General features: G+C 34.0%; 2 protein-coding genes across 2 annotated transcripts; both read right to left on the bottom strand.

Moving 5' to 3' along the window:
* Positions 1 to 19,069: 19,069 nt before the first annotated feature.
* LOC127105490 (cysteine-rich receptor-like protein kinase 24) lies at positions 19,070 to 26,010 on the bottom strand. The gene is made up of 4 exons (XM_051042681.1): positions 25,791 to 26,010; positions 25,437 to 25,706; positions 25,223 to 25,331; positions 19,070 to 19,538 (listed from the first exon to the last, which is right to left on the bottom strand). The coding sequence occupies exons 1-4, from the start codon at positions 25,998 to 26,000 to the stop codon at positions 19,165 to 19,167; spliced, it is 963 nt and encodes a 320-aa protein (XP_050898638.1). The 5' UTR covers positions 26,001 to 26,010; the 3' UTR covers positions 19,070 to 19,164.
* Positions 26,011 to 48,140: 22,130 nt separating this feature from the next.
* On the bottom strand, positions 48,141 to 50,541 carry LOC127107345 (SPX domain-containing protein 3). The gene is made up of 3 exons (XM_051044636.1): positions 50,271 to 50,541; positions 48,819 to 48,984; positions 48,141 to 48,654 (listed from the first exon to the last, which is right to left on the bottom strand). Exons 1-3 carry the CDS (start codon positions 50,502 to 50,504, stop codon positions 48,293 to 48,295), a joined length of 762 nt encoding a protein of 253 aa, XP_050900593.1. The 5' UTR covers positions 50,505 to 50,541; the 3' UTR covers positions 48,141 to 48,292.
* Positions 50,542 to 72,089: the final 21,548 nt, after the last annotated feature.

The raw sequence follows: 72,089 nt of genomic DNA, 5'->3' as shown, positions 1-72,089 counted from the left end.
TTCATTTAGTTTAATTAATTTGAATATATTTAAATTTAACCATGATACATTTCTTTTTTATTTATTTTTAAATTAAATACAAGTTAATTGAATATTTCAACCATGATCATATGTTTTCTTTTTTTAACAATTACAAGACGTTTATTTTATTATGGTTCTTTGAAAGACCGTGATGAACTTTCTAAAATCAGGCATCATTTTTTTAAATTATTTTTTAATTAAAATAAGTTAACACATTGTCACGGTTGATCATAGTAACCATGGTGATATTTAGTAAAGTTCAATCTCAATGCCAAAAAAATTTGTGAATTTATTGCCTTTTTTTATTATTCATTTATATAAATTAAATACAATCAAGATTTCACTACGGTTGAATATTCAAACCGATGTGATATATTTTACATCTTTTTTCATAGTGATGTCTTTCTTTTTTTTCCTTTTTTTTTATTCTAACATTTATCCAGATTTCACTACGATTGTTCAAAGTAATCGTGGTGATACATTTTCTTTTTTTTTCTTTTTTTTTATTTTTAAATTGTTAAAAATTGACAGTTTTTTATTAAATTAAATTAAATTAAATAAATGAGATATTGTAACATCCTAAAAGTCCGCGTGTAATTATCAAAGAATTTAATTAACGAAATACAATCACTTAGGGTGTCACTCACAATAATCATAATCTGCTTCGTATCACATGTTACAACAAAATATTTTACTACATACATTTGCACTTAGGATGTTTACATGATATCCAACTCATTTGAATATCTTGGCAGTAGAATCATAATAAAAAAAATATACCAATTTAAAATCTCATAATAGTTTTCATAACAAAATTAAAAGCACTGACTCATGAGTCTTCTCCAAGTACTATCACACCAAAACATAAAACAAATACGAGAGCATGCATTGTCTCTTAGAAAATTTCAACACAAAATAAATAATTTGCTCCCTAGTGTTACATATCAGAGCATAACCAAAGCTAACACGAATAAACTAAAATAAATAGCTCCGTGAGCTAACTTCCACTCACAACATCGTCTTTACTCTTGAGTATCTGCATGATGACCATGTAAAGGTAACATTTAAACAGAAGGGGTGAGAAAATTCATTTCAATAATAACAACATAGAATGTAAAATATAATACAACATCTACACCATTGTGCATAATAACATATCACATTCTCACGCCCAAATTATCATCAGCGTCACATACAACAATACCATCATCACACATAGTCATATTTCACACATATAATACGTTCATGTTATGCGACTCATGACAACAACTCATATGCATGTGGTATCAATTCAACATTTGGTTATTCTTGCAAACCTGATTCCCCTTCAAAATCTTGAACTCTCCCTTCTGAGTTTTAGATAAGTCTTTCGTCCCCCTTCGGACCTAAGACTTATCTCCTTCAACATATCAACAATGAATGTATGACACGGTAATAATGCAATTAACACAACAATTATAATAATATTTAGTGATCTACAATCAATCGCACAATACAACCAAATACATCATCTCAATCATTCATAACACATCAAATAATTTGTCAATATGGACCTTATACATATTTGTCACATCATACACTTGTTTCTCACCTACTACCAACCTCTGATAAAATCATTAAAAATATTTTATCCCTGAAACAAAGTTACAGCTCTCTGTTTCAGCTACCCAACATTTCCAACCCCTTTCCAAAATGATTTACGAGTTCAAAGTTATTATCAAAACCGTGCACAAAGAAATTACCAAAATATTATTGTTTTCTAAAAGTTCTAGCACGATTTTCATCTTCTCCAACCCCAAAAACGTCCATGAAATCATCCCCAAAAATATTTTATCCCTAAAACAAAGTTATAGCCCTCTGTTTCAGCTACCTAACACTATAAAACTCGTCCCAAATAATTTACGAGTTGAAAGTTACGATCAAAACCATGCACTAAGGCATTAACAAAAAGTTTTTATTTTTCTAAAATTTCCAGCACGATTTTCATCTTCTACAACCCCAAAAACGCCAATGAAATCATCATCAAAAATATTTTATAATTTTAAATTCAGTCATAAACATACATATATCAATCACTACTTATATTCATATAATCATGGATCTATATATTATATCAGTTCCTAAAACCTTCAAACATTATAAATGGTGGGCATACATGAATATTTTAAAACATAAATTTCATTCAACAAATATCAACATTCATCATCAATCCAAAAAGAATTAAACCTTCCTCTGTCCTTCTATTCATATCCCTATTATTGAAACAAATTTCCACCCTTACCTTGTAATTATAGAAAAATATGTTGAATTGTAATTCCTTGTGTCAAAGTAAGTTGTTCGACAGAAGCAAAGAAGTGTCGAATCACCTAGTGTGTCAAGTTGTACTAGTGTGTCGAAGTGTCTAAGCATGTTGTTTCACACAGGATTTCGACTTAGGCCTATTTTTAGTAGTGTTAATTATTTTGGGCTTTTATAATTTAGGGCTTTGACTTAAGGAGTAAGTTAAGCTAAATCTATAAATAGAGGGAGTAACCCTTATTCTTGCAATGTTGTATTCATAGAATTTTGTAGTTGCAAAGTGAATAAAGAAGTTTTCCACAAGTTGTGGCAGAGAGAAACTCTAATGAAAATATTCTTCTTCTCCATCGTTCTTTCTTTTCTTTCTCAATTGTTCTGCTCTTTTCATTGTCATTGTGTGGGTGATAACAATCTGGTTCATCAAGATTGATAGAAATTCTCCATAGGTTGTGGTGGATTTCCAACATCTGGTATCAAGAGCTTCGGTTTAAGCGATTTGTTGGAAGAAAATCACAATGGCAATGAATCATCCAAATGGGCATTTTCCATCGAATCTTCTGATTCTCAAGAACAACAATTATGAGAATTGGTGCAAGCAGATAAAGGTTGTGTTATGTTATCAAGATCTTTGGGATCTTATGAAGAAAAGAGTAACAACGCTTGCAGAAAATGCAACAGATCAAGAAAGGGCTACACATAAAGAATTGAAGAAGAAATATTACAAATCTCTCTTTATAATCCAGCAATGTGTTGATTCGAATAACTTTGAAAAGGTTAGTGATGTAGAGTCAACGAAAGAAGCATGGTAAATTCTGGAGAAGTAGTTTGGAGGCGGGGACAAGGTGAAAGAGGTAAGGTTACAAACTCACAAAAGGACGTATGAATTGCTTCAGATGGAAGACAATGAAAGCATAACTGATTTCTTCACCAAGGTTACGAAACTGGTGAATTAAATCAAGGTATGTGGAGAAGTGTTGACATTAAGATCTGTTGTTGGAAAGATCTTGAGGTCGTTGGCTCCAAAGTTCGACCATGTGATAGTAGCCATAGAAGAGTTGAAAAATTTGTAAAATCTGACAAAGGAAGAGCTTCAAGGGGCACTTGAATCTCATGAACAAAGAATGACTAAAAGAGTTACAGGAAAGTCAAAGAGTGATATGGCTTTGCAGGCGCAATCATCAAAAGAAAGGAAATGCAAAGGAAGTTGGAATGGAAACAAAGGTAGAAGAGGCTACAACAATTCGACTGGTCGAAATCAACAAGAAGGAAACTGGTAGGATCAGAGAAGACCCTAGAACCAAGGCAACCAAAGAGGTGGTGTTGCAGGTAGAGGAAGAGGTGATGGTCAAAAGCCAGATAAGAGTCACATTCAATTTTACAATTGTTAGAAGCATGGTAACTATTCTAGTGATTTTCCAGAAAAGCAGAAGAATCAAGAAATTTATGCAAAGATGGAGAAACATGAAGAATAATAGATGTTGCTTATGGTTACAACGAGAGATGAAGCGAGATTCAAGGACCAGTGGTACTTGGACTCAGGATGCTTATCACACATGTCTGGAAGGAAATATTGGTTTGTCAACATAAAGGCCTCAATGAAGAACATGGTGAAATTTGCAAATGACAACACTCTAGCAGTTGAAGATGTTGGTGATGTTCTGATTATGAGGAAAGATGGCAAGAGGTCAGTAATTTCAAATGTGTTGTACATACCAAGCATGAAAAGCAATTTTCTCAGTATATGGCAGTTAGTCGAAAAGAACTACAAGGTGTCGATCAAAGACAAGATGATGAGAGTTCTCGACTCAAATGGAAGGTTGATCTTGAAGGCCCTAATGTCTTAGAATAGAACCTTCAAGATTGAGCTAAATGTGATGGAGCATAAGTACCTTGCAACAGCAGCCAGCAAAGATGAATGGATATGGAATTATAGACTTAGTCATATCAATTTCAAAGACATCAGAAATTTCAAGAGAAGAAATATGGTTTCAGGATTACCAAAAATCGACATTCCAAACGAAGTGTGTGAAGAATGTATGCAGGCGAAGCAACATAAGAACAACTTCAATAAGGATGCAGGAAATAGGTCGAAGGCAATTCTTGAAGTCATATACTCTGATGTATATGGTCCTATCCAGGTGGATTCGATTGGAGGTAATAAATACTTTGTCACATTCATAGATGATTTCAATCAAAAACTATGGACTTACTTGATCAAGAAGAAACGTGAAGTGATCGAGGTATTTGCCAAGTTTAAATCTATGGTCGAAAGACAAAACAATTTAAAGATCAAGATTCTGAGGACTGATGGTGGTGGAGAATATGTGTCGAAATACTTTGACGCATTATGTGTGAAAGAAGGGATTGTGCATGAGGTGGTGTCACCCTACACTCCACAGCAGAATGGAGTCGCATAAAGGAAGAATAGAACCATCATGAATATGGTTAGAAGTATGTTGAGAGGCAAGCATCTACCTAAAGAATTATGGGGAGAAGTTATGTCGACTGCAACATATATCCTGAACAGATGTCCGACGAAGAAGCTAAAAGGAATCACGTCATAAGAATGTTGGTCTGGTGTAAAGCCTAGCTTGAATCATCTGAAGGTGTTTGGATCTATAGCACATAGACACGTGCCGGATCAGTTGTGAAGAAAACTTGATGACAAGTCAAGTCAGATGATTCTGATAGGATATCATTCGACTGGAGAATACAAGTTATTCGATCCAGTGAGCAAGCAAGTGGTGATCAGTAGGGATATGATCATATATGAGCTTAAGGAATGGGATTGGATTGAGAATATTAAGAAGGATTCAGTGAGAATCTTACATGATGAACCAGCTAGTGAAGTCGAAAGAGAAGTTCGACAAGAAGTCAGAGGTGAAACAGGCCTAAGCAGACCTCAAAGAACAAGACACGTGCCTGCAAGGTTGCAAGAATGTGTGATTACATTAGATGATATGGTCAATGAAGAGGTGAGTTGTTACATTATGCTTTCCACGCAGATGTTGAACCAGTCAATGCAACTGAGGCACTGAAAGATTCGAAGTGGGTGAAAGAAATGAACGAAGAACCGAAGTCAATTGAAGTCAACAACACTTGGTCACTTGTTGAATTGCCCCAAGACAAGAAGGAAATCGATGTGAAGTGGGTATACAAGGTGAAGTTGAATCCCAAAGGAGAAGTGACTTGACACAAGGCGAGACTTTTGGAGAAAATATTTCTTCAAAAAGAAGGAATCGACTTCGACGAAGTTTTTGCACCTCTTGCTAGGATCGAAACAATCAGGTTGGTTGTGGTCTAACAAACATGAACAACTGGCAGATGTGTCATATGGATGTGAAATGTGCATTCCTTAATGGACCCTTAGAAGAAGAAGTTTATGGTGCACAACCAGCTGGGTTTGTGAAATAAGGCGAAGAAAGAAAGGTGTACATGCTGCATAAAGCCCTGTACGGGCTTAAACAAGCTCCAAGAGCTTGGAACAAGAAGATAGATGGCTTCCTAAGGGAGAAGGAATTTGTAAAGTGAAAAACTGAACAAGGAGTATATGTAAGAAGAAACAAGAGTGAATTGCTTATACTATGTCTCTATATCGATGACTTGTTGATAACAGGTAGCTGCAAGAAAGATATCGAAGACTTCAAAGGTGATCTCAACAAGGAATTCAAAATGTCAGATTTGGGTGACATTTCATATTTCCTTGGAATCGAATTCTACAAGAGTGATAGAGGTTTGATGATGCATCAAGAAGGTATGCAGGCGAAATACTCAAGAGATTTTAGATGCAAGATTATAACCCAACTTTGACTCTAGTTGAGCCCAGATTACAATTGTTGAAAGACTCAGATGAATATGATGTCGACCCAATCCAATATAGAAGACTTATTGGGTCACTTCGATACATTTATCACACAAGGCCTGACTTAGCATATAGTGTAGGTATGGTGAGTAGATTCATGCATAAGCCAAAGGTATCACATCTAGAAGCGGCGAAGAGGATACTAAGGTATCTGAAAGGAATTCTCAACTATGGCATTTTGTTTCATGCAACTGATGAAGGAAAACAATGCAAACTAATGGGATACACTGACTCAAGTAGGTGTAGTGATGATGAGGATCGAAAATCCACAGTTGGCTATGTGTTTATGCTAGGTGGTGCACCAATTGCTTGGAGTTCGAGAAAGGAGCCAGTAGTGACATTATTGTCGTGCTAAGTAGAATATATAGATGTTTCTCTTTGTGCATGTCAAGCAACGTGGATGCTGAATCTGGTCAAAGAGATAATAGCGAAGAGTCATGGAGAAATTACCATGAAGATCGACAACATGTCAGCTATCAATCTAGCTAAGAATCCGATAGCACATGGTCGAAGCAAGCATATCAAAATGAGGTTCCATTATCTTCGAGAGCAAGTAGAAGATGGGAAGATGAATATGGAACACTACAGAACTGAGAGTCAGATTGCAAACATCATGACGAAGGGAGTGTGGGTCAAAGTGCTCAGAAGACTAAGAGTTATGATGAATGTAGATAGCTTAGGCATAATGAATTAGGTGGTGTGTTGAATTGTAATTCCTTGTGTCGAAGCAGGTTGCTCGAAAAAAGCAAGGAAGTGACGAATCACCTAGTGTGTCGAGTTGTACTAGTGTGTCGAAGTATCGAAGCATGTTGCTTCACACAGGATTTCGACTTAGGCCTATTTTTAGTAGTGTTAACTATCTCAGACTTTTATAGTTTTGGGCTTTGACTTATGGAGTAAGTTAACCTAAATCTATAAATAGAGGGAGTAACTCTAGTTCTTGTAATATTGTATTCATAACATTGTATTCACAAAATTTTGTAGTTGCAAAGTGAATAAAGAAGTTTTCCACTGGTTGCGGGCATAAAGAAACTTTGCAGAAAATATTCTTCTTCTCCATCGCTCTTTCTTTTCTTTCTCAATTATTATGTTCTTTTCATTGTCATTGTGTGGGTGATAATAATCTTGTTCATCAAGATTGATATAAATTCTCCATAGATTGTGGTGGATTTCCAACAAAATCCAAGTTTTTGGTTATTCTCTTCCCTAGAGCTCTCACGAGGTTTTCATTTCTTTTCTCTTCTCTTGCCTCTTTTCCTTCAATTCCAAAAACTTCACCTACCGTAAAAAAATTCCTTCACTTCTCTCCTCTTAAATTAAAAACCTAATTTCTATCTTTCTAATATTCCATTAAGGCACAACTTATTATTAACTTACATTATTTATTTTAATTGATCACAATTCGCACTTTCCATCCCAAAATTATTATTTCCTTTTTATTTATTTATTTAAATAATAACACTAAAATATTTTTTTAATTAATTAAATAATTATAAATAAATCTACCAACCTCTAATCACTCTCCATACTCTCTACCCAATAGTCACCCACTCTTGTTGCCCTAACACATCTCAATTATCACACAAATAATAATTAGATACACACATAAAATTATAATTAATTAATATAAATAATTTCTAGAAAAATAGGGTGTTACAACTCTCATCCACTTAAAGAATTTTCGCCCTAAAAAATTACCTCAAGTGAATAGACTAAGATACAAATCCCTCATCTGACTCTCAAGCTCCCAAGTTATGTTTCTACCAGCTGGTCCTCCCCAAGCTACCTTCACCAAGCTAATCTCTTTACCACACAACTGCTTCACTTCTCGGTCCTCTATCTGCATGGGTGATGCCTCAACAGTTAATTTATCTCTCACTTGCCCATCATCCACTTGGATCACATGAGACAGATTCAGAATGTACCTCCTCAACTGAGACACATGAAATACATCATGAAGATTAGCAAGCAACGATAGTAAAGCAATCCAGTATGTCACTTCTCTTATTCTTTTCAAAATCTGGTAAGGACCAGTGAAACACAGAGTGAGCTTTTGAGACTTCAAATCTCGACCAATACTAGTTACCGGAGTAACCCTCAGAAACACATGATCTCCCTCTTGGAAAAAGTGCTTTCCTTCGTCTATCATGATAAATCTTTTGGTGACTCTGAGAAACTATCATCATCTCCTGAATCACTTTGACCTTCTTTGTGATCTTTTGGACAATCTCATGTCCAATCACATCACCCTCTCCTGACTCATACCAACACAAAAGCGTCCTACACCTTTTACCATACAATGCCTCAAACGATTCCATTCCAATACTCGAATGGAACCTGTTGTTGTATGTAAACTCAATCAACGGTAAAAAAGTTATCCCAAGCACCTCATTGTTCAAGTACACAAGCCCTTAACAAGTCCTCTAGTGACTGAATAGTCCTCTCAGTCTGACCATTTGTATGCAGATAATAAGTAGAACTCATATGCAACTTCGTACCCAAAGCCATCTACAAACTCTCCTAGAACCTCGATGTAAACATCAAATCTCTATCAGATACAATACTGGACGGAATACCGTGCAAACTGAAAATCCTCTCGATATACAACTTTGCCAACCTCTCCAATTGATAATCCAGTCTCATCAGAATAAAATGAGAAGACTTCGTCAACCTATCCATAATTACCCAGATAGTATCACAATTCTTCACAGTCCTCAGCAATCCAGACACAAAATCCATCGAAATATTGTCATATCTCCACTCAGGAATAGACAACTGTTGCATCAAACCTAACGACTTTTGATACTCAATCTTTGACTTCTGGAAAGTCAGACACGCATACACAAACTTTGTAATCTCTTTCTTCATCTCATGCCACTAAAACATCTTTCTCAAATCCTGATACATATTTGTAGCACCCAGATGAATACTCATACCACTTCGGTGTCCTTCTTCAAGAATACTCTTCTTGAGTTTAGGCACATCAGGAACACATATTTTGTCACAGAATTTTATAACACCACTATCATCAATCTTGAAATCACCACATATACCTTGAATGATTAAATCCAAAAGATCTACCAATTCCAAATCAGTCCTCTGACTTTCTCTAATCCCTTCCAAAATACCACTAGTAAGCTTTAACATACCTAGCTTCATAATCTACGACTTGACTTCACAAATCAAACTCAAATCTCTAAATTCTTCGATTAGCTCTAACTATATAGCCATAAATGTTGACATATGCAATGTCTTCCGACTCAGTGCGTCAGCCACTACATTGGCTTTACCAGGATGGTAATTCAAACCAAACTCATAATCCTTTAACAATTCAAGCCACCTCCTTTGCCTCATATCTAACTCATTCTGATCGAATAGGTACTTCAAGCTCTTATGGTCACTGAACACTTCAAATCTAGAGCCAAACAGATAATGTCTCCAAATTTTAAGTGCGAGCACAATGGTGGCCAACTCTAAGTCACACGTAAGATAGTTCTTCTAATGAACTCTAAGTTGTTTTGATGCATAAGCCATAACTTGTCCATTATGCATCAACACACCACCTTGACCCATCTTGGAAGCATCACAATACACAACAAAAGGTTCAGTTGTACTTGAAAGAATCAAAATGGGAGCAGTTGTCAACTTTTTCTTGAGTTCTAAAAAACTCCCTTCACAAGTAACATCCTACACATACGCTTGACCCTTTCGAGTCAACTTAGTCAAAGGCACTGCCAACTTTGAAAAACCTTCTATGAATCTGTGATAATAACCAGCTAACCCAAGGAAACTTCTATTCTCCATACTAGACTTCAGAGTCTCCCAATGCAACACATTATCAACCTTCGAAGGATCAACCGCAATACCACCACTAAAAATTATGTGGCAAGGAAAACTCACTTCTCTTAACCAAAACTCACACTTAGATAACTTAGCATATAATTGCTTCTCTTTCAACAATTCCAGCATGATTCTCAAATGCTCAACATGCTCTTCATTAGTCTTCGAATAAGTTAGAATGTCGTCAATGAATACCACCACGAACTTATCCAAATACTAATGAAAAGTCCTATTAATATACTCCATAAAGACACCTGCTGCAAGATTCTCTAAGTTTGTGCTTCTGGACGTGACTCTGATCACCAAACTTCCGAAAATGGCAAGCTTCTGAAGTTGTGTCACGTAGCTGAAGATTCCGAAGATCTCAAGGCAGACGATTGAGGTTATCAAGGTTCTAATTGTAGATTTTGAAGACTCTGAAGATACTGAAGATCTCAAGCCAGACTACTGATGTTGTCAAGGTTCTGACCAAAGATTATGAAGTATCTGAATCAAACTTTATGTTTCTTCATTTCATGCTTCATCAACTTTCATCAGAAGCCAATGAACTTGAAGATAAGGTCAAATGGGTACGTGATCAAATAGTACATAATACAAATCAAATATCCTTTCCACTACCTCATTTCATGGGCAAAGGACAATACTATACATCACACTTGTCACTGATTTTATGGGCTAAGGATAGTATGCAGTATCACTCATTTCATCATCCAATAGTGGATAGACGCTCTATGAGCTTTCCCCATTTTACCCTCCAATGATCTTCTTCTTATACTATATAAGTAAGACTTGGAAACTTGAATAAAAAAAGTGTTTGACGACGAAGAAATATACAAAAGCGCTGCTAAACTTTAAAAAAATATCATTCTTTGCACATAGTTTTTCTTTAAGTAATTATTTATCATTTGTGTAAAATCTGCTTGTATATAAGCAACTTGTAACACACAAAATATCATTCAAACTGTTTGTTTGATTCCTTAAGGAGACTAGGGTATAGTCGGATCCTTGAGAAGACAAAGAAAGTTATTCTTTGTGAGTCCTTAAGGAGACTAAGGTATAGTCGGATTCTTAAGAAGACAAAGAAGGTTATTCTTTGTAATTATTGTAATCTGTTGATTATATTGGATTAAGTCCTTGTGTATAAGGCAAAATCACATTGGTGGATGGACTTGAGTAACTTTGAGTTTCAAAAGAACCAAGATAATAGTTGTGTTTTTATCTCTTTGTTATTAACTTTTAAGTGGTGTTCTTGAATTGGTAAAAAACTTTTATTTTGTAAAACTCAATTCAAACTCCCATTTCTTATGTTTTTCACACCTTCACCTGATACCATTCTATTTCCTCCTTTTTATGTTAAACTGGTTTGTAGTTTATCCTTCTTTGTTAGTTTTGCAAACACTATTTTAATTTCTCCTCTTTTTTCTTCTACATTCCTTTTTATTTCGTCTTTTTTTTTACATTGAATATTTAGTTCTCTATATGCAAAATCTAGAAGTAGATACAAAATATAAATGAAGAACGTGTTTGTAGAAAGGCAGAAGGTACAAAATTGAAGGCATCAAGCTACTAATAGAGATGGAATTAAAACGCAAATTGGGAACGAGAAAAAGTGAGTAATGCGACGAAGAGATTGTGAGGATAAAGATCTGAGTTTGAAGCCAACTAAAATCTTCAAGGTCTTTCCCACAAAATGATTTAACATTTTGATTTCTGATTGTTACGCTATTTTCTTCTCTTGATTTATTTTCAGATGGAAAAAAATGGAGTTTGATAATGTATTTATGTTATTTTTTCTATTTTATTTTTTATTTATTAATTTTTCAGCAAATTGTTGATAAAAAAAATCAGAGCCATGTAATTATTGGTTTTGCCATAATCATATAAAATTGAACATGGAGAAGGATATCTATCTATCTTTTGTTATAGTGATAGTTGAACACAGTATCGATGAGAGTGGATAACTTCAATTTCTTTGCATTTCTATTTTTTAATATGATAATACCTGCTACATTATTTATTTATAGTACTACTTTGTACACACTATTTATCGATAAGCAGATTTTGCACATAAATCTGTCAACTCCAAGCAGTGTCACTATAATATAAGGGCATGCTTCAAACAGATTTTGTACTTTCTTAGTTGTCTTACCAGGTTTACTTTCTCAACCTAACAACTCTCATATCCAACTCTACACTCCCACTTCATATTTAACTTTTCAACTTTAGAGTTAACTACACTATTACTTAATATATGTGTTGCAAACTTAGATTGTCTTACTTTTTATGACATAAATAATATATATATATATATATATATATATATATATATATATATATATATTATATATATAGAGAGAGAGAGAGAGAGAGAGAGAGAGAGAGATATGATAACGTCGGATTTATAATAATTCGCCACGTTCGTCCTTGCTTTGTACTTACTCTACTCTTCAATGGTTTACGATTGAAAGCTTATAGTCTTTCACTGTGATTTGAAATTTTTTATAGAGTCTTTTAATACAGTCACAAGATTTAATATAATGCTGAAAAATTAAACAATCTTTGCTCTGAATACCATATTCAAATGTTTACCGCTTATGAAATTGATCTCTATAAGATCTTCACTCGATCTTGATTTCCATCTCCTAGATTAAAGAATTCTACTCCAAGCGTCTATTCTACAATAAATTAACATATGTCCCACCAGTTCCTTGTATGAGCCTTAATATGTGTGAAGGCAATAGAAACTCTAGCTTTGTTTGTAGAAATTTCCACACAGTTCTACCATAACAATATTGGAGAAAAGAAACTCCTTTTTCACTGTTGACTGGACAATCTTAGCCAGAACCACACAAAGATGCACACCTGAAATATTCAAACCTTCATAAAATGTTAATCACAAATGAACCTCCTCACACAAATCTCATACCCTATGTTGAAAAACTAATCCAAACAACAATGCTAGATGTTAGATGTTGAAGATAAAGAGAGATTTGAGTTTCAAACTCAAACCAAAACTCAAAATATTTTTTGAATGTTTGAGATAAAAGTGTGTTGTGCGTTCTAAATCATAGATTGTTGTGAAGGGAATTTTTAAAAATGATTTATATATGCTGGAGATAAGGCAAAAAAATGAGAGAAAATACCTATTTAATTAGAGTCAAGAGAAATTGGTATGAGTCGAGTCAAGAGAATGAATGATTTGAATCAAGAATTAAAAACCAAAAAAAATGCTTATATGATAAGAATCAAGCTTTTCACGATTTGATTCATGTGATTCTAGTAAGACAAATCCACAATTAGAATTAGAAAAGCATAACCAAAATCCAAAATTTGTAACCAAAATTTGATTCTAGTCAAACCTATTTATAATTTGAATCAAGACCTCCATGATTCGAGTCAGACTTTTTTGTGATTCCAATCAAATGCGCAGAAGAAAAATTTGGTTTTCCAGAATCCTTATTTGATTCGAGTCACGCTTTTTCATGATTCGAATCAAGTGGTCAAAATCAATTTATGATTCTTCACATTTAGTTTGATTCGAGTCAGCTAATTTCCTGATTTAAATCACACTTAAAAAAAATCAAATTTTAACAAAAATGAAGTGATATTTTGAATCGAGACTTCGTATAATTTGAATCATATGTTCATGTGTTTCTTGATCCAAAACTCTGACTAAATGACAATAAATATATTGGGTTGATTTTAAGCAAATGGGTTGATTTATGTATGCGTAGAAATAATTTATCTTTAAATCCTAAAATGTGCAATTATGCGAGGAGACTCAATTAAAAAAAATACTAAATTTACAAGCAATAAAACAAAAACTAGGGCAAACCTTAGGAGACATGGCAACTTTAGTCTCCATTTTTTTATGCTTGGAAAGCTTGTAATTTTTACAATTAGAATTGAGTTGACATTGAGCAGAAGAAAAACACGATCAATCTTTTTCTCCCTCTGCTTGTGCTTTCCATGAAATATTACACAATACCAAAAAATAACATACAACACCTAAATCAAATCTAGAGTCATATTAATATAGAACATATTAATAAAATAATATAGCTAACGATAAAAGTTGAAGTAATCATACCAATAAAGTTAATTAGAAGTAATTTATTAAATAAGAAGTGTTAGTTCACAACAAAAATATAGCAAAAAGAAAGGAAATAGAATCTGAATCTATTTAAAACACAAAGAATACAAGATTCTCAGTTCACTAAGAATCTTTTGAAAATGCTCTATGGATAGCAATTGTGTAAAAATATCAACTAATTGAGTTTTTCACACCCACATACTCAAAAACAACATCCCCTTTTCAACATGATCTCTAAGAAAATGGTGTCAGATTTCTATATGCTTACTGCATGAATGCAACACAAGATTCTTTGTAAGATTAATTGTGTTAGTGTTATCACACTTGATTGGAATATAATCGAGTTTTAAATTATAATCCAATAGTTATTGCTTTAGTCATAAGACTTGTGCACAACAGTTACCGGCGAATACATATTCAGCCTCATCGGTAGAAATAGCCACATTGTGTTACTTCTTACTAGAAAATTTGAAGCCACAGGAGTATAAATGTTGTATGAGTCTTTCATACCATATTTCTTTAGGATTTTCAATCAATGCTTCATTTGAATGATGAACACGCATGTTCGTATTTGTTTGATCCACAATCCTAATAAGTAATTAAGCTCTCCCATCAACGACATTTCAAACTCTCCCAGCTCAATACTAGGAAACTCTTTGCATAGATATTTATTAGTGCATACAAAACTAATATCATCATCATAAGTTTGAACTAATAGAATATATGATTTCTTATGCTTACAAATTTTAATGAGAAAACCCATTTAATAAAAAAGGAATTTAATTAAAAAAAAAATTAATGCAACAAAAATATTATTTGGGTGTTGATGAAAAACAATTTAGATGCAAATGAAAAATATTTTGATGCAAATAAAAAATGAATGAAAAAGATGCAAACAAAACAATCAAGATAAACTAAGTGCAACTACAAAAAAGATATAAGAGAATGGAACAATTTTATCAATTATGATGATCTAGGACTTAATTTACCGCACAAATAAAGTTAGCAAACAACAAAATTAATATAGAAAAATCCCAATACAATTAAGAGATATGATTGAATACATCTTCTTTCACTTGTCTTGAGAATACATTAAGTTCCCAAACACTCCAGCAAAACATATCAATAAATTGAAAGAGGTATAGCCTTCTTTACACATTGTTGGATGAGAGAGTCGGTAAAATCATAAAATGAATAAGTCCATTACAAACAAATTTCTCCCAGAGGTTGATGTCTCTCCCTCTCTTCTTTGTTTGAGTATTGAAGAAACATCTTCATCCTCTTTGTTATTCCTTGAACAAGAGGGTCCTTCGTTAGATGTTGAATCTTCTGGGGATCGTTCAACTACCGAGTATGTTCTTTCGAAGGATTTCATAAGAGTTAAATGATAGGAGTAAGATGAGGATGATGATTCTTCAGTTTGAATTTTTTCCTCTTTAAGTAGTTGAATTAGATCGTTCAATCTTTCTAAATTTTCTTCTTTCTTGATTTTTCCAGAAATGTTTGATGGCTCCCCCATCTATTGGTTTAAGAATTGTATTAAATTTTCAATTCTTAATTCTTAGATATTTGTTAGTAATGTAATTCCCAACAATTTTTTTAATATTTCTAAAATTAGAAAAACATCTATGATGGGTATCATTATCTTCTTCGCCTCATGTGTTCATCTTCTCTTGTTTCATACTTGGAGAAACTCCATATATCCTTTCAAGAGTCTCCCACATTTCCTTGGAATTTTTACAATTATGAACATCATAAAGTTTATTATCATATAGAGACATTATTATAAAGTTCTTTGTTTTAAGATCTATCTATATATTTCTCTTTTACTCTTCGTCCAAAGGGAATATTGTTTATCTACTACTTAATCATTTTCTTGATTAGTGGGGTAAACCGAACCATTGATTATTGGTTCCCACAATTCATAATTTTTGCTCTGAAGAAACTTTTTTAAACCTAGCTTGCCAAATATTTAGAAGAGATATCTTGTCGGAAGTCATCTTCCTCTTGAGATGATTAGTTCTTAAATAAGAGTTAGGCTTTGATGTCACTTATTGGACTTGAGATTTCACACAAAATATGGGGGTGAGTTGTGTGGTTTAGAAAAATGTGGTTTTAAAAAACTTTGGGAAATAAAATCAGAAACATTTTTTTAAAACTTAGTAACGGAAAATAAAAAACAGAAAACAAAATGCGGAAATTAAAAGAGTTAAGGGAAAGAGATGAACATCAAGATATATAGAGGTTTGGTCTAACAATAAAATGACCTACTCCTCTCTTCAATAATTGATATTAGGAGTATCCAATAAACATTAAAAGATTTTAGTAGGAAAGACTCACGAACCCCCTTATACAAGGAAATGATGGTTGACCTTCAATCAAATATTACAAGAATTCAGAATATGGCAGTTTGAGTTTTCTCTTTCAAACTGTGAATCTAGGTGGTTAGTCCTTTCTCCATAAATGAGGACCTTAGAGCGGCTAGTCTTCAAGTTCCTAAACCTTGCATTCTTTTACACGGGTTGAGCTCACGAACCTTAAACCTTGGTTATACAATGGATAACCAGTAACCTGTGAGATTTTAACACCGGACTAATATCGAACCTATGAAGCTTTTTATACAGGATTGAGCTTCCACCTATCTTGCTTTTAATATCGGGCTGACCAAGAACCTAGGAGAATTTATCATATGTTGATCTCCAACCTAAACTACAACTGAATCACACAATCCCAAACCAAAGCTTTTTATGGGTTTACCTTATAACCCAAACAAATCTCTAAATGGATAATATTCAACCAAGGTGTATGCAAACGATTCCTTTAGGGAATTTACAATTCTATCCTTTCCAGAATTACCATTATATCCTCACTCACAAAAGGACTTTTCTCACAAAAGTACTTAGGCTAAAATATTACTGAGAGAAAGTTAAATAAAAATTTAGAGAGAGAGAGAGAGGGATAGAGAGAGAGAGAGGTCAAAACACAGTTCTGGATGAATTGAAATGAGAAAAGGGACCTCTATTTATAGCTAGAGGTTGGCTAAAAAAGGAATTTCCAATAAACGAATTTTATGGCAATCTAATCGATTGACACATATTTACAATCAATTAGAAGTTTGAAATATAATAAATTGTAAGTTTAAAAAGGAAGGGAAAGATATATATCTGTTGCATATCATTAAGTTGTTGTCCAAAACGCTTGTGGTTCAATTTTGAACTGAGCTAATCGATTAGTCAAATGCCCCAATGGATTAGATAAGTCAAAATTTCTCCTATAGCTATTTTGATAGTTCCTAATTCATCTGACATAACTTCAAGATATTTTTTAAGGTATTTTCTTTGGTAAAAACATTTTATAAAAAAATTTAGTGTGTGCACTTTAGCCATGCACTTCCACGATAAAGTCCTTATGCTTTACAATAGGTTCATTCACTGCTAAATTAGGAGGTTCATACTTCAAGACTTCCAAATACTTTCTCTTTTGTGGACACTTGCTTGAGTAGCTTGAGGTGATGCTTTAGATTCCGTTCCATTCTATTTAATTTTCATCATCAGATAGTCAAGTCTATCAAACTCTAATCATTAGGTTTGCATGTTTATCCGCTTAACCGTTCATGCTTGACTTATCATTAGTTGTCATCATCAAAATTTGATATCCTTGTTAAAAGCGTATCACCTATAAAACAAGATTCCACACTTATTAAGTGTATTCGGCTATTCATATGTTCCGGCCTATAGTGAGGATATGCCACATGCTTCTGCATTCACCCCACATAGAGGGAATTATGCAATGCAACCCTTCAGAGTGTATCTTAGCAGAATATATATACTTCGAGGCATACACATATCACTGTAAGATGCATCCCTTGGACTACATAGCCTTATACTCTGGATGATTGACTTACGAGTCTCGTTTGATGTTTCCACACATGCTTGAGTGCTTTATGCAGAAGTTCGACTACATGCAGTTTTTTCCTAGGGATCTATCAAATTCTTCTCCTCCCGCTATGGCACGCAGAGATGTGGATGTCATGTTTGTTGATTACCTTAATCATATGGCACCAGATGCGGCTTGTGGTACCATAACTCCTAACAACTAGAGTGTTGCACACAACTACATCCAACTATTTTTTAGAGTGTCACATCCTTATATGGTACTAGATGTTCCAAGTGATCCACTTATGCTAGCTCATAAAGAAATACTAGAGGAGGAGGAGGAAGTTAGGGCAGATCATGTTGATGATGTGTTGCCTAGATGTCATTGTATCATAGAGCTTGGCAGGTGGGTATAGACATATGACTCTTTTCGGATGACTCTGAGGTGAGGGATGTTCTAGATGTCATCATGGAGGAGGCACGGGTGACACTACAGTACATGAGGCAGCGTAGGAATACGGGGGCCCCGAGTCCGGTATACTCAACAATGTATAGTATTATTATTAGGAGCACTATTATCATTTATATTTTGTTTTGATTTCATTATGTATTTCAGATTTATTAATTTGATAAGTGTATAGTTTAATTTATATAAAAATGAATATGATAGCATAGATATAATGCATCATAAATTTCATTTATGTATCTCTAAAACAAAGTCAAAAATTAATGTTTCGTGTGAATATGAAAATGTATCTCCAGATTCTGTCTGATGTGAATACGAAGATGCATCTCTATATAAACTTATATCAAACTAAAGGTGTTTCAGCGAGGAATGTATGAGTTGTATATATGGTAGGTCCGGAGATGCATCTCCAGACTAATGTTTGGAAAATATACGAGGTGAGACTTAGTAGAGTGTATATAGGATAGGTTTGGAGATGCATTGCCGGATTCGTAAGAGTTTTGCTTATATTAAATAAATATATATGACATATATATTTACAAAATATTATAAATGTATTAACAGTTCAAAATTTTAACTTTAATGATAAAAAAAAAGCTACAATATGCTCTAGCTCCCCATACTAATTTCTTTCCATTTTAATACTAATAATAAGGAAGGAAAAGTTATTTTACATTCAAATATTTGGCTTATGAGATATCAATTTGCATCATGATGAAATGAACTTCTTTTCCCTTTTAGTTGATCTAGCATCAAACAAATGTTGAAACACTGAAAGATTTTCTAGATTTTGCAACACATAACTCATTGAAGGACGATTTGCTGGAAAAAATTCTATGCATTGCAAAGCAAGTAGAGTTATTGCAACACCATCTTCAGCATAATAAAGCCAATCTTCTTGCAGATGTTTGTGTACAAGAGAACAATTTGGCTTGTACTCTTTCTTGGCCCAAATATGTAATAGATTATCCATGTTTAAGCTTGTATCTTCTATCTTTTCAATGTTTGAAATTCTTTTGGTTACTAGTTCAAGCAAAATGATGCCAAATGAATACACTTCACAGCTTTTATTCCATTCACCACCTGCCATTAAGAGGAAAAGATTATTCTTATGCATTATAAATATGTATATTTGTTTGAAAATGTGTACTATGTATTTGAATCAATCCTAGCTTTATAGTTTAAGCTACACATTATTGATTTTATGTGTGAATAATTATTTTTGAACAATTAGAATTTGGTAGAATATATCAAAAATCAATATCTCTTGATGTTACTATAGTTGGTGATCTTGGCTGTTAGTTTGGTCGGACAATTGAGATTTCGAGTTTTGAAATCTATATTAACGATGGAAGTTGAACCATTTGTTGGTGCAAAGGTAGAATGAAAGATGAATATTCTATTCAGAGAATGACGGCTACAAACATGATAAAAGTTACAATGATTGTCACCCTATTTATAAGCTAAAACTAGGGTTACTAGAATATAATAAAATACTAAAATACCCTCTAACAAACTTAGGGGCTAAGAAAATAATACAATTTAAATATGAATTAAATCTAATAAAATCTAATACCATCCCTTAATTCATATTCCATCAAAACTTGTAACACCAATTCCATCCCTTAATATGAGAAATTGGTCAGTCTTGATAGCTTTCGTCAGAACATCTGCCAACTGCTTCTGAGTGCTACAGTGTACAACTTCTAACACTCCCCTCTGAACTTGATGTCTCAGAAAATGATACTTGGTCTCAATGTGCTTGCTTCTCCCATGCAACACTGGGTTTCTGGCAAGATTGATTGCAGACTTGTTGTCAATCATCAGCTTCAGAGGTTTGTTTACTTTAATCTTCAGATCCTGCAATAGATTCAGAATCCACACAGCTTGGCATGCAGTAACAGCACCTGCAATATATTCAGCTTCACAAGTTGACAACGCCACAACAGGTTGCTTCTTGGAACACCAAGAAATGGGACCTCCCAGAAATTTGAATAAGTACCCAGACGTACTTCTTCTGTCAACTCTGTCTCCACACCAATCAGAATCTGAATAACTCAGAAGTTCTGACTCATCCTTTCTTCCAGAAGGAAATAATACTCCATACTTCAGAGTTCCCTTGATATACCTCAGAATCCTGACAGCAGCTTGGTAATGGGACCACTTAGGTTTACTCATGAACCTACTAACCATCCCAACTGAATAGCAAATATCAGGTCTGGTATTGCACAAATACCTCAGAGAACCAACCAACTGTTTGAAGGTTGTAGCGTCCACATCCTTTCCATCAGAGTCAGAATCCAGTTTCTGATTTGTATCAGATGGTGTGACAGCAATCTTACAATTCTTCAATTCAAATCTCTTCAGAAGTTCTAATTCATACTTGAGCTGATGCAAAATAATACCTTTCTCAGAGTATCTGAATTCCATCCCTAGAAAGTATGTCATTTTGCCTAGATCAGTCATTTCGAATTCATTCATCAGAACTTTCTTGAACTTAGCTATCTCCTGTTCAGAACTTCCAGTCAGCAGTATATCATCAACATATAAGCATACCAGAGTCATATTTCCTTCAGAAGTATGCTGAACATAGACACCGTACTCCATCTCACATTTCTGAAAGCCTTGCTTCTTGAAAAATGAATCAATCTTCTTATTCCAAGCTCTGGGCGCTTGTTTCAATCCATATAGAGCTTTGTATAATCTGTACACCATCCCTTCCTGATTCTTTTTCACAAATCCAGGAGGTTGTGACACGTAAACTTCTTCTTCTAATGGACCGTTCAGAAATGCAGATTTTACATCTAAATGCATCAGAGGCCAATTCCTGTTAGCAGCTATTGCAATCACCATTCTGATTGTTTCATGTCTTGCTACAGGTGCAAACACTTCAGAGTAATCTAGCCCAGGTTTCTGTAGAAATCCTCTGGCTACCAACCTTGCTTTATGTTTGCCAATTGAACCATCTGGCTTTAACTTCTGCTTGAAAACCCATCTGACGCTGATGGTTTTCTTGTCTGTTGGAAGTTCTGTCAGCTTCCATGTCTTGTTTCTCTCTATAGCATCAAGTTCTTCTTTCATGGCCTTCAGCCAGAGCTTCTGCTTAAGAGCCTCTTCTGTACTTATGGGTTCAGAGTCTACTAACATGGCACACTGAATAACTTCTCCTTCAGAGTCTACTTCAGTGTCTTGCAGCATGTCAAATTCTGCATATCTTCTGGGGATGTTTCTGATTCTTTGTGGTCTCTGAACTTGTTCAGAGTCTTGAGCTTCAGAGTTTCTAGCTTCAGATGGTTGACTTCCTCCAGAGCTTTGACCATCTTCAGGGTCTGGCATATTTCCAGAGTCTGAATTGCCACCAAAGTCTGGATTACCATCAGAGTCTGGGTCATCAGAGTCTGGATCATCAGAGTCACCTTCATCTTCTGAGTCTTCTCCAGAGTCAGAATCACTATCAGAGTCAGAATCAACGACAGAGTTTACTCCAACTTCAGAAATTCTTAACTCTGACCTTTCTTCAGAAGTTCTAACATCAGAATCAGATTGAGACTTATCCCAATTCCAAGATTCTGATTCCTTCACAATCACATCTCTGCTGAATTCAATTTTGTTGGTTTCTGGACAATAGAGCTTGTATGCACCTGTACTGTGGTACCCTATCAGAATCATCACTTTGCTTCTATCATCCAGCTTCTGTCTTCTGGCTTCTGGAACATGTTTATAGCAAACAGAACCAAACACCTTCAGATGACTAACACTTTGCTTATCTCTAGTCCACTTCTGTATTGGAACTATTTCCTTCAACTTCTTCGTAGGACATCGGTTGAGTACATATGTTGCAGTGGCAACAGCTTCTCCCCAGAGCTTCTGAGGAAGCTTCTTCTCCTTTAGCATGCTTCTCACCATATCAAGCAAAGTGCGGTTTCTTCTTTCAGCAAGACCATTGTGTGAGGGGTATAAGGAGCAGTAACCTCATGCTCAATTCCATTCTCCTCACAGAACTTCTGGAACTCTTTGGAGTTATACTCACCTCCACCGTCAGTTCTAAGAATCTTCAACTTCTGACCACTCTGATTCTCAGCCTTCATTCTGAACTTCTTGAATTCATCAAACACCTCGTGTTTAAACTTAATAAGGGATACCCATGTCATTCTTGTGAATTCATCAACAAATAACACAAAGTATTTATTCCCTCCAATCGATGCTACTGGAAATGGACCACACACATCAGAATGTACAACTCCCAAGGCATGTTTCGCTCTTGGAGCAGTTTCTGACGCAAATGGCAATCGTGGTTGTTTTCCTTCCATGCAAACTTTGCATGACTTTTCAGGCTTCTTAATTGCAGGAATTCCATGTACCAACTTCTTTGAATTCAGATGTTTTAAGCTTCTGAAATTCAAATGACCAAATCTTCTGTGCCACAGCTCACTCTCCTTCTCAGCACTTGTTGCACTAAGACATTCTGAGTCTGCAGTTCTGACATTCACCTTGAATGTTCTATTCCTTCCCTGTTCTGACTCCATAATCAACTTCTGATTGCAGTCATACAGCTTCAGAAGATTGTCCTTCATGGTAACTGAAAAACCTTTCTCAATTAATTGTCCCACACTCATCAGATTGCTTCTGATGCCAGGTACATACCACACGTTCTGAATCAATGCTGTTTTCCCATTGTTCAGAGTCACTCTGACATTTCCCATACCTTCTGCATTAAGATATTTGTCATCAGCACATCTGATCTTTGTCCTCTTTTCAGAGTCAAAGTCAACTAGCCATTTCTTGTTTCCAGTAAGATGATTTGAACAGCCAGTGTCCATATACCACCAGTCTATCAGATCCATATCACCAGATTCAGAGGCCATCAATAGCACAAATTCGTCATCAGAACTTCTGGCTATATTTGCTTCTTCTGATTTTCTCTCCTTGTTTGACCAACAGTCTCTAGCAAAGTGACCAAACTTCTTACAGCAGTAACATTGGATTTTCTTCTTGTCATACTTCTCTTTTCCCTTCTGAACATTCTTTTGTCTATCAGAGGTTGAGCTTTCTGACTTCTGACCACCATCAGATCTTCTCCTGGCTTCTGACTGCTTCTGATACCTCCTATCAGAAGTTGCTTTCAGAGCCTGCTGCTCTACTTCCCTTTCAGAAGTTCTCTCAGTCAAACGCAACTCTTGCGCTTCTAGACTGCTCTGCAGCTCTTCAATTCTCATGGTGCTCAGATCTTTGGAATGTTCTATTGCTACCACAATGTAATCAAATTGAGAGGTAAGGGATCTCAATACCTTCTCCATGATTGTTTCTTCAGAAAGAGTTTCTCCACACGCTTTCATCTCATTAGTGATCAGAATCACTCTGGAGATGTATTCAGAAACTTTCTCATTATTCTTCATGTTGAGGTTCTCATATTGCTTTCTCAAGGACTGAAGCTTCACCTTCTTCACTGATGCGTCACCACCATAACATCTAACCAGTGTGTCCCACGCAGCCTTTGCTGTCGTTGAATCTGCAATCTTCTCAAACACATTTACATCAACACATTGATGAATGAAGAACAATGCTTTCTGATCCTTCTTCCTTACTTCCTTCTGCGCGTTTTTCTGTTCATCCGTCGCATCTGCTGCTACCGGAACATAACCATCAATGACAAGATCTAGAACATCTTGAGCACCGAACAGTACACGCATTTGGATCATCCAACGATTCCAGTTTTTACCGTCAAATACTGGAAGTTTGGTGTTCATGTTGCCGTTTCCGTTCATCTTTCTACCTTGCACAGTACACTCAGATTTCTCACACAGTGTTTCCCAACCCACAGAATTAAAATTCTGATCAGATTTTGTTCAAGATTCAACACGAATCTAAGAATCAAAATCAAACACACAAGACCTCACGTTCACTCGTGTTTCCCGTGTTTCCCAATGAATCCGAACCGGAGCTCTAGATACCAATTGTTGGTGCAAAGGTAGAATGAAAGATGAATATTCTATTCAGAGAATGACGGCTACAAACATGATAAAAGTTACAATGATTGTCACCCTATTTATAAGCTAAAACTAGGGTTACTAGAATATAATAAAATACTAAAATACCCTCTAACAAACTTAGGGGCTAAGAAAATAATACAATTTAAATATGAATTAAATCTAATAAAATCTAATACCATTGTGCCAAAATCTAAACTCATTTTGACGGTGTTAGTTTCGGCCTTTTCAACACCATCATATATATGAAGCAAACAGTCTTAAGTCTCTGATCGGCCACATCATGTCATTTACATCGAAAGTGTGAGTCACCCGTTACGTTATACTAAAACACAATTCAAATTATGAGCGACCAGGTTTATATCTGGAAGTGCATGTTTTTTCCAAGAAGAATGGGGGATATGTATACTCGATTAAAGAGTTCGAAAAAATAGCATCACTTATTTATTGATCATTATCCCGTAAAAGACCTCTAACTTTGCATATCACAAGTAGAATCTATATTATTTTATTCGCTATAAGAACAAGAGTCGTCTCATATCTATTCAACGTGAATACGAATCGAATACAACGATAACAAAATATTGGTACTATTGGAAATCCAAATCTATTAATCTATTGTGAAGATTATTTAATTCAAGACATTTTTTATTTAATCAGCATAAATGCAGAGTTAGCTTTATGATTTAATTAAACATTTCCCTTAAACACAAGTTTTAAAATATTGTAGTTGCATAACAAATTGAAATAAAATATGTCCAATGTATTAAAAAGAATTACCTCTTAGAGAAAAATAAGGATCAATGTAGCTAGTTGACATTGTTAATTGTTCCTTTAGCATTTTCATTTCACTAAGCAACAATAAATCAAATAACTTTGGCTTATAATCCTGCATAAAGAAATGAGTGTTCATGTTGAATTCCAGAACAAAGCAAGTGCTAATGGAAATAAAAACATTAATGTAAAAAAAATAGTATTATTGTAAAGTGCTAACCTTATCAAGAAGTATATGAGATGCATTAATATTCAACACCATGTTTTGTTTCTCTTGATCATGTATGAATTTCAAGAACTTAGCAATCTCATAAATTACATTTATTCTCTGAACCCAATTCATACCTTTCTTGATTACATTATCCAAAGTATCAAGTGGATTAATATCATAAACAATCCCTTTGATATCTCTTTCACAAGTGTAACCAATCAAAGTAGCAAAGTTAGGACAATCTTTCAAATTTGGATTTGTGTAAAACTTTATTTCCTCCTAGTAAACAAAATCAAATTAGGGTTGAAAAAAAAGAAGAAGAAAAAGAAAGTCTAAGAGGGAAATTTAGAGAGAAGAACTTACTTTGAGAATCAAATTTTCATCATTATATTTGGAACTTATGTGCTTCAATTTTTCATCATCCAATATCTTCACTAAGACATGTTGACCTTGGAAGTTTCCTCTAAACAATCCTCCAAACTTTGTCAAACCTATGAGATTGATTTGGTTGAAATTGTTTGTACATTCTTTCAAGTTTTGAGATGAAAGAAGAAGAAGATTTGTTGGATTCATATTGTACAAATTGTGTAACTAATAGACAGTTGAGGCAATATTTATATATTTTTATTTTATTATATTTGTTATTTTAAGATCAGTATGTTTTAACTTTAATTTTTTTTTATATTTCCAAATATAATTATTATAAGATAAATTAAATGTTAAAAGTTATTTTATTCATTTTTTTTAAATTAAAAAATTAATTTTGATAATCAGTAACATAAATATACATTAATGGAAATTAAAACAAAGTCAAGAATATATAAATTTTCAAAAAGTTATATTTTAAAAATAGTTTTTATAAAAAGTAATTCAAAATTTCTTTAAATTTATGTAATTTTTTTAATTTTTAAATCTAAAAAAATTATATAAAAGGATAAAAAATTTAAAATAATATTTTTAAAAACCTATTTAAATTAATTTTTTATTTCAAACTTTTTTCAAAAAAAAAATTTTTTTGTTAAACAAAAATATGTAATATTAAAAAAAACAGACCATTAATTAAATTAATTGAACCAATTAAATTCAAATTTAAAAATTTTGTCTAATAAATTTTTTATTTGATGTTATAAATATTGTTTGATGGTCAACCTCTCCATGAACCATTCTAAATTGTCAGTATCAGCCTTTATGACATGTGGTGGGACAAATTCATTGTTAATTTGCCTTTGACTTTTTAAGTTAAACAGATAATTTAGTTTAACTTTTTTTTATTACTAAGCTTTCACATTTTTCATAACAAAATAAAAACCTACCATTCTTTTATGTGGTTTGTCATTTTCTTTACACAATTTGTACATGCTAATCGATGCATATAAAGTTGAATTTTTGAAAAATTGAAAAGGTAAATATGGTAATTCAGGAAATAATGGTTTAGCCATAATTAAATTGTTATTATTTTGATTTAGTAATTATAAATTGTAGTTGAATAAGTTATTATAATAAATTTAGTAGGTAATCATTAAAAATATTGAATTTAATAGTTTACAATAATTATTTAATATTTTGTTAAATGATTCTAATTTTACTTGATGTATAATAACATTCTCTAAAATTTAAGTAAGTAGTATATGTTCTAAGTTTGCATATATTTACAAATATTGAACTTTAAAAGAATATTTTTTATAATTAATCGATAATATAATATAATAATAATAGTTGATTTAATTTTTACTTTTTATTCATATGATCTTGATAAAATTCAATGTATATAATAAATTATTAATCAGAATAATTTGATCATTTTTCATATATAAAATTTAAAACTAAGATAACTTTAACTTTAAATTAACATAGAATAAACATATTCAAGTGTATGCATGCATTTTTGTAAATTATTTTATAAAGATAAAAATGACCTCAAATGGAAAAAGGATAAATTAACAATTATATCCTTTTGAAACAAAAAACTTTTTTTCAAAAATAAACTTATGCATTATCAATTATGGATCCGTTCATATATTCAATAAATATCTTTAACTATTTTAGAAATTATGCTTTGAGTGATTCATTTTATTATTATCCACTTGATTACGTGACTCCACCTATGAAATAGATGTCATGCTATCTAAATTTCTACTTAAAAGATGTGCATGTAAAATATAATTCAAATTTAATAAATTTTAGTTAAGTTATTCGTTATATAATAATAAATTATGTAAATTTAACAAGTGATGTAGAGATAATATCAATGAGTTTCAATTTCATTTCCGTTATTTTTCTTCTATCACTACCAAAAAAAAGTTAATTTACTAATCACAGTTGACTTGCCACGGTTTAATGGTCGTAGTTAAAATATTTAGTTTGTCACGGTTAAATTAATATTAAATCATAATCATAATTCTTTTGTTTCTATGTTATTTTCAATTTTAATGTTTTGTATCTAGTTTATGTGTTGTTTTCGATCTCTAATTTCTCTTCTTTTAGTTTTAATTACAACATTATCCTAATTGTTCTTCATTTCGGTGTCATTTCTGATTCTTCCGTTATTCCACTAAACATCATTCTCTCTTGCATTGTTACTGATTATGTATTGTTTTTTATTCATGCGGGATGTTCTCTTCGCCACATCTATCAAGTTAAAAGGTATTTTTGAAAATCAAATCTTTAGGTGGATATTGATTTTTTATCTCCATTATAAGATGTTTATGTTGATGGAGTAATTTATTGATGTTTTATTCAGTAGCGGAGTCAGATAAAAAAAATTGAGATGACCGTTAACGTAAAATAAAGATTATAAATAAAATGCAAATAGTATTTTAAATGAAACATTAAAGTTAAAATAAATACAAAGTCAATTACTAAAAATTTAAATTACATTACTTAAAACTACCTTAAAATAATGCTTTACGCGTTCCGAGTGACTTGAAATCGTCAATAATTGACTCCGAACTAATTCTTGCACTAATCTCCCTTTCAATATATACTGTCATGTTATCTCCAAGAAACCTATCATCCATCTTGTTTCTCAACTTAGTCTTAATAATTTTCATTGCTGAAAAAGATCTCTCAGTTGTGGCCGTAGAAACGGGAAGAGTCATGATAAGACGAAGTAGTCTATCAATCAAGAAGTAAGTTTCAGTCTGTCCTGATGCAACCAAACATGAACATAGTTCTTGAATAGTTGATAAATTATTCAAGTTTGATGCTTGACGAGCAACAAATAGAAAATGTTGGAGTTGAAATTGCAAATTATTCTTCTCTTGATCACTAAAATCCATAGGATAATATTTTTCAACTAAAGAACAAATAGTATCAATGCTAAAAGCTTTATATCCATCCTTAGGAGATAAAGAACAAGAAAGAGTTAACAAATTCATTACCTGCTCACTGAATCTGCTATTCAACTCTTGTAACTGTTTGTCAATGGTAGTGAAAAAGATTTCAACTTTAAAGTAATGTTGAATTGTGACTTGATTCTCTTAAAGACGGGAGCGTCCAAATCTTGTTGTTGAATGAACATCATTAAGATCAGGAATCTCAATACCATGCTTTTCACAAAAAGATACCACTTTAGTAAACAATATATCCCAACCATTTTCTCTCAAACCTTGAATAAGATGTTTTGTTGAACGAACCAAGTTCATGACATTAACTACATTTTGATTTTTTTTGTAAGGCTTGACAAAGCATATCTGTTATTCCCATGATTTCTTTCATCAAGTGCAAAATAAATATAAAATCAAATGCCTTCAAGTAATTGTAACAACTATCAGCATCCCCACGTGTAGCATAACTCCCTCTATCTTTTGCAATTTTTTTAAAACTAAACAAGTTGCTTCATACATGTTTATCAAGCTAGAAATTGAATCGTAATGTGATCCCCAACGAGTATCTCCAGCTCGTTTCAATGCACCAACTTGATTTGCACCTTTACCAGTTACAATCTCATCAATCTCTAACAAATAAGCAATTTCTTCTAATTGGGCAGCTTGTAACTCATCATGACGCTTTGTAGAAAAACAAACAACATTCACAACAAAGATCAACTTCTCAAAAAATTTATGAACAGATTTGACTTCTCTTGATGATGTAACTAATGCAAGTTGCAATCGATGAGCAGAACAATGAACATAGTATGCATAAGGACAATCCTTCATAAAGAGGGCTTGTAAACCATTCCATTCTCCTCTCATATTGCTAGAACCGTCATACCCTTGGCCACGAATGTTAGAAACATCAAGGTTATGTCGAGAAAGTATATCACATATTGCTTCCTTAAGAGTTAAAGATGTGGTGTCTTTAACATGTGTCACATCAAAAAATCTCTCTTGTATTAAACGAACTTTATCAACAAATCTTAATACAAGAGCCATTTGTTCCTTTTTTGACTCATCACGAGCTTCATCAACAATGATACAAAATTAGGAATCACCAATTTCCTCACGAATACTCTTTTTCACCCTACTAGAAAGAATTTGCAAGAGCTCTTTTTGAATTTGATGTGAAGTATATTTGCAATTTTGTGGAGCATTTTCCAACACAACTTTTGCAACTTCATCATTGTAGGATGCTAAAAGTTTCAATAACTCAAGAAAGTTACCTTGATTTCTTGATTTGCTACTTTCGTCGTGACCCCTAAAAGCACAAGCTTGTAGTGTTAACCAACGAACAATGTCAATTAAACTCTTGAGTCGCAACCGATTATTCATTCTTTGACTTGAACTTTGCACTTGAATAACATTTCTAATATGACCATCTTGATTCAACAAGTCTTGACAAGCTTTCATTGCATTGTTGTGTGGTGAGTAAGGATCCTTCCCTATGTGTTTAAGAAAGGAACAATGTTTTCCATTCCTAACTTTCTTCCAATTTCTAAAATCCATAGAAATAAAGACAAGTGATCCGGGACGTCCACTTAGTTTTTTGCTAAAAAGGTAACATGGTAAGCAATATGCGGCATCTTCAGATGGTGAATATTCTAACCATGATGGAAATATGCTAAACCAAATATGTTGAAACCTTCTCGGATGATCCTCGTTATCGGACAAAGGATAGTTTTCTAAATGAATTTGATATGAACTCCATTTTAGATAAGCTCTTCATATTGCATCCACTTGATTTGGTGGATATTGCCAAATCGGAGGACGCTTTCCAGGATCGCGTTCCAAAGACTTTTCAAAACCATGATGCTCTTCAATTGTTGGATTCTCAAGAACTGTTTCAGATTCGGATGTCGGGATTATAATTTCTTCATCTCTCTCTTCTCTTTCAATTTCACATGCTTTCCTTTTGAAAAAAGAATCAATTTTCCTATTATTCATCTTTACTCTTCCTATAATATCATATCAGATCCAAAAATCAATTTAGAATAAAAATTAAAAGAGAAAAAAATTAATAAACTTAATTAATCAACTTTAGCCCGTTTTCGAATACCGGTAACTTCACTATTAGAAATTAGCAGCAACAATGATTAAATAAACCTTATTACAGTGTATAACTATATTTGTAAATTACAGTGTTATGAATTGGGTTAATAAACCTCATATAAATTATTTTAACACATCAAGAAAGAAGAACCCTAAAAATCTCAAAAACACAAATCAAGCAATCACTTTAATTTGTTACTTTTTATAAAAGAAGAATGAATAAAGTTTTTTACCTGTTAGATGCCGATCACTTTAATCCGTTCTGATTCCGGTGCCGGTAGCAAACCCATATAAGAAAGAAAGGAAAGGTAAGAGCTTTTTACCTTATCTGTATTTTAACCTAACTTTGAATGAAAAAGAAAAAATAAAAATTAATTTTAATTTAAAATAAGGATGTTTTAGTAATTTAATATATATGAATTAAAAAAAAATTGAGGGGTAGCCGTGGCCTTCCCACGTCCCCCTCAGTTCCGCCACTGATTTTATTGACGATGTAAATGATGCAAGTAGTTTTTTTAAATGAACTAGTAAATAAGAGAATAATACATTGCTCTAGTGTTTTGATCTATTTTTTATATATATTTTTGGTGTTAAATCAAAGACTTAGGTTTCATTTAATACAAAACTCCAATTATGATAGATAAGATTTGGATTGATAAGGCAATAAAATGAAGAGTTTAAAGATGGGGTAATCCAACTTTTGAACTTTTCCTTTTTTGGATGCAGCAATCAATGGACATATATTGTGTCCTTGTATTAAAATATTGTGATGCTTCCCAATTATACCAAGGTTTCAAAGGTTATACATGTCTTACCACTTACCAACTTTTAAAAAAAACTCTTCCAAAACAAGTTTCTTCGGTGTTGATTGAGTTATGTACGTAACTACTCTAGATGTCAAGAATATAAAGAAACTACCACAAATAATTTCTAAGACCCTTTGCCATATGGAGATGATATTTCCTCTTTCATTTTCACTATTATTGAAAAGTATATTATATTTTTATTAAGTTGATATTAAAATTTTATGGGTCAAACTTAACTAAACAAATTATAATAAAATTATATGTGTTTAAAAGCAAAAGTTGGAAATGATTCATGTGATGGATTGGAATAAAGAGTTATTCACCAAACTAAAATATTCGAGAGTTGTATTAGATACAATTGGAAGGAGTTCCTACCTAAATAACCTAGTTTTGTGTAATCCGCCTACGCGGACTTAAAACAAAGTGAAATGTGGATCTCGACCCACTAGAAAATCTTCCAACGGGATTTTCCGAATCAAATGATGAGGGTCATTTGTTTTGAGTAAAATAGTGGGAGCATATTTAATTAAAGGTCTAATTAAATATGTTATAGATACTTATATTTTCATTATTTTCATGTAGATTACCATGACAACAAACACCTCTAACAACATTTTGCGATCAATCCTTGACAAGGAAAAATTGTCTAGGACAAATTTTCTGGATTGGCACCGAAATATGAGGATTGTCCTCAAACATGATAGAAAGTTGTATGTCTTGGAGAAACCTGTTCCTGAAGAGGAACCTCCTAGTTCTGCATCTAAGGCAGAAAGAGATGCTTATAAGAAGCATGTCGATGATGCCAATGAAACTGCTTGTCTCATGCTAGCTACCATGAACTCAGAGTTGCAAAAGCAACATGAGAACATGGCAGCGTTCAATATGATCGAACACCTGAAGATGCTCTATCAAGAGCAAGCAAGGCATGAAAGGTTTGAAATTTCAAAAGCCCTTTTTCAAGGCAAGTTAGCTGAGGGAGCCCCTGTAGGTCCCCATGTGCTCAAGATGATTGGGTATGTGGAAAACCTTGAGAGGTTGGGTTTTCCCCTCAGAAAGGAACTTGCGACTGATTTGATCTTGCAATCATTGTCAGATAGATTCAGTCAATTTGTCCTAAATTTCAATATGAATGATATGGACAAATCTCTTCCTGAACTGTAAGCCATGTTAAGAACTGCTGAGCAGAATCTGAAGTCAAAAGGGAAATCCATTTTGATGATCGGAAATGGAAAGAGACAGAACAAAAGACCCACCAAGTAGGGCGATAAAGGGAAAGGCAAGGAAGTTGTCAAACTCAGGCCCACTGTTGCTGCTTTGAAGCCTAGTAGAGGCATAACAAAGGCAGACACCTGCTTCCATTGCGGTAAGACCAGACACTGGAAGAGAAACTGCCCAAAGTACCTGGAAGATATAAAGAATGGAGTAGAGACTTCAACTTCAGGTATTTTTGTTATTGAAATTAATTTATCTACTTCTGCATCATGGATATTAGATACTGGATGCAGTCTCACATTTGTACAAATGTGCAGGGGCTAAAAAGGAGTAGAGATTTGGCAAAAGGTGAAGTTGACCTACGAGTTGGCAATGGAGCAAAGGTTGTTGCTTTAGCTGTAGGAACTTATGTATTGACTTTACCTAGTGGTTTAATAATTCAGTTAGAGAACTATTATTATGTACCTGCAATTAGCAGGAATATTATTTCCGTTTCTTGTTTGGACAAGTTTGGTTTTTCATTTATAATAAAAAACAATTGTTGCTCAATTTATTTGAATGATATATTCTATGCTACTGCACAAATGAACAATGGACTATATGTCCTTGATCTTGAAATGCCTATTTATAACATTAATATTAAAAGGATGAAACCTAATGAGTTAAATCCATCTTACCTTTGGCATTGTCGATTAGGCCACATAAATGAGAAACACATTTCCAAACTCCATAAAGATGGACTCTTGGACTCTTTTGATTATGAATCATATGAGACATGCAGATCTTGTTTAATTGGAAAGATGACAAAGTCTCCATTCACAGGAAAAGGTGAAAGAGCTAATGATCTTTTGGCCCTCATACATACTGACGTATGTGGACCACTGAATATACCAGCCAGGGGAGGTTTTCAGTACTTCATCACATTCACTGATGATTTCAGTAGATATGGTTATGCATATTTAATGAAACACAAATCAGAGTCCTTTGAAAAGTTCAAGGAATTCAAGAATGAAGTACAAAACCAACTAGGTAAGAATATTAAAACTCTTTGATCAGATCGAAGTGGTGAGTATTTAAGCCTAGAGTTTGATGACCATCTGAAAGAGTGTGGGATTTTATCCCAACTTACTCCTCTTGGAACACCCCAATGGAATGGTATATCTGAGAGAAGAAATCGAACCCTGTTAGACATGGTCCGATCCATGATGAGTCACGCCGATCTTCCAAACTCCTTTTCGGGACATGCACTATTGACAACAACTTACACACTTAACCGTGTTCCATCCAAAAAGGTTGAGAAGACACCATATGAGATATGGAGTGGTAAGAAACCACATATGTCTTACATGAAGATTTGGGGTTGCAAAGTTTATGTGAAACGATAAATTTCAACTAAGCTTGAGCCCAAATCTGACAAATGCTTATTTGTGGGGTATCCTAAAGAAACAAGAGGGTATTACTTCTACAATCCTTCAAAGGGCAAAGTGTTTGTCGCTCGAACTGGAGTTTTCCTAGAAAAGGATTTTTATTCCAAAGGAACCAGTGGGAGGAAAGTAGAGCTTGAAGAAATTCAAGAATCAAAAAGCATTGATACACCTATGGAGGAATTAGAGCAGGAAACATAAGTAGTTGTGGAAGAGCAACCTGCTTAAGTAGAACAAGACCAACGTAGGTCAAGCAGGATACATCACCTACCTGAGAGATATGGATATCTCATAACTGATCAAGGTGATGTATTAATCATGGATCAAGATGAGCTTGTGACCTACCAAGAGGCCATAACTGGTCCCGAGTCTAAGAAGTGGCTAGAAGCCATGAAATCTGAAATGGATTCCATGTACACAAACCAGGTTTGGACCTTGGTAGAGCCTCCTGTAGGAATTAACCCTATAGGATGCAAGTGGGTCTTCAAAAAGAAGACTGACATGGATGGTAAGGTACATACCTATAAGGCAAGACTGGTTGCAAAAGGATATAAACAAATTCATGGGGTTGACTATGATGGAACCTTTTCAACAGTTGCAATGCTTAAATCTGTTCGGATTTTACTTGCTATCGCTGCATATCATGATTATGAAATATGGAAGATGGATGTCAAAACTGCTTTCCTTAATGGGAATCTTCTTGAGGATGTGTACATGACATAACCTGAAGGATTTGACATACCAGAAGAAGCCCAAAAGATATGTAATTTACAAAGATCAATCTATGGATTGAAGCAAGCTTCCAGAAGCTGGAATCTTCATTTTGATGAAACAGTAAAACAATATGGATTCATCAAGAACGAAGATGAGCCTTGTGTCTACAAGAAGGATACTGGGAGCATGATCGTTTTCCTGGTATTATATGTAGATGACATATTACTCATTGGAAACGATGTCCCTACCCTACAACAAGTAAAGTCTTGGTTGGCGAAATGCTTTTCTATGAAGGACCTAGGTGAAACATCCTATATATTAGGAATCAGAATCTATAGAGATAGATCACAAAACCTGCTTGGCCTAAGCCAGAGTACATATATAGACAAAGTGCTGAGACGCTTTAATATGCATGATTCCAAGAAAGGATTCATACCTATGAAACATGGCATGTGTCTATCAAAAACACAATCCCCTTCAACTAAGGAAGAAAGGGATCGCATGAATAAGATTCCATATGCATCTGCAATAGGATCTATCATGTATGCCATGTTATGTACTCGACCAGATGTCTCGTATGCTTTGAGTGCAACGAGTAGGTACCAATATGATCCTGGTGATGCTCATTGGGTAGCTGTCAAGAATATCCTTAAGTATATGAGAAGGACTAAGGACTCATTCTTGGTATATGGAGGTCAGGAAGAGCTGGCTGTAATTGGATACACCGATGCCAGCTTCCAGACAGATAAGGATGACTTTAGATCACAATTTGGTTATGTGTTTTGCTTAAACGGTGGCGCTGTGAGCTGGAAAAGTTCAAAGCAAGATACAGTTGCTGATTCTACAACCGAGGCCGAGTATATTGCTGTCTCAAGTGCAGCAAAGAAAGTTGTTTGGATCAAAAAGTTCATTAGTGAACTTGGTATGGTTCCTAGCATTGTGGATCCCATTGGTCTCTATTGTGATAACAATGGTGCTATCGCACAAGCTAAGGAACCTAGATCTCACCAACGATCCAAACACATACTTAGGCGTTATCACCTCATTCGAGAGATAATAGATAAAGGAGATGTGAAAATATGCAGAGTACCTACACTTGACAATATTGCTGACCCACTGACAAAGCCTCTTGCGCAGCAGAAGCATGATGGCCATACTAGATCTATGGGCATTAGGGGTATGCCTGATTGGCTCTAGTGCTAGTGGGAGATTGTTGGTGTAAGCCCTAGAGGTCAATACTTTTGGTACTTGTATCGAATTATTTATTAATAATAAAAGGCTTTTTCTTTATTATGTTTTTTAATAAAGTCTCTAGAATAGCTAGTCCGTTTAATGTATCAAGTATGACTTAATTATGAGATCACATTAAACATAAGGACATTATTCTTAAAGTATCCGTAGTCGAGTTTTATTATGAAGTGAGATAACATTAAAGCATTAAGACTATTATGTATATAGACTGATGATCACATCTCATGGATCATGGATAAGGAGTTATCAAGTCTTAAACATAGGAATGAATATTAAGAGTAATATTTATACTGGATTGACCCGCTATGAGAATACTATATAGAATGTTATGCAAAGTGTCATAAGTTATTCTCATGGTGATAAAGGTGTATACCACCCTTCGGCCTAAAACCACTATGGATCCTAGATGTAGAGTCGAGTGCCTTATTGTTGATCAAACGTTGTCCGTAACTGGATGACCATAAAGACAGTTGATGGGTACTCCACGAAGCATGCTAAGGGACATGAGTGACCTAGATGGAATTTGTCCATCCTGCGTAACATGATAAATGTCTATGGACCCAATATTGAACTAGACAAGGATGACACGGTCTATGCCTTGTGTTCAATATATACATAAGGGCAAAAGGGTAATTGTACACATAAGTATTATCACCAAAGGATTTGTCAGATCACATGACATTTTCGTGTCTTGGGTAACAGTGATGTGTTGCTAGATACCGCTCACTGTTTATTATGTTAAATACTGATTTAATATAATTGCCAATGTCGCGAAAACCTACAGGGTCACACACAAAGGACGGATTGATGAGAGATAGAGTAACTAAGGAACACCGTAAGGTATGGTGCACTTAAGTGAATTGTAGAACATCGTAAGGTACAGTGTACTTAAGTAGAATACGAAATATGGTAAGGTACCACGCGCTTAAGTGATTTTGGCATATTATAAAATATGGGCCACATACACTTAAGTGAGCTTTTTAGCTTATAGCCCACACAAGTGGTTCTATAAATAGAACCCTTGTGCAGAAGCATTAGTGCAGTTGCATTTTTCATTTCTCTCTTTCTCACACTCAAAGCCTTCACTCGTAGCATCTAGCACTGAGATTGAAGGAATTCGTTCGTGTGGGCTGAGTAGAGGCGTTGTCATCGTTCAACGTTCGTGATCACTCCGTTGATCTGCATCAAAGGTTTCAATCGTCACAAGAGGTAATGATTCTATCACTGATCATGCCCATTCGTAAGGATCACTAAAGGAGAAAATTTTAAATTCCGCTGCGTTTTGGATCGCCATTCTCCTTCAGAGCCTCTTGTCAAAGTTAAAAGTTAAAGTAACATGTTTATTATAAATATCTTTTTAGATGGTGGATATCTTGTTAGAACATGTTTAGTAACTTTTATTTGTATCTATCGGTAGATACATGTAATTGAGAAGTTATAATTAAAAAGATGATAGCAAACCAAGATCTCGACGATTATGGTCAAGGAGACACTAGTGGTTCAAACTTCCTTGTAAAGTTCTTAGGCCAAGTTTCTAAAAATTTGATATATTGTAAGATTGAATGAGATGTCCTAAAAGTGTAGCATAGATCAACGAAAATGTATTGAAGTATTATAACTTTTCTACAATTTTATTTGTTGGTGTGTCTTTTATAATGAAATATTGACCTTTAAATAAAATACTTCAAGGATCATTTTGAGTTTAAATATGTTGTTGAAATCAAATAGGTAAGGAGTACACTAGTAAAAATATGGAAAGCCTATAAATATGTAACAAAATCAGTACTTCTATCCCAACAAAAGCAAGAAAAAGTACTTGTTAATCCTCCTTCAAGTGTGGATCATGTTTAATGGAGTTCTTTTATGCATCACTATAAAGTTCAAAAATGAAGGTATAAGTATTCTTTATAGGATATTATTTTACTAAGTCATTTCTTGTTTATATATATATATAATATATATATATAATATATATATATATATATATATATATATATATAATTATATATATATATATATATATATATATATATATATATATATATATATATATATAATATATATATATATATATATATTATATATATAATATATAATTGTTAATTTAAATTTTATTTATGTTGTTAGGAGTTACAATTAGGAAGGCATGTATGTCAAAGCGAGGTTATTTTATCAATTTTAATAAAGAATGATGGAAATCATGTGAGTGAAAAAGGAAAAGCCATAGTTATAAGTATACTTTTTTTTTTTTTGTTGTTGTCATCATTCTACAAATTTTAAAGATCACTTTCCCAATTTTCTTATTTCATTTGTGAAAGTTATGTGTTATATATGAAACTATTTAAGTATGCAATTTAGATATACATTGAAATAATTTTCAATATTGTGCTAATTGTTTCTAGGTCACTCACTTAAGACAAAGTTACTATGTAATAGTGTGTTGTTTGTTAAATGAAAATATGCATTTTTTTTACATAATCATTATGTGGTTTGTTAACATAATCCTTGTGATGTTTGTTAAATGAAAGTTTGGTGAAAATAATCATCTTAGGTTTGATAAAAGTAACTAGGATTAATCTCTGCTTATGAGAATATATTAAGGTAGATGAGATATAATTCTAATGAATATGAAATATAATTAAGTGCTTTTTTTCGATGAAATACAAAACTAATAAATCTATCATATAAGAAAATATAATGTTCAGGAAAAGTCAAAAACACTCTTTACTCTTTCTTTGACACCTCACCATTTTAAGAGTATTTTATGTTTAAAGTAACCAAATTCTAACTAAATGTACCTTTCAATTTCATTGCAACCAAGTATTCTCTTTTTGGGCCCATTTTCAAATGACCAATTGTTCTCGATGCAAACTCATCCAAAATTTTTTGTCAAAAAAAACATTAAACCGGTTTTTCTATTTTTTTCCCTTTCATTTTGTCTGCATGTGCCTTTCATATTGGTCTCTCACTTTTGACATTACCTCTAACGTTGCAAACAACTAAATGTATAATTCTGTATCTTCTTGCAAAGACCTCACTTTTACTAAATCCGAAAGAAAGAAAATTCAAATTCTTGCATCCTACCAATGACAAATCTCTTTGCTCACATCTTCTCCTTTGCCTCCTTTTTCTCTCTACCATTTTTTGTTTCCCTCACCAACCACAAATTATCTCTCTTCACATATATTACTTTGCCTTCGTTTCATCTGCCTCGGCATTCTTTGTTCTTTAACTAAGTTTGAGCTTTTTTGTTCTTCCCACTACTTCCTTCTTTATCATCCATATGTAGTTCTTCATGGCCCGACCCTTCGAGCTTATCAAGGACATCAATGACAGTAAAGAGCTACGGATAATCGTTGTCAAAGTACACCATAAATGGAAGGTTTCATCCACTGCAAATGATCATTTTGAACTTATAGTCATAGAAAAAGAAGTCAATTTCATTATCGATTTTTGTTTCGTGTTCATGTTTTACTTTTATTGCAGATTTATTACTACGTTTATTCCGATTCATATTTTGATGTTTCTATCGTTGTTTTAGTTTATGAAGCATTTCTAGTTTTAGTTGTTTGTTTGTTGGTTTCTTCCGTGACAAATAGTTTTTATGCGTTGTCTATTTGGGTTATGGTTTTTATTGGATATGAAATGTTCAGATCAAAAAGGGTTGCACAAGTATAACAAATATATTATATGCATTGTTTTTGTTGAGTTATGGGATTCAAATCTATTTAGATTTCTGATTTTTGAAAAAAACTTTATATAATTTATGTTATATTTTTAGTGAACTAACTGTGTACATCTATTTTTTTTCAAAAACTTCTGTTTGTAGTTGTTTATATCATTTTTTGCTATTATTCGTTGTGTTTTGTGGATTATCTTCTTATTAGTACCTTAATAAGGATGTTATGGTTTCATTTGGTGTTTATGGTATGATATTTTATTATCATACAATATATAGTATTTTATGACATGTTACTTTCCCAAGATCATGATATCCATGTAATTGTTCCAACAATGTTTAGATAAACATTTGATCCGGCTCTCACTATAAATAAGACTTGCATCATTTCCAACTTTCATGTTCAAAAGAATGATTTGATGTTCAACGCTTCCAACCACAAGTTTCTATTGAAATTCACCAATGGAACAACTGTAGGAGATTATAACAAGCATTCAATCCCTGATAAGGTTATTAAATTCACCTCTTTTGCTGATATCATTTTTGGGAAGTGGCAGAAAAATCTACTCATAGGTATACCTTTTAATTTTAGAATGTTTCATATTCATTTTTATGTTTTTATGGATTCAATTCATATTGTTTTATGCATACAGATGTGATTGGTATGGTAGACGAAGTTGGATACTCTCAACCTCAATCTGGAAGAGAGAAACCACGGGTTAACTTAAACTTGAAAGATTTGGGGTATGAACTTATACTACCATAATTTGTAATGGTTTTTATTACCTTCATATGTTTCATATAATTTGTTTTTCCCTTTGTTTAACAACATGTAGTAACAACACAATCTATTGTACCCTATGGGAGGATTACGCCTTGGAATTCTTTGCTTACAAACAAAAATAAATGGATCTCTCTATGTCAGCTATTATTGTACTCCAGTACGCAAAGGTTAAGGAAGAAGGTTGTTACTTATTTATGTGCTTAACCTATTTTTTTTTATGCTTTTATGGTGTTGCCATACATATGCTTAACAATTTGTGTCTCTTTCATCTCCATGTTTGTAAGAAAATATCATTTTGTTGTGACAAACACTTATAATGTTACCAAGATGCATATCAACGAGGATTTGCCTCTCATCATGGATTTTCGATCAAGGTATCATATCTACAATATAATTATGCTGACATCATAATAATTGCACATTTTTTTTTGGATTATGACATGCTAATATTTTCGAATTTCAGGTTGTCTAAGGACTCTATGAATGGGAGTACATGACAAGTTAAGAGCACACAATCCCATGTTTGATCACAAAACTCTTTAGAATCTCGGCTCACTCCTTATGAAAAAATTATTTCCAAAGCTATCAAGCTTTCGCTGATTCGCATAATCAAATTACCTGACATATGTCTAATTGCATTTATCTTAACTTTTATTTGTGTTTGTTAGGTTGAATGTTAAATCAATTCTTCAGATTACTTTCTACATTACATTTGCAACTGACAAACTAATAGCTTCCTAATTCAGTTGGTGTTACAAAGTTTGCCACAATGTCCTAAGGTTGTCAATGGAGTAAGTCCAACCTTTTTTTTGTGTTGATAGGAATCAGACAAAAACTGAAATTTGGAGGTTTCCTATTTCTTTAATTATCGATTTTGTATTTTGAAAATTTTATGTATGTTTCATTACCATTTATTTGATTTGAAGGTTTAAAATTGAGATTGAGGTGGTTCAACATGGTAGTCATGAAATGTTTATTTTCTGGGACCGCAAAGCTTCAGAACATTTAGGAGTGGCCGCTTCTCAACTACGCAGCATAGTGATTGAGGTAACGAATTTTGATCAAACTTCTTAAGTGATTTTCCTTCAACTTTTTTTTTACTCTTTTGCTCTATTAAATTGAATGAAATGTAAATAAACATTACATATCAAAATTGCTATGTAGTAAAATTTGTTGTGGGTGATTTTAACTTTTTTGACCGGAGTGACAAATCCGCTTGAATTTCCTCTCAAATTAGAATCTATGTTGGAACTGAAAATGACGTTTAAAGTGAATTGGCAACCACACTAGTGTAGTTTTGTACAACAAAATATGAACATGACCGATAGTCCGTAACAAGATGCTAACATGATAAATAGTCCATCTTTTGATGACACATTTGACCCTTCCTTAATTCCAAACAAACTTCAACTACAACAAAAAGAAAAGAAGAGCCTCTACTTGTCAAAGTTAAAAGTTAAATAACATGTTTAGCATAAATATCTTCTTAGATGGTGGATATCTTATTAGGACATGTTTATTAACATTTATTTGTATCTATTGGTAGATACATGTTTGGAGAAGTTAACTAAAAAGATGATAGCAAATCAAGTTTGGCATTTGAAAAATATTTTTTAAAAAAAGTTATTGTAGATCTCGACGACTATGGTCAAGGAGACACTAGTGGTTCAAACTTACTTGTAAGGTTCTCAGGCCAAATTGCTAAAAATTTGGTCCATTGACATATATCAGTTGTAAGATGGGATGAGGTATCCTAAAAGTGTAGCATAGATCAACGAAAATGTATTAAGGTAAGTATTATAACTTTTCTACAATTGTTTTGTTGGTGTGTCTTTTATAATGAATAATTTACCTTTAAAATACTTCAAGAATCATTTTGAGTTTAAATATTGAAATCAAATAGGTAAGGAGAACACTAGTAAAAATATGGAAAGCCAATAAATATGTTACAAAATCAGTACTTCTATCCCAACAAAAGCAAGAAAAGATACTTGTTAATCCTTCTTCAAGTGTGGATCATGTTTAATGGAGTTCTTTTATGAATCACTATAAATTCCAAAAATGAAGGTATAAGTATTCTATATAGGATATTATTTTACTATGTCATTTTCTTGTTTATATATATATATATATATATATATATATATATATATATATATATATATATATATATTATATATATATATATATATATATATATATATATATATATATAATATATATATATATATATATATATATAATATATATATATATATATATATATATTGTATTTTTTAAATCTGATGTATGTTTCATTATCATTTATTTGATTTGAATGTTTAAATTTGAGATTGAGGTGGTTCAAGATGGTAGTCATGGAACGTTTATTTTCTAGGACCGCGAAGCTTCAGAACATTTAGAAGTGTCTGCTTCTCAACTACACAACACAATGATTAAGGTAACGAATTTTGATCAAGCTTCTTAAGTGATTTTCCTTCAACTTTTTTCATACTTTGATCTTTTAAATTGAATGAAATATAAATAAATATTTCATATCAAATTTGTTATGTACTCAATTTTGTTGTGGGTGATTTTATCTTCTTAGGCCAGAGTGACAGATCCACTTGAGTTTCCTCTTGAATTGGACTCTATGTTGGGACTGAAAGTGGCTTTGAAGTGAAGTGGCAACCGCAATGGGCCAGTTGTTCTGCTGTCGCATTCCTCCGAGATGAAAAACTAATCAAGGAACTCGAAGACCCCTGCGATGTTGTCCCGAATTTTGTTTCAGTTGTGTATTTTTTATTTTTAACATACAACTCAAATTGATTTATACTTTTTCCTTAAATCATCCATATCCAAAATTCGTTCTCACACCGCAAGTAATTGAGATATAACACACTCAAACTGTAAATCATTAAACTTACTATGTATTATGGTTTTTGTATATCTTCCTATGTAGATTGATTATATAATGTCTTATATAGATAAAAGAGAGTGTTGATAAGGCAAATGTTGTTGAAGAATGGAATGTAGTGACAATAAATTTTTTAATTTATCCACCAAATATAATGTGATGTACATACCTCACTTGCTATGTTGTCTCTTATTTTATCTGTATTTGTGACAGGACCTTGAAGCGAGTTCTAAGCATAATCCTGAACCATTGAACCCGACCACAAGTGTGAAAAGGCTTGCCATTAAAGGTGACATCCATGTCTGCATAGTACCATTGTTGTCTCCTTTGCTCCATTTTCGTGTTCTGTAATACAACCTTTATATTATAAAAACATTTATTTCCTTTAGCCTACAGAGCTTAAACTAATATAGTACATTTAAATTGTTAGACTTTTTTCTAAAGCAACATATCATTGTCACTATCTTGTGGTTTTGTAATTCTTTTGTATTATTTTTTACTGCTACCAGAATTACACATTGATATGCACTCTTGCTACTCATTTTATCCTACTTCAGTTCCATTGTCTACTGCCTAACACATATATGTATACCTTCAACAATGGAAATCAACTAAAAAAAACATGACTTCAACTTTTGTGTTGAGGTTAGTCATTTATTTTATGCTCAGTTCCTAACTGTTTCAATTATACTGCTTATCACACCTTCATTATTCATATACATTACAAGCTTTCATACAAGAAATTCAATTTATCATCTATCATTCCAATACTACTACTTTTACTAACTCAAAACATTTTAGCAACTTTTTAATGTTGCTTATATGAAATCTTAGATTGTTTATTGCAAAGGTGGTAAAGTGGTGCTACCAATGATTAAATAACCACAACATCTATTGCAACAACTCATGTTTGATAACACTTGTGTCTTAGTAGAAATTTCCAAATTAACATTAGAACATACAATGCCATATTCTCCTTCTCTTCTCCTAGGATGAAGTTTGACATATATAAGGCTAGAGGAGGAGGTCCACCTACACTGCGACTGCACGGTCAAGTTTGTCACTGAATAGTTTGTCACTGAACCCAATATCAAAAAGCTCGGATATGCATAGTATTGACATTATCAATGTCATTATTCGACACAGATATTGAATCTACGTTATAAGTCTCCGATACGACAGATAAAAAGGAGGTGTCTGCATGGTTAGCACTCTCACGCCCAAGTCAGTTTAAGGTTCAAGATAATCATAATGAAAATGGAGATTGGATATTTTGTACCTGAAAACCCTTTGTGAAGATATTTATACCTTTGGTTCAATGGAGCGGATTGGATAAGTGGGTCTATTGCTATTAGGCCTCTGGCCGGCATAGAACACATGGATTAATTTACTTAGTGTTACTTGTCCTTCTTCTTCTTCTCTTTCTCAAAATGATATGTGTTATACGCATTGTTTCTTTTTTAACCTCCTTTTATATAATATCAAAGAGGAAGAACTATACTCTCTAGTGGAGTAGAGTATACTCTCTTTATTTGTGACAGGGGGTTGTCCACTTATCCTATATTTCTATCTATCTTTTTATAATTTTAACACATCACTAAGAGATTTGTTGTCGCCATCAAAAAGAGGAAGAATGTGAATCTATGTGCTGTGAAGGTATAATTGTCGTCTGGTTTTGATGATAACAACTTTCAAGCGGTTTAAAAGTTGACAACTCCATAACTCAAATGACTTTTGGTGTTGATAAATCTTTCAATAGTTCTTAGTGACAAGTATCAAAAGGAAATTTGATTACAACTATCAAACGGTTACGGATGATGGTATCCATACAAGATGATTGAAGTTCCAATTGAAATGCTAGACAATATTAAATCAAGTTAAGTAACTTGAAGTCTTAAAGTTTTGAAAGTGAGAATGTGTGAAAACTCTCTTGGTCTTGCGCTTAGCGCTTTAGATTGATCTTTTTTTTTGTAAAAGGGGACAAGAGTAAGTCTTAAGGTACTAAGGAAATCACGCAAACACACAAAATGTTTTTCAAACCTCTTCTAATTTTAGTAAACTTCTTAAAACTAATTCACCCAAGTGTGAAATCAATTAATCAGTGTTTATAATCAATTAGAAAAACTAATTCACTACCTAATCAATTAAGAATTTGATTTTGAAGGTTGAATACGACTCTGATTCAATGTCACGAGGATGCTACGAGTTGGAGATTTAAATATGGATATGAAATCATATAAATCCTAGCAATTGGAAGTAGATTTTGACAGGCGATACCAATGTTCTGTTGCGGAACCATAAATGGAGAGGATTGTGGAAACCACGATTGAGTGAAGCTTGCTGAACAATACAGTGGTGCAGCATCGGGGATTGAAGTTTACGAGCATGATGTATCTTGTACCATATACGTTAATCTTGAATCAATGTCATTATTCGATGCAGATCTTTAATCTACATTATAAGTCTCCGATACAACAGATAAAAAAGGGGTGCCTATATGGTTAGCACTACAACGTCCAAGTCAGTTTAAGGTTCAAGATAATCATAGTGAAAATGGAGATTAGATATTTTGTACCTAAAAATCATTTGTGAAGGTATTTATACCTTGGGCTCAATGAAGGAGATTGGATAAGTGGGCTTATTGCTATTGGGCCTCTAGCCTATACATAACACATGGATTAATCTACTTAGTGTTACTTCTCCTTCTTCATCTTCTCTTTCTCAAAATGATATATGTGATATATGTATTGTTTCTTTTTTAAACTCCTTTTATATAATATCAAAAAGGAAGAATTATACCCTCTAGTGGAGTAGAGTATACTCTCTTTATTTATGAAGGAGAGTTAACCGCTCCTCCAATCTTTCTATTTATCTTTTTCTAATTTTAACACATCACTAAGAGATTTGTTGTCGCCATCAAAAAGAGGAAGAATGTGAATCTATGTGCTTTGAAGGTATAATTGTCGCCTGGTTTTGATGATGACAACTTTCAAGCGGTTTAAAAGTTGACAAGTCCATAAGTCAAACGACTTTTGGTGTTGATAAATCTTTCAATAGTTCTTGGTGACAAGTATCAAAAGGAAATTTGATTACAACTATAAAATAGTTCCTAATGATGGCATCCATACAAGATATCTTAAGCCTCATGAGTCAAATGATCCAAGTTACAATTGAAATGCTATACAATGTTAAATCAAGTTGAGGAACTTAAAGTAATAAAGTTGTGAAAGAGAGAAAGGGTGAAAACTCTTTTGGTCATGCATTTAGCGCTTTAGGTTGATCTTTTTTCGTAAAAGGGAACAAGAGTAAGTCTTGAGTTACTAAGAAAATTACACAAACACACAAAATGCTTTTCAAACCTCTTCTAATTTTAGTAAACCTCTTAAAACCAATTCATGCAAGTGTGGAATCGATTAAGAAGTGTTTATAATCAATTAGAAAAGTTAACTCAGTACCTAATCAATTAAGACTTTGGTTAAATCGATTAAAGAAAATTGATATGCCTTTTAATCGATTAAAATATATAGCTATTTTAGGATTTCATTTTCTGAATTAGGATTATCCTTTTTTAGGTAGCTTAATCGATTAAAAGCATGTTTTAATCTATTAACTCTTTAATTTTTCCCAGGATTGTGTCCTTTTTGAGATATTTTCCTATATAAAGAAAGTTTCTCCTCATTTAACTTCACATCAGATTTCGAAATGAGAAACCTCTCTACTATTTTCTACTCTATTTTTTTCTAAATTATTTTTCACTAGAGTTGCCTTAGTGTCGAAAGAGTGAAAATTTCTTTAGAGAGTTGTGTTGCACTTGTGAGATGCTTAATTTGTTTTATTCAGGAATGGGAATCTCTTGTGAAATATCTTTCTAAAGGATTTGAAGGTTGCAAGATAAATCTGGAAAAAAAACTTAGGTGAAGGTTCTTGAGTTAAGTCGGTATAAAAGCTCTATTTACTCTTAGAAGACTTTTGAATTAAGTCTATATAAACAGTTTATTTGTTGTTAGAATGTTTGTGGATTGATCATGTATAAAAGCTCTAAATATCATTGAAGGTTTGTGGATTGATATGTATAAAAGCTCTAAATATCGTTGAAGGTTGTTTGAACTGATTGTGTAAAAGTTCAAGATTGATTTTAATAAAAAATTTAAAAAGAAATTAATCTCTAGAGTAATCTCTGTCCATTTTCTCTTTATTTTCTATTGTTTATTTTGTTTCCTCTGCTGCTAACCTACCTCTTTTCTTCTTCTTTCTATCTTTCCACTATTACCTATCAATGATGTTTAACTAACCATCAATACACATTTAATTGCTAAGTAACATGTTGCTAAACTACTCATTGAATTGTGATTATTAGCAGATACATCTATAAAAACAAAATGATACTTAATTTGATACTATAGCTCATTAAACCAAAAATAATGTAATTACCAAAGATAATTAATGACTAAACATTTATCCTAGAAATGGCTTTGTTTTCATCTCAAGTAACAAGTAATTTAACAAGTTTCTTAATCAAAATGGAAAATGTAAGTTAACATCAATTAACTAACTTATATATCCTCCAAAATGTGTTACACCCCATTATAAATATCTAACTTAAAATCAAATTGATGTACCTATATAAATATAATCATCTAACTACCATCATAATTCATAATCAATTTGAATTACTAAACAATTGGAACAGCAGCATTAAGCTGTATTGATTGAATAAGATCAGAATCTGGCAAATTGAGAGGAGGCAAAGAAAAAGCACTTTGTGTTGAACTTCCTTTTCTCATTTCTTGCATTGTAAGTAAAGCTGCAACAGTGTTTCTGAAAATGCCTTCACCAGCTACTACAATTTCTTCTCTTGCTCTTTCACCTTCTTCTTCGACCGGAAACACTTCGTCGATTATACTTTCACATTCTTTCACGAGTTTCGAAATTAAATCGGTCGTGAAAAAGGGTTGCTCCAATACTTTTTGAATGAATGGTAAACGAAGTAAACCTCCTGTTCTCTTATCGTACTTTTTCAAAATTTTAGCCAACCCTAAAAAAAATATATTCTTCGATTATTGTTTTATAATCATTATTAATATATCTGATTTATATATATAAATCAGATACATAAATTAATCAATAAAATTTATTTTAAAAAAATTGTTTATATTATTAACGAGAACAAATATTTGATTATGATTGAGTTTTTTTTACCTGTATAATTAATGTTGCTATAGTTTACTAAGAGAACCATTTCACCATGAAAATCAACAATAGCTTTTCTTATTTTTTCCATTTCCTCTTTATAATCTTCTTCTGAAGCTTGACTACCATTCGGTCCCCATAAATCAACTACTCTCTTGATTCTCTGTTGTACTTCCTGCATTCAAAATCCAATTGTAAAATTATGATCATATTCAACATTCATTTATATATATATATATATATATAATATATATATATATAATATATATATATATATTATATATATATATATATATATATTATATATATATATATATATATATATTATATATATATATATATATATATTCACTCTTATGAAGATTCTCCATGAACGTATATGATAATTTCACTTTTCCTAATAAGAATTTAGTTAATTAACAATTATTTTAATTTTCTAATCCACTAAATTAAATAAAGGTAGTATACATAATATATGTTATTACTTAGTATTTTATGCTAATCGGTTAAAGTGATAATTTATTTTTATAACAGTGTTTGTTTTAAATCTAAGAATTACATTTCAGAAACAAATAATAAGGAATCAATGATAAGTGTTACTAGTATTAGGTATGAAAGTTTCTAAGAATGAATTGTTTTTTAATAATATTTATATAATTTTTTTAACATGAAAAGGTGGGAATATTTATTTTTATGAAATTTTTAAATATATATATATATATATATATATATAACTTTTCAAAAAATATCAAAATATTTATTAACATATTTATTAAAAAAAATACTCAAAAAATTAAAATTTTAAATTTTAGTTTCCTAATAATTTATTTTTAAAAATTATTTATGAATCCTTCAAACAAGCAAATCTTTGATAAAATTAAAGTGATCATTTGTTGAGTTTATAGAAGATTCTAAAATGTAAAGAATCCACTTTTAATTCTTAAACAATATTTTTTAGTAACTTTTCTGTGTTCATGCTACAATCACAATTTCCAACAGAGGCAGGTAGGTATACTATATAATTACCATTATTTACAAAACTTCAATCATTTATTCTTATAAGTAATATTCCAACGAATATTCCTCAGGCATAAACAATCAATTGCCATTCACAAAACTCACCCACTCAATCACACAAAATAAATAGGAAATAATTTACATTTTCTTTCTTTTTGTTAAATGGAGTAACAAAGACAAGCATTTTCACCTAAACAATAATTTGATTATTTCTCATAAAATTGAAGAGAAAATTGCTATAGTTGTAAAAGATGGTGTGACATAAGAATATGAAATTCCAACATGAAAACTTAAAGTAATAGCTTCTTATAAAAGTGACTTATGTTGTTGTCTACTCGACACGTAACAGATTCCTAGTATTAATGTCTTATTCAACAATCCAAGCAGTTTTATCTTAATATATATTTTATAAAATAATAAAAGAAATATTAGTATTGTATTTACCTTGTGTCGAATAATGAAATCCTCTTCTTGTTCCATGAAGAATCCATTGAATTTATCAATCTCATTGTTCAACAAATACATAAACTCAGCTTCACATTTTCCATTTAGCAACGACGTTGGTGCCGTAGATAAAAGTCGCAAAAGTTTCTTCAATTCTTTATAGGACAAAAACTTGTCTCTCCATTCGGGCAAAGTGTCTTGAACTTGTTGCTTCAGTCTCTTCCCAAATTTCATAATGTAGTGATTTATGAAGATATGAAGAAAAAAAGGGTGTTAGAAGGGTTTATATTAGGAAAAAGTTTGATAGAATATTAAGAAGCATATGCTTAGCGTGTGATCATGAAGTGGCGGTTTAGAAAATAAAAGAAAAATAAAAATGGAGGATAGGAATTGTTTGGAAGCATATTCTGTTAATGTAATGTTACAATGGTCATAGTTTGGACCAAGACTTTGAAAATTTTGTTTCTCCACTTTTGTAGGTGGGTTGAGTTTTTAGTAACCAAGGGAACAATGGAATGTGAGGCTTGTAAATTGGGCCCTACTAATTCTTTTTTCTTTCAACAACTTTATTTATTAAATATCTTTAGATGATTAATCCAAATCAAATCACATATATAAAAAAAAATTAGTTTAATATATTATTTGTTGGTTTTAATTTTTTTTAGTAATTTTTTTAGTTTAATTTAATTTTTTTTACTATTTTATGTTTCTACTTTTAAATATAATTGAAAATATTGATTTTAATATATTATATATTATATTTTAATCAATACAATTAATTTATAGTGTTTTATAAGAAATTAATTGTAATTTTGATATAAAAAATATATATTCGAATGTATTTGCATTAAAGTGGATCTTGATAAAATTAGTAATCACACATCCAAACTAATTGAATTATGTGTAATTTTTTTCTTTAAATTAAACAATTTTTTATTTTAAATATCAAAATTATATAAAAAAAACAAGACTCTAAAGGATTTGTTTGCGAGTTACTTTTTAAAGTGAAAGATTTAGAGAATTAACGTATATCTTTTTATACATATTTGAATTTTTGATTTTTTTTTAAAACAATACTAATATCTAATAAATTTTAAAAACAATACTGATATCTAATACATGTCAAAATACTATTATCATATTATTTTTTCTTAACTATATCAAATATAAATGTAAACTCTCTAAAAAATTTCCTTTCATAATTTTTTAAAAATCAACTTAGAAACCGATCCTAAATTTTGTAGAGAAGTTCTATTATTTTATATCTTTAAAGGAAATAATGGGATTATATTATATTACTTATTTTATTATTATTATATTTATTACAAATTATAGAATAAAAATATTTGAAAATTTAAAAGATAGTATAATTATTCCATAAAAATTTCAAGAATGATATATATTTACGGAGTGTGGTAAAATTGTTAGTAATTAAAGTGATATACAAAAAATTCATAAAAGAAACATAAACTATGCGTAAAAAAAGGAAAAAGATATCCATGTCGTGATTGATAAGAGATCGTGTTGTCTGTTTTCTAGAATGAAAAAGGTGCCATGTGAGATGTGAAAGGATAGCATGATTCCATGGAATCTAGTTGGAATCGTCAAAGAAAATGGAAAATGTCCTACATTCATGAGCAATAAAGAAATAATAATATCTAGACTTTGTCAATTCTGGAAAAATCAAAATGAGAATATGTATATTTTTAGCTAGGAAAGAAAAAGGCATTTGAAAAAAAGTTTATATTCTTGTAGGGGGCATGGCATGGGCATGGCCATGGCCAATGTGTGATGCATGCCTCTAGATTATCTTGATATTACCTAACCTTTTTGTATTGTGGTAGCATTTACATTGTATTTGTGCTTCAGTTACATTGTATTTGTGCTTAATAGAATGTGGCTTTTTAGGTGTTTCTCTAGTATAAGAACTACCCCATCTATCTCTCTCTCTAATCTTATTTTATCTAGTCTTATCGCATATCTAGTGCAACATCATTATCTCAGATACACTTACTTTATTCTCAAATTGATTCTTAACTGCCTAATATTTTATCTCGTACAACATTGCAGGTATTACCGCAATCCACAAAATTTTCCCTTTAGCTTTAATGGTGCATTTGCATCACATAAAACACCTAAATCTACTTTCCATTTCAGCCATCAATATTAAATGCAATGGCCTACATCCCCTTATATTTCTCCATCATTTTGTATTATAGACCCAAGATATTTAAAACGTGTGACTTGAAGGATGGTATATCCCCTAACTTTCACCTATATATTAGAAATGATTCTTCTTTTGTTGAACTTACATTCCATATACCTTGTCTTACTTTTGTTTAACTGAAAACCATGTATTTTTAAAGTTCTTCTCCAAGTTTCAGACCTCTCATTTAAATCCTCCTTCGACTCTCTAAATAGGACTATATCATCTACAAAAAACATCCATCTGGGTGTTATCTCTTGGATGTGTTCATAAGTACATCTAAGATTAAAGTAAAAAGGTAAGGGCTTAAGATTTAACCTTGATGTGAACCTATTGTAATAGGGAAATCGTCTGCCTCTCCACTTTGTATATGCACACTAGTCAATACCCCTTCATACATATCTTGGAAAGCTCGAATATATGCAATACAAGCCTTTTTCTTCTCTAGGGCTTTCCACAAAATCTGTTTAGGTCATCTATCATACGCCTTCTCCAAGTTAATAAAAATCAAGTGCATGTTGTTGGCCCATCTGATTCTACTCCATCACACACTGTAGTAGATAGATCACTTCTGCGGTCGACCTATCATTCATAAAATCAAATTGATTCTCAATGATTTGAGTCTCGTTGATTTATTTTGCATGTCAAAATAAAATATAATTTTCAAATAGTCTTATTATTTTATCATCACCCTTTTTTGTTCTTTCACTTTTGGGCCTTAAATTTTTTCTTTCTCTTGTTGATGATTATAGTATATTCATTTGGATAATTTTCCTAAATCAAAATATGAAACAAAGAAACATCTAATAAATTTTCTATTCGTTATGCAAACTCATTTTACCACTCTTTTAAAGTGTTTAAGGTTAAATAATGGACTGAATTTATTTTCCTTTTTGAATTTCTTATGTCAAAAGGTATGAGTCACCACAAAACTTGTGTTGAAATACCCCAATAAAATAGAGTAGTTGAAAGGAAACATCATCACATTCTTAATGTAGCTAGCTTTATTTCTTTCCATTCTAATATTCCTTTGTCTACGTGGAACCTTAACAATAACCATATTTTTCATATAATCAATAGATTGTTAACTCCTTTAGTCAACTTAAAACCTCCACATAAAATTTTGTTGAAATAACATGTTTCCTTAGGTCGCCTTAAAGTTCTTAGTTGCCTTAGTTATGTCACAACACTATAATCTCATAGATTAAATTTTGACTCTAGAGCTAAAAAATCTATTTTCTTAGGATATAAATATGGTGCAAAAATCTACATTTTGTATGATCATAATTCACACGAATTCATTGTTTCTAAAAATGAGATATTTTATGAACAATGTTTCCCTTTTAAAAATAACCCTAAACCAAAAAATGGCCCTGCTTATAGTCCACAAAGTGTACATGGGTCATTATGTTGATGTTTTACCTAGTTCTACTTTTGGCTATAATCAGATTTGTATGCTTAACCCTCATCTTAGTCCTTGTCCCACTTTTATTCATAGTCGTTTTCTTAGTCCTAACTTTGCTCCTAGTAATAACATTCACATTAATTCTAGGAATAATTAGTCACCAAGTCCCTTAAATTAATTTAATATTCTGTTTTAGTCCCTTAATTAAAAAATATTACAAGTTAGTTCTTTAACTTCATTTTGTTATCCTATTTGGTCCCTTTCGTCAATTCCTGACAAAAAACATTAAGTTCTGGTGACTGTTAGATTCCCAAAAGTGCTTATTTGAGCTATCAAATATGGGCATCTTTCACTCCATTTCCTTGCTAAAGTGTTCGAAAACACCTTTGTTTTTGATGAATTGCAAAACAATGATAAGCGATCTTGGTACCTTTGATTTGTGTGTTATTGTGCAGGAATTAGGCATGAAATAATAGAAAATGAAGCCACAAGAAAGTTGGCAAAGGGACCAAAAAAGGATGCATTCATCAGCTTGCTCGCTAGGCGAGGGCTGTGGCGAAGCGCTCGCTAGGCGAGCGCCCAGCGAGACCCCAGCGAAGAGCTCCAGTATTTTACAGTGGCAAACATCAGCAAACTCGCTAGGCGAGCAGCCAGCGAAGGGTGTAGCGAACACGTCCAGACTTGGCCAAAAGCGCAGCCAGCACTCACTCGCTAGGCGAGCCATTAGCGAGCTCCCAACGAGAAATTATAGTAGCAAAACCTCCTAAGCTCGCTGGAGCGAAGGGTGAAGCGTGGGCTTCGCCTAGCGAAGGTTTTGTTCGCCTAGCGAACATGCCAATCTGGCAGAAGTTATTTCTTTGGGCGCAGGTGCCACGGATGCCTCATTTTGGGGTTCGCTAGGCGAGCCATTCTGCTCGCCTAGCGAGCATGACAGCTCAGTAGCAGCTCTATAAGTAGCCAGGGCTACTTTTTGGAGCCATACTTTTACACCTCCATACTTTTGTACTTTTGAGATATTTTTCCAGCATTGCTCTAGAGATCTTTTGTGACCTAGAAATCATTTCTCTTCATCTCTTAATAATCTTTCACAAAAAGAAGGTGGATTCCCATCCAATCTCGATTATTCGACTCAGATGTTGATCAACCTTCTTCCGAAACTTGTTGACCAAGCTACCATGAAAATGAGTAGCTAAGTTCTTCATTTTGTCAAGGTTAGATGTAGATGATCATTAGCTTTGTGTGTAAATGGGATGATCTTCATTTGTAAACTCTTTAATGATGAATATATGGTGAAAACTTTGTTTTATTGAAAACTCTTTGTGTTGGTTTATGATCGAGAGATGTTTACCAACTCTTTACCTAGGTTTTCATCCAATCTTGTTTGTTAGCTAGAGATAGTAATGGATGATTTTGTTCACCATAAGGTTGAACCAAAAAGTTGTCATTTTGATAGATTGTGTTAGAGATAAACAATGGATCAAAATGGGAAAACTCACAATGTGTGTTAGAGATAAACACATTGAGAGGACTTTGTGAAATAGTTTACCATCTAAAGGAGTTTATAAGTTTTGTTGATCGAACATATACATGCAAAGTGATTGTCGAACCCTAACTTTGGCAATATTTCTCAAATATTAAAACCAAAACTTTTACCGCATTTTCTTACACTTTTATGCAAGATACCGTGACTAAAACCAAAAACCCCCTTGTTACTACGAGTTAAGAATTGAAACAACTGTCGAAAGGCGGCGATATCTCACAATCCCTGTGGAGACGATAACAAAAACCTGACACTTAAAATTACATTCAACAAAATGGCGCCGTTGCCGGGGATTGTGAATTGATATTGCGAGCATCGCAATAGTTGCTTAATTTTTAGCTTTCGAATTTTTAACTTGTGCTTGTAATTTGTTTGCACTACTCCAAAAACTGGAATAGACAACGCACCTTAGAGGGCGCTTTATTACAAAAGCGCACTCTAAAGTGAAGCGAAAAAATAAGGAGCGAACAACTGGAATAGACAGCGCACTTTAGAGGGCGCTTTTGTAATAAAGCGCCCTCTAAGGTAAAGCGAAAAAATAAGGAGGAGATAGAGGGACAACAATACAGGGCGCTTTTTAGAAAGCGCCCTCTAAGGTTACCCTTAGAGGGCGCTTTTAAAAAAGCGCTCTATAAGTCCATGTGCATTTCCAGTTTATAAAGCGCTTTTGGAAAGCCTTAGAGAGCGTTTTCATAAGCGCCCTCTTAGGCCCCCTTTAGAGGGCGCTTTTTTTCCACAAGCGCCCTCTAAGGTCCCCTTTAGTAAACATTAAAATTATAACATACTGCGCGTTTTGTTATTTCACTCTCTGTTATTTTCGTTCTTTTTCACGTTAGGGTTCTCACTGCTACGATTTTCGCTACTTCTAAGGCGTTCTCCTTCCACCTCTGTTAGATCTACGACGTTTCCTCCTTCTATTAATTCGTTGTTAGTTGTTCAATTTTGACACCATAGGTATTTTTCTAATCTTCATATTACTTGGTTTCTCTTCTGACGTTCGCTATTGTTCATTTTTTGTTTTATTTTTCTTGGTTCATACATTTATTGAGTATTCTTAACAATAATTATTGTGTTGCAATGCTAGAAATGGAGACTAGGCATTATGGGTTAAATTTCACCAACTGTTCCATTTGTTTCTCGATGTAGAAAAAGGAGGCAGCAATATCTAAAACACCTTCTACCAATCAAAGGTACACTATGCAGCTTATGAGTGTATTTATTCTAGCATACATAGCGTAGCTAGTAACTTAAGAAGTTTAGGTATGGATGTTATTTGATAGAGTAAATTAGAGTCGACTATTCTTCTGTTAGCTTTCAGTTAGACCATTATACAATTCTACATATATATTTTCTAGTCAATGTTTATCTTTTGTAAAAACTATATGATGATATATAACTATGCTACAAATTAGTGCATACCACTAATGCTTAATGCATGGTTCATACATTCTCATGCTATTGAAGTCAGAGATATCTGAAAATGTTGAGAAACTAACTCAATAAACCAAAATTGTTTTGGTTTTGGGTTGTTGTTGGAGACATGAATGCCCTGCACAAAGACTAACTCAATAAAGCGAAATTGTTTTGTCTCATCCCATTTTTGGTTTCTCTTCTGAAATTGTTTTTTGTTTATTCTAATTAGTAATAGATAATACATGGATGTCTTCCAATCGATTGTCGAGAGAGTACGAGAATGGGGTATCAGAATTCGTTAAGTTTGTCGTTGCGCACGCCGAAGACCCCAGTAGAATGATATGTCCTTGCTTGGGTTGTTGTTATGGGAAACAGGTTGACGCAGTTCAGTTGACATTGCATCTAATGAGGCATGGAATTGATCGAAGTTATACATGTTGGAATTTGCATGGTGAGAAAAGTAACGAGAATGTTGAACCGGGGGATAGTACGACCTATGCCTCAAACTATAGTGGCACAGATACATACGATTGTGATCGAGTTGAAGAGATTGCAGAAGCACTTGAAGGAGATCTTAAGGATTGTCCCGAAATGTTTGAGAGGTTGGTAAGTGATGCAGAGAAACCTTTGTATGATGGTTGCACTAAATTCACAAGATTGTCTGCGGTATTAAAGTTGTACAAAAAGATGTTGTGCTCTATTGGCATGAGCTATGATAAGATACATGCATGTCCAAACGATTGCGTTTTGTTTCGAAATGAGTATGCATCGTTAAATGAGTGTCCTAAATGTGGTGTCTCGCGATATAAGAACAAGTTGTCTCTAGCAAAAGTCTTGTGGTATTTTCCTGTTATTCCGAGATTTAGACGCATGTTTCGTAGTGAAACCGATTCAAGACACTTGACCTGGCATGCAAATGAAAGAATTATAGATGGAAAGTATCGACATCCGGCAGATTCACCACAGTGGTTGAAAATTGATAATGATTATCCTGAATTTGGAGAAGAATCAAGAAACCTTCGCTTGGCATTATCTACTGATGGAATGAACCCACACGGTATCCAGAGTATCTCACACAGTACATGGCCTGTGATTATTATGAAAAGGTGAAAGATTTAGATACTCAGTTTGGCAAGCCTTTTGCCCACACACTTGTCAAAAGTGGGTGGAAGAAGAGGTCAGTTTTTTTTGAATTGTCGTATTGGAAGTCCTTGTATGTGAGACATTTTCTTGATGTTATGCATATTGAAAAAAATGTATTTGAAAATGTTATTGGCACGTTACTCAATATACAAGGAAAGTCTAAGGATGGCCTTAAGGCAAGAAAGGACTTGATAGCGATGGGAATAAGAACTGAATTAGGACCCTTGAAGAAAGGAAAACGAACATATCTACCGCCTGCTGCTTATACTCTATCTAGAAAGGAGAAAAAAACATTGTGTAAGTTTCTAAGTGAAGTTAAAGTTCCAGAAGGGTACTCTTCAGATATTAGAAGACTTGTGTCTATGAAAGACCTCAAGTTAAAGAGTTTAAAGACCCATGATTGCCATGTTATAATGGAACATTTTCTCCCAATAGGTATACGTTTTATTCTTCCAGAAAAAGTAAGAAGCTCTATAACTAAGTTGTGTTCTTTCTTCAAGTCAATTTGCAGTAAGGTGATCGATCCTGTGATCTTACCAATGTTGCAAAAAGAAATCGTTATTACTTTGTGTGAGCTTGAAATGTTTTTTCCTCCATCATTTTTTGACATAATGGTACATCTAGTTGTTCATCTTGTGAAAGAGACACAATTGTGTGGACCAACTTATATGAGATGGATGTACCCTGTTGAACGTTATATGAAAATATTAAAAGGGTACTTGAAGAACCGAAGTCGACCAGAAGGTTGTATGGTTGAAAGATACATTGTTGAAGAAGCGATTGAGTTTTGTACTGAATATTTGTCTAATGTTCAGTCAATCGGATACAAAGATGAGTCTTTTATTCTAGCCTCTCAAGCTAGACAAGTGTTCTATGTCAATGATCCGAAAAGTACGAAATGGTCTATAGTTCTTTTTTCCAACAAAGTAATTGATGAAAACACTGGAGATCAAGGTGATATTGATGTTGAGATTGAATCGTTTACCAGAAATGATCAAGATGAGAATATTATATCAAATGATTCATATATTAGAAATGATCATAATAAGGGTATTTGGATCAATCCAACCGTCCGTGTTGTTAAGAGACATGTAGAACATATTCCAACCAAGAAAAGAAAGAGAACTTAGTGAAAAAGGTACAGGTCAAATGATTTTAATTGTTTTCTTTATTACAGGTAAAATGGCTTTTATTACAGCAAATCGAGTCAGTTGCATCAAAAAAAAAGGTATAAACACAATTATATGATATTTATGCATAAAAAATGTTAATTCTTGATCTTATACTTCACCTAACTAATTTTATGATATTTTAGGTTCATGCTATTGATATTGAACAAAAAGAGGTTGTTGCTAAGAAGACTGCGACTAGCAAAAAAAACATACATCTCAGAGATGCTTTTGCTACTTAGTTTTATTTCTTTTTAAGTTATGAATTGGTTGTATATTTAGAATCTTTAGAAGTTAAACGATTATATATCAGTGGATTGTTGTATATGTATGGATTGTTGTATATAAGGCTTGTTGAATGCAATGTGTGAAAAAGGGCTTCAAATTATACAGTTTTAGGTGTACTGCTTCAATATACAGGTTGTCTAAAATAAATAAAAAAATATAGCGCTTTTTAAAAAAATAAATTAAATAACCACCCACTTTAGAGGGCGCTTTCCAAAATAAGCGCCCTCTAAACCCTTTAAATTTCCACTTTAGAGGGCGCTTTCCAGTAAAAGCGCCCTTTAAACCCTTAAAATTTCCACTTTAGAGGGCGCTTTCCAGTAAAAGCGCCCTCTAAACTCTTAAAAGTTTCCACTTTAGAGGGCGCTTTCTTTAAAAAGCGCCCTCTAAAGTGGCCGTTAAAGGGCTTAAAGAGCCACTTTAGAGAGCGCTTTCACCAGGAAAAAAAACGCTGTCTTTACCTATGCCAGCGCTAGATTAGAGGGCGCTTTAAAGCGCTGTTATAGGCCAAAAAAAGCGCCCTCTTTTCCCTTATTTGGCGTAGTGTTTATTTAGTGTGCAGCTTTCGTTTTATGCGAGGGCAGATTCCTGTGGACGAACTTCTTTTTGATCCAGAGATCGAAAGAACCGCAAGGAGGCTGAACAGCAAAACGAGACGAAGGAGGCAACAGGCTAGACAACGACAAGAACAATGAGAAAGTTCTTCTACCACACATCCCCCACCGTTCATACCTATCATGGAACCACCACCACCGCCCATTTCCACTCCATGTGTAAACAGTCTAAGGAATACTGCTCAGTTTGCCAACCACACGGGAAGGCAAGCCGAGATGAAAACGGGAACTCTTAATTTACTATATGGAAGTCCATTCACCGGAATGGACCATGAAGATCCCTTTGCTTTTCTCACAAAATTTTACGAGATAGCATTGGCGACCGGAGTGGATCAAGCTCAAGAGCTACCGTTGTTCAGAAGATTATTTCCCCACGCTTTGCTCGGCAAAGCAAAAGATTGGTACTTAGATCAAACACCAACCGTCATGACAGACTGGAACGTGTTGGAAGAGAAGTTCATCGAAAGATTTTTCTCCCATAACCGGTTCATGGAATCCAAGACGACCATCTTAGTGTTTTCACAAGGAACCAATGAATCATTAAATGAGGCGTGGGAAAGATTCAAATCCATGCTTCGGAAATGTAAAGGGCATGGTTTTGATGAATTGACTCAAATCCATATTTTCAAAAATGGACTTCAACCAAATTGCAAGACGTTGTTGGATGCTACCTCGGGTGGTTCTTTATTGTCTAAAAGCGCCGAAGAAGCTACAAATATCATAAATCGAATGGCTCTAAATGATCTTCAAAGTCAAAATAGAGGCAACTCTTTGAAGAAGCCGGGAGTGCTTGAACTTGGGACGAACGATGCCATTCTTGCCCAAAACAAACTGATTTCACAACAAGTGGAACTCTTAACGCAGCAAAGAAAAGAGTTGAGAGAACCTTCAAAAGCTAAACAAATAGCTTGTTGTGAGCTTTGCAAAGGTGAGCATGACACCGGATTTTGTCCACCTCCCGGGTTCGAAGAAGTAAACTACATGCAAACCAACGGGACTACCAACCGAGACAACAACAACAACAACCTTATCAACCACATCCTCAAAATCAACAACAACACTTCCAAGGGAATCAAGGGTTCCAACCTAGAAGTAATTATTACCATAACCAAGGTTATGGGGGTGGTTCTTCTAGCCGTCAAAACCCTCCCCAAAATCCTTATCAACCTCAACAACCGTCGGTCGTAACGTCAAAATTAGAAGAGACATTGACACAATTTATGCAAATGTCAATGGCTAATCAAAAAAGCAACGATGCGGCAATTAAAAATCTCAAGACTCAAGTTGGACAACTCGCTAAGCAACTAGCGGAACAACAACCCGGTCCTTCTTTTTCGGCGAACACGCAAACAAATCCTAAGGAACATTGTAAAGCGATCACGACAAGAAGTGGGAGGGAGTTGACTAGTGAGAATAAAAAAAGAGATGAGAGTGAACAAAGAGAGGAAAAAGAAGAAAATGAGGAGGAAATATTGGAGGATAATATTGATGGTGAAGTGGGGGAGTGGAGTGAGGAGGAAAAAGTTGAAAAGAACGAAAAGAATGGTGAAGTTGAAAAGAAAGAAAGTGTGGAAATTGAGAAAAATAAAAGTGATGAAGTAATGGTGGAGGAAGTGAAAAAGAAAAGAGCAAGAAGTTCTAGAGTTGCTAAAGGAAAGGAGGTAGTGAGCGTTACTCCAATCCAAAACCTTCCTTATCCACATGCTCCATCCAAAAGGGAGAATGAACGGCATTACGCCCGGTTCATGGATATTTTTAAACAATTGCAAATCAACATTCCGTTTGCCGAAGCATTGGAGCAAATGCCCAAGTATGCCAAATTCATGAAGGACATACTTACAAAAAAGCGGAGGTATACGGAACCGGAGACCATTGTCCTAGATGCGAGCTGTAGTGCAATTATTCAAAGGACGCTTCCGAAAAAAGAGGTTGATCCGGGACGAGTTACTTTGCCGGTCAAAATTGGTGATATCTATGTCGGAAAGGGACTAATTGATTTGGGGTCAAGCATTAATCTTATACCATTGTCTATTGTAAAGAGGCTTGGCAACATTGAAATTAAGTCCATCCGGATGACGTTGCAATTGGCCGATAAGTCGACTACCCATCCTCATGGCGTAGCCCAAGATGTTTTGGTTAAAGTCGACAAATTCTTTTTCCCGGTCGATTTTATTGTTATTGATATGGAAGAGGATGATGATGCTCCGCTCATTCTGGGCCGACCGTTCATGAAAACCGCGCGCATGATGATAGACGTTGATGACGGTTTGATGAAGGTGAGAGTCCAAAATGAAGAAGTTACATTCAATCTATTCGAAGCAATGAAGCATTCAAAAGATAGAAGTGATAGCTTTCGCATCGATGTGATCGAAGAGGCAATTTTTGAGGTTTCTAAGCATATTCATGAGATATCTCCTATGGAGTTAGCTCTTGATGACTCATTTGAAGTTTTCACAGTTGAAGAAGAGCAAGCTCTTGACGAATGCTTAAGGGAACTTGATGGTTTAAACGAACTACAACCGTGGGAAGTTGAGGAGGAAGACTTGAAGAAGGAGGTTAATGACGAAAAAGCGCCTATTGAATTGAAAATGTTACCTTCTACTTTGAAGTATGTATTCCTAGATGAGACCGAAGCAAAGTCGATCATCATAAGCAACCTTTTGTCAAATGATGAAGAAGCCCGTTTGATCAATGTGCTAAAAAAAATCAAGAAGCCATGGGTTGGACTCTTTCCGATCTCAAAGGAATTAGTCCTTCCTATTGCATGCACAAGATCTTAATGGAAGAGGATTTTAAGTCGGTAGCTCAACCACAACGCCGCTTAAATCCTACTATGAAGGAGGTTGTTAGAAAGGAAGTTGTCAAGCTGTTGGATGCGGGAATGATTTACCCGATTTCGGATAGTCCATGGATTAGTCCTGTGCATGTGGTTCCGAAGAAAGGTGGAATTACCATGATCCGAAATGACAAGGATGAGTTGATCCCTACTAAAGTTGCAACGGGGTGGCGAATGTGTATTGATTATAGGCGGTTGAATACCGCAACTCGAAAAGATCATTTTCCACTCCCGTTCATGGATCAAATGCTCGAAAGACTCTCGGGGCAACAATACTATTGTTTCTTGGATGGCTATTCCGGGTATAACATAATTGCGGTTGACCCGGCCGATCATGAAAAGACGGCTTTCACATGTCCGTTTGGAGTTTTCGCATACCGAAAAATGCCCTTTGGGTTGTGCAATGCACCGGCGACTTTCCAAAGATGTGTGCAAGCCATTTTTGCCGACCTTATTGAGAAAACAATGGAAGTCTTCATGGATGACTTCTCGGTATTTGGTGGTTCCTTTAGTTTATGCTTGGCAAACTTGAAAACGGTGCTTGAAAGATGTGTGAAGACCAATCTTGTGCTTAATTGGGAGAAGTGCCACTTCATGGTGACCGAGGGGATAGTGCTTGGCCATAAAGTCTCTTCAAGAGGGCTTGAAGTTGATCGTGCTAAGGTTGAGGTGATTGAAAAGTTACCTCCTCCGGTGAATGTGAAGGGAATCCGAAGCTTTTTGGGGCACGTCGGGTTCTATCGGCGCTTTATCAAAGACTTCTCAAAGGTAGCTAAGCCTTTGAGTAATTTTCTAGCTAAGGACCAGGTATTTCTCTTAATCGATGAATGTTTGCAAGCTTTTGAAACTTTGAAAGAAAAATTGGTTACCGCTCCAATTATAGTCGCTCCAAATTGGAATTTAAATTTTGAGCTAATGTGTGATGCGAGCGACTATGCAATCGGAGCGGTATTAGGCCAAAGAAAAGAGAAAAAATTTCATGCGATACATTACGCAAGTAAAGTTCTTAATGAGGCTCAAATTAACTAGGCCACCACTGAAAAAGAATTACTTGCGATAGTGTATGCGCTTGAAAAGTTTAGGTCTTATCTTATAGGGTCTAAAGTCGTAGTGTATACCGACCACTCGACGATTAAATATTTGCTCACCAAACCGGATTCGAAGCAAAGGCTCATCCGTTGGATCCTCTTGTTGCAAGAATTTGATGTTGAAATCAAAGACAAGAAAGGATCGGAAAATTTGGTGGCGGATCATTTGTCTCGCTTAGTTAATGTGGAGGTTACAGCTTCTGAGAAGGAAATCCGGGAAGAGTTTCCTGATGAAAAACTTTTCAAAATTCAAGTTAGGCCGTGGTTTGCAGACTTTGCGAACCACAAGGCTAGTGGTTTTGTGCCTCCCAACCTAACTTCGAACCAAAAAAGGAAGTTTCTTTCGGATGCCAAGTATTACGTATGGGATGACCCGTACTTGTTTAAGTTGGGTAGTGATAACCTTTTAAGGAGATGCGTTACTGGCGATGAAGCGCAGAGCATCCTTTGGCATTGTCATAACTCGCCTTACGGCGGACACTATAATGGGGTGAGAACGGCCACTAAAATCCTTCAGTCAGGATTTCATTGGCCCACTATTTTCAAAGACGCACATACTCATGCCCAAAGTTGTGATAGTTGCCAGAGAAGCAGTGGGATTGGTAAGAGAGACGAGATGCCTCTCCAAAACATCCAAGAGGTCGAAGTATTTGATTGTTGGGGCATCGATTTTGTAGGACCATTCCCACCCTCTTATGGTAACGAGTATATGCTTGTCGCAGTTGATTACGTTTCTAAGTGGGTTGAGGCGATTGCCTCACCTCGGGCGGATGCGAAAACGGTAATAATTTTTTTGAAGAAAAACATATTTTCCCGTTTCGGAACCCCCCGAGTGTTGATAAGTGACGGAGGGTCACACTTTTGTAATGCACCGTTGGAAAGCATTTTAAAACATTACGGTGTATCACACAGAGTGGCAACTCCGTATCACCCATAGGCTAATGGGCAAGTCGAGGTCTCTAATCGTGAGATTAAGAGAATTCTCGAAAAAACTGTGTCAAATTCGAAAAAAGAGTGGTCACAAAAATTGGATGAAGCGTTATGGGCATACCGTACCGCCTTTAAAGCTCCAATTGGGCTCACTCCTTTTCAATTGGTGTTTGGTAAAACTTGCCATTTGCCAGTCGAATTGGAGCACAAAGCCTTGTGGGCTCTGAAATTTTTAAATTTTGAAAAGGATTTGGCAGGTGAGAAAAGAAAGGTGCAACTGCTTGAGTTGGAAGAGATGCGCAATGCCGCATATCACTCAAGTTGGTTGTACAAAGAAAAGGTAAAAAAATATCATGACAAAAAGCTTCGAAAGAAATAATTTATGCCCGGACAGTTGGTCCTATTGTTCAATTCCAGGTTGAAGTTATTCCCCGGAAAGTTGAAATCAAAATGGTCCGGCCCATTTCGGGTCAAAGAAGTGAAGGAGTACGGAGCTATTGTCATTGAGGACATGGAAAAGAAGGAGAGTTGGACCGTTAATGGCCAACGTTTGAAGGTTTATCTCGGCGGTCATGTGGATCGTGAGAGCTGTGCTATTTCTTTGGATGCTCCTCTGTGAGCATCGCACGGTCGAGCCTATCCGACGTTAAACAAGCGCTTGTTGGGAGGCACCCCAACATTGTAAGTATTTACAGTTTTTCTGTGTTATCGTAATGGGATTCCAATTGTTAAAACCTTGCTGAATGTACCATGAATGCTGTTTTAAAAAAGGCAAATGCTGTCATGCTCGCTAGCTGCTCGCTAGGCGAAGCAGTAGCGAGCGGATTCGCTAGCTGCTCGCTAGGCGAAGCAGCAGTGAGCGCTGCGTGGCAGCACTAATCTAATTCTCAGCAGGCCACTCTTTTGGGCCCATAACCATTTGTAATGTGTTGCACTCACGAACTCTGAACTCACACTCACAAACACTCTCTCACATTTCATCTAACAACTCTAAACCCTAACATTGCATCCCTAACCTCCTGTGTATTTCAAATTCAACAGATCTCAAATCAGGTATGCCCCTTCTTCATTACTTTCGGTTTCCAATTGCTTGAAATTTCTGAACATGAGACATTTAGGGTGAAGTTGGTGGTGTGGGAATCTTTAGGTTTTGCATGTGGGTTTAGAATTACTTGTATCTTAGAACGATTCTTTTCTTGATAGATCATTTTGTTCTGAAATAGATACCATGAGAACTTGGGTTTTTCCAAAATTTCACTGTAAACATTGCAGAACCCAAAAACCCGTAAGATTCACTAGCAACTCGCTAGGCGAATCAGTGGCGAGCTTTCGCTGCCACTTCGCTAGGCGAACCTGTAGCGAAGCTTCGCTAGGTTCTCGCTAGGCGAAGCAGCAGCGACCATGACAGTAGTTGGAATTCTGGTTTTGCTTTCTAATCTGTTTTGTGTTTGTGTTGTTTCCTCTCTATGTCTGTGCAGATGGAATCCAGATCCGGAGCTTCGAAAAAGAGAAAGGGAGGGAACACTTCCCGTCCCGTACCAATACAATTCGACACTGACAAATTTGTCGGGCCAAAGCAAGCCGCAAGATATATTGCTTTGGAAAAGCGAAAGATTTTGCCGGAAAAGAGATTTATAATCAACCCTGAAGGCACGAACCGAACATTCGTCGGGTTGATTAACAGCAAAAAGTGGGATCGGTTAATATCCCCCCTGGAGCATTACGATATCGCAACAGTGCGTGAGTTCTACGCGAACGCACTGCCGAACGATGACGAGCCATTCACATGGACGTCTAGAATGTCCGGCCGTCCTGTTGCGTTCGATCGGGATGCAATTAACCGTGTCCTGGGTGAACCGCTCCATCTGGGAGCCGAGGAGAGAGACACCTACCACCAAGATTTAAGGCTTCACCGGGATACTGATGCGATTTCTGCTGCCCTGCTTCTGAAAGGGAAATCAGTTGAGCTGAACCCATCTGGGGTTCCCATGAGATACCATAGGGAGGACATGACTCCCTTGGCTCAACTGATTCTTTTGTTGGTTCTTACAAACATCGCACCCAAGTCTCATACTTCTACCGTGCCGATCCCAGTGGCACACTTGGTACACAGCATCCTCACGAACGTCCAGATTGATGTGGCGAGGATTATTGCTTTTGAGCTGAAGTCCGTGATTGAAAGCGGGCTAAAGTCGAGGGCACGAGTGAATTGTCCCATGGCTTTCCCTTGCCTAATCATGGCTTTGTGCCTACAAGCGAGGGTGAGGCTACCCTCTAGGGGTCAAGTAAGGATCCTGCCACCCATTGATGACCGTTACGTGGCCAAGTATTGCAAACCGAAGAATGTAAGAAGTAGTTCAGCTGCTGAGGTTACCGGGGCTTCTGATGGTCCTGGTACTTCTACTCTAGGATCCGATCCTTTCCAGCAGGCTGTCTGCAACTACAACTGGGAGTGGATGGCGGCAACTCAGCGCGCCATGCTCGATATGCACGATTCTATGCAGCTGTTACAGCTGCAGATGCGCGACCCCTCCGGAGAGCATTCTATGATGACACGTGAGCAGTTTCTGCAGCACGCGAGCTGGCCTGTGGGCAGGCCTGTGTTTGGAGAGGGGGCGGGTGCTGGTGCGTCTTCTGGTGCTGCTGATGGTAATGATGATGATGATGATGATGAGGCTACCGGTTCTGAAGCCGGTACTGATGAGGGTTATGAATCCTTGAAGGGCTAAGTTTATTCTATTTTTCATATTTTGTTTTATTTCTATTGTATTTTCAAATTTGTGTATTTTGATGTTGGTTATGTACTTTTGGGGTGTTTTGTCCCCCATGAACAATTTTAAATTTTGAAGTAATGTATTATTTATGTTTTAAATTTCGTTTGTTTTAATAAAATTTTGGTTGGTTGAGTGTCAAACCTTCTAGATTGGTTGCTCCTCAAAGAAGTATCCAATGAAGGTGCATCCGAGCTTGGATGGCAATGATAAAAATAAACAAGTGAATAATGCTAAGGTACATGGTTACCTCCGGCTAGAATTTTAGAATGCATTAAGAACTTTACTCTTTTTTGTAATTGAATATTGTCTTTTTGCAACATAATTGAATGAATGTTTCATCTAGGACTTAAAACCACAAATTGTGAGGAAACCTCCATTGTACACTTAAATGCTGGATTCTAATAAGCTTTGTTGATTCATTTGATTCATGCTTTGTCTTTTATTATTGTGAATATGTGGAAGCAATTAGAAATGATCAAGGCACTTGTTTTCTATCGAGCACAACCAGTTCCAAATACAACTTACCTGTAAGCAGAGAGAGTATTCGTTAACCCCTTTGAGCTTAAACAGTTGAATCTCAGCTTGAAATAAAGCGAGATTTCAAAAATCTTTTTTTCTTACAACCCGGAAAATTTTGATAATTGTTCTTTTGCCGTAAAAAGTCAAGAGCATTCACTTAGGGTGAGTAAGAAATAAGTTGGGGAGAACGAAAATGAGAATCGGTAAGTGCCACAACTCTTGAAAAACCGAGCAAGCATAAAATATATATATATATATATATAATATATTATAATATATATATATATATATATATATATATATATATATATATTAATATTATATATATATATTATATAATATATATATATTATATATATATAATATATAATATATATATTAATATAGAAAAGAGAAACATCTGTTTTGTAAATATGATGTGAAAGAAAAAGAAAAATAGAGAAAATGAAAATGAATGCTTGCTTGGAAGAAAAATAGTGAAAAACAAAAATTGAGTGGTGAAATAAGAGTTGTGAAGGTTTCAAATGAGAAATAAATGGAACGAAGTTGAGATGTGTGAATAATGTACAATGAATGTCTCTTTTGCATTGGCAATTTCGTTTTCAATGGCCTTAGAAATGACCCTTGTTTGTTAACCTAACCAAGCTTCAACCGAAAAGTCCTTAGTGATCTTCGTGCTTCCACATTACCATTTATAATTGTTAGACATTGTATGAATTGAATTGATTTCTTCATTGTTGTTGGAGAGTGAGATTATTCCCGCGGTTGCAAACGCGTAATTTCTTCAATCCTTATTCGAAGAGGAGAGATAGGGTGATTCATTCAAGATAATATTGTTGTGGATAGATACATATTTCACATTGCTACTAAGTTTTAGTTCTTGTGTATTATTTTATTCTAACCGTTGGAAATTTGTATCTGCTGATTCGCTTGTGTTTGAGCTGTTTTATCCGATTTCGGAGAAACTTTTTTCTTAATGTGTAGCACCTCAAATTTGCACCTATCATTGTACATACATTCTCATATTAGGTCATAGCATATCATGATCCACTGCATAGCATTGCATTGTCCCTTTTGCCTCAAGTGCAAGCCAATCAGAAATTAGGTCAAACTGATCAGGAGATCAGTCAACCAAGCAAGCAAGTGTGTTTCTCAAGGAGCCAAGGCCCTAGGGTTGGTCCAACATGTTCACATGACTTGAGGATCCATTTGAAGTGTTTAGGTCAAAGATTGGAGGCTCAGAGGTCATTAGTCCAGGCACAATCAGTCAGAAACCCTAGAAAAGTCAAACTTGGTCAACTGTGGTTGATTTTGTGGTTTTGATGGATGGATTTGGTTTGAGAGAGCTTATTCATGTCCCAATAGGCCTCATATATCATGGCAAACAATATCATTGAAGAATTTGAAGCCAATCAGAAAATTTCCAAAAATAGAAACTGGACTTGTAATTTTAATTGCCAAAAATGGAAACTTCTTGATCCCAAACTTACATCATGATACAAGCTTCAAATGAATTTTTGCCCAACATGAAAGTTGAAGATCTTGTTCTCCCATTTCCAAAAAGTCAAAGAACTCTCAATTCCCATGTATGGTTGGCAAGATATGATCAAATCATTTTCACAAAATCTTGAACTTCAAAAGGGCATATCTCTCAAACCATTTGGCCAAAATTGGTGAGGTTTTTTTCCAACAAACCACATTTAACCTCCTCTTTCCAAAAATGTAAATTTCATGTGCCAAAACATTGCCAATCAAAATGGCCCTTTTTGAACTATCATGTTTAATTTCAAGTGAGGTGCAATTTTGACTTTTTGAATTAAGTAATTTCCATCCAAATGACCAATTGGAATGGGTTCAGAATGATAATTGTGACTTGTGCAAGGCCCATTTTCGTGCTCATACTACCACACACCACCATTTGGTCAAATTTGGGAAAATTAGCAATTGGTTCATTTGAGTTAATGGTGATTAGCATTTGTTTAGCCAAGTTAAAACAGCAAATATATGGCAACTTTTCTGCACATTTCAACCCTAGCAGCAGCCATCTAAGACAGAAAAAGATCATTTCTCTCAAATACTCTCATCTTGCATTTTAAAAATTTCTGCTCAAATCCTCAAAGAACTCGACCCCTGCTCAGTTGTTCTTCACTTTGCCATCACTTTGGAAGCTGTTTGGAGCCTTGAATCTTGACTGTAACAGCATTTACATGAACTGATTTTCCAAGCTCCAACAATGGTGAAATTCGATTTGTTTGTTTCCAAGCTTCACTGAGCTCAAAGTCTTCACCAATCATCATTTGGAGGACCTTGGTTCATCTGTTTCACCAGCAAACATCAAAACAACCACTGAATCCCAACTTTCTTCAAGAACAAGTAAGAAATCGATCTCTCTATTTCTCAAATCCATGCCATGCTTAGTGTAGATCTTTTATTCCTGAGCATTTTGATCTTTGAATCGCATGAAATAGTTGAGTATTGGTTGAGATATTTTGAAATGAAGTTTGATGTTGTTTTTGATTTCTGCTCGATTCATGATGTGTGTGATGTTTTACTGAAAATCAATGTTGGATTCGTGTTAGTGGTAGTTGGGTGATCATTTCTGTGTATTCAATTTGGAATTCTGGGAAATTTTGTTGAAACACGATTTAGGGATGAATGTTGTTGCATACTGTTCATGAACCCTAATTTCTTCATAGCCATGCCCAGATTTTCTGTTATTACGTATGCATGGTTCCTGTTCATCCATGCCAACCAATTAGAACATTCCATTCCGTGCTCCTAAACGACATCGTTTGAATTAGTGAACCACAATATTACTGAAATGCCATTCTCGGTCTAATATTTCCAAATTAATTCATTTAATTCCTCATTTTATTTCATTTGACATACTTAACTTGCAAAAATCATATTTCACTCATTTTAATTCCAAATTTCATGGGAATTTTTGCATCATCTTCATCATGATCCCTAGTTTTTTATCATTATTTTTCCAGAATTTTTTGATCAGTGAATTTTAAATGGCATTAGGGTTTGTAGAATGTGACCAAATATTGTACATCTTACCAAATCAATTGTGAGATTGTGATGCCTTATCCATATGATCTGAAATTTTTTGTGCTTAATCTACACTCATCCATGTTTATTTTGATGTAAAGATCATGAATTTATCTTATGTGGTTTGAGAGTTGTGAATTTTTGAAGTAGGGTGTGACAACTTGTGTCACACCATGGATGTGCAAATTGCTGATTTTTGTATCCATGCTTCTTGACCTCTAAATGAACTGATTTTTTGCATGAACCTACTCTTATATGTCTAGTTCACTTGTGATTTTTCTTGGAATTAATTATGCCATTTCCTAATTGTTTGAGATTTTCTCCCCTGTTTGACCAAAATGTGGACTTATTGTGATGCATGTTGCCATTCCATTTGTGAAATTCTCATACTTTACTAGATGGATTTGAAATTTTACATGAGATAACTAGACATCCTCATCTTTGCCTTGGTTTTAGTCCCATTCATTTATCATACACCATCTCTGACTTATGATTTTTGAAGTTAATGCATGATTGTTTGACTTCTTTGAGCATGTTTGAAATTGTTTGACTTTCTGATTTTAATTGACCATCTTCCCATGATCCAAATGAGCTGAAATTTGATATGCATGTCATGTTATGGATTATGATTGATCATGATTTATTTGCTGATTTTTGGAATTGATTATGATTGGTTTTGAGCTAAGTCTTGCTGTTGACTTCTATGAGCTTTCATTTACCATGCTTTGACTTCTTTTGCTTATGAAATCATGATGATGAATGATATGAATGTGGGACCAATTGAGTTTGCTTCTTAAATGTTTAAACTTGATTTTGGTTGACTATCCCTTGCTGTTTTGACTT

This window comes from Lathyrus oleraceus, chromosome 7 (genome assembly GCF_024323335.1).
Source record: "Lathyrus oleraceus cultivar Zhongwan6 chromosome 7, CAAS_Psat_ZW6_1.0, whole genome shotgun sequence".
NCBI classification, from domain to species: domain Eukaryota; kingdom Viridiplantae; phylum Streptophyta; class Magnoliopsida; order Fabales; family Fabaceae; genus Lathyrus; species Lathyrus oleraceus.
Note: the sequence above shows the minus strand (reverse complement) of the source record. Positions and strands in the feature narration are given on the sequence as shown.

Bases quoted from the DNA above. Each gene is read 5' to 3' on its own strand.
- LOC127105490 (XM_051042681.1), bottom strand. From the start codon at position 26,000: ATGAATCCAACAAATCTTCTTCTTCTTTCATCTCAAAACTTGAAAGAA. The intron at 25,332-25,436 runs GTTAGCACTTTA...TTCTTTATGCAG, and splicing joins CTCATATACTTCTTGATAAG to GATTATAAGCCAAAGTTATT. The intron at 19,539-25,222 runs GTAATTCTTTTT...TCTTAATGGCAG, and splicing joins TCCTTATTTTTCTCTAAGAG to GTGGTGAATGGAATAAAAGC.
- LOC127107345 (XM_051044636.1), bottom strand. From the start codon at position 50,504: ATGAAATTTGGGAAGAGACTGAAGCAACAAGTTCAAGACACTTTGCCC. The intron at 48,985-50,270 runs GTAAATACAATA...TTTTGAATGCAG, and splicing joins ATTTCATTATTCGACACAAG to GAAGTACAACAGAGAATCAA. The intron at 48,655-48,818 runs GTAAAAAAAACT...TATTTTTTTTAG, and splicing joins TAGCAACATTAATTATACAG to GGTTGGCTAAAATTTTGAAA.